Source organism: Cnephaeus nilssonii, assembly GCF_951640355.1.
Source record: "Cnephaeus nilssonii genome assembly, chromosome: 12".
Lineage (NCBI taxonomy): Eukaryota > Metazoa > Chordata > Mammalia > Chiroptera > Vespertilionidae > Cnephaeus > Cnephaeus nilssonii.
Window position 1 is genome coordinate 51,367,732 of NC_137083.1, and position 68,684 is coordinate 51,436,415.

Sequence of the window (68,684 nt, forward strand, 5' to 3'; positions counted from 1 at the left end):
CTCCATCACAAAGATGGCTGCACCCACAGCAGAAGCCAAGTTCTCATAAGGAGCCTTAATGAGCAACAGTAGGGACCTGAGGCTACGCCCTCCCCCGCCCCCATGGGGCTTGACAGGGGACCTCAGGCCAGGCCCCCCACCCAGCAGGGCTTGACAGGGGACCTCAAGGTGTGCTTCCTGTCCTGGTGCTGGGCTAGGGGACCTCAGGCTGCTCCCCCAACCCCAGTGCCAGGCTGGGGACCTCAGGCCTCACCCCCTACCAGGTGGGGCTTGACAGGGGACTTCAGGCCATGACCCACCCCCAGGCGGAGCTTGACGGGGGACCTCAAGGTGCACTACCCAACCTGGTGCTGGGCTAGGGGACCTCAGGCTGCTCCCCCCACCCCAGCACCAGGCTGGGGGACCTCAAGCCACACCCCCACCAGGTGGGGCTTGACAGGGGACTTCAGGCCATGTTCCCCGCCCCAGCACCGGGCCAGGGGACCTGAGGCTGCGCCCCCCTGCCTGACTGGGCTTGACAGGGGACCTCAGGCTGTGCCTCCCACCCAGTGGGGCTTGACTGAGGACCTCAAGGTGTACCCCCAGTGCTGGGTCGGGGGAACTCAGGCCATGCCCCTGCCCAGTGGGGCTTGACGGGGGACCTGAGGCTGTGCCCCCCTGCTGGTGGGGCTTGATGGGAGACCTGAGGCTGCACCCCCCTCCCGGTGCTGGGCCAGGGGACCTGAGGTTGCGCCCCCCCCACCTGGCGGGGCTTGACAGGGGACCTCAGGCCATGTACCCCACCTGGCGGGGCTTGATGGAGGACCTCAAGGCACACCCCCCGCCCTGGTCTGGGCTGGGAGGGATGTCCGACTGCCCGTTTAGGCCCGATCCTGGTGGGATTGGGCTTAAACAGGCAGTCGGACATCCCTCTGGCCAGGGGACCTGAGGCTATGCCCCCTGCCTGCCAGGGCTTGACAAGGGTGGGACTGGCCGGGTCTGGATCTAGCCCAATGGTGGGGGGGGGCAGCCATGTCTGGGTCTCATGTGATTTTGAGGTGCATGTGGGTGGGTGGGGACGTGACTCTGGGTCCCATGGTGAGCCCTAGACTCTGACAGGAGGAAGGTTTTCATATACATTTTACTAATTTTCTTTCATCTCTGACACTTCTATTATAGAGAAAGGGCAAATAGCAATATTAAATTATTTCCTCTAATTAATCCCCTTTTAATATGCATGAATTTCATGCACCGGGTCACTAGTATATATACATATATATTTCAGAGAAGAAGGGAGAGGGAGAGAGAGATAGAAACATCAATGATGAGAGAGAATCATTGATTGGCTGCTTCCTACACACCCCCCACTGGGGATCAAGCCCACAACCCAGGCATGTGCCCTTGACCAGAATCGAACCTGGGACCCTTCAGTCCTCAGGCTGAGGCTCTATCCACTGAGCAAAAACCAGCTAGGGCCTGATGCCCTCATTCTTAATTTAGACCATCTGCTACCAAGAACATTTATTAGTTACTGATTGATTGTGTTGTCACACAACAGGGCAAGCTTACTCTGAATTGAAATAGGGAATCTTAGTCATATCTCCAACCTGGGAAGCTATTCCTTTTACTTCTTCTCTTCTCCCCCACCCCAAATTCAATTCTTTAATTCTCTTATCATTATTTAAGATTTTTAAAAATTGATTTGAGAGGGGGACTGAGAGAGAAACATCAAGGTGAGAGTGAAACATCAACCAACTGCCTCCTGCATGCCCTGTACTGGGAATTGTGCCCCGCTAAGAATTAACCAGAATCCTTTTGGTGCATGGGATGATGCCCACCCAACTGAGCCACACTTTCCAGGACCTCTTACCTATAGTTACACACACACACACACACACACACACACACACACACACAGCGTCTTATCTAGAAAACAATGCATCATTGATTGTAATTTTCTGCCTTCTTTATTTTCAAACTAGAAGCCCGGTGCACGAAATTCGTGCACGGCGGGGGGTTGTCCCTCAGCCCAGCCTGTACCCTCTCCAATCTGGGACTCCTGGAGGGATGTCCGACTGCCCGTTTAGGCCCGATCCTGGTGGGATTGGGCTTAAACAGGCAGTCGGACATCCCTCTCACAATCCAGGACTGCTGGCTCCCAACTGCTTGCCTGCCTGCTTTCCTGATTGCCCCTAACGACTTCTGCCTGCCAGCCTGATCACCCCCTAACCACTCCGCTGCTAGCCTGGTTGATGCTTAACTGCTCCCCTGCCAGCCTGTTTGCCCCCAACTTCCCTCCTCTGCCAGCCTGGTCACCCCTAACTGCCCTCTCCTGCAGGGTTGATCACCTCCAACTGCCCTCCCTTGCAGGCCTGGTCCCTCACAACTGCCCTCCCTTGCAGGCCGGGTGCCTCCCAACTGCCCTCCCCTGCTGGCCATCTTGTAGTGGCCATCTTGTGTCCACATGGAGGCAGAATCTTTGACCACATGGGGGCAGCTATATTGTGTGTTGCAGTGCTGATCAATCCGTATATTACTCTTTTATTAGATAGGATAGAGGCCTGGTACAGGGGTGGGGGCCAGCTGGTTTGCCCTGAAGGGTGTCCCGGATCAGGGTGGGGTTCCCTTGGGGTGTGGGGTGTCCTGAGCGAGGGGCCTGTGGTGGTTTTCAGGCCAGCCACGCCCCCTGGCAACCCAAGCGGAAGCCCTGGTATCTGGAATTTATTTTCCTTCTACAATTGAAACTTTGTAGCCTGGAGCGGAGCCAAGCCTGCTGCTCCCTCCGGGGCGGCAGCCATTTGTGTGGCAGTTAATTCACCTTCTACAATTGAAACTTTGTAGCCTTAAGCGGGTGAGCCCGGCCAGGGTGTGCGGAAAGCTTTGCTTCCCCTGTTGCTGCCGGCAACCCTGGCCTGCTCTCTCAAGCTCCATTCTGCCGCCATTTGTTTGAATTTGTTTACCTTCTATAATTGAAACTTTGTAGCTTGAGTGGAGGCTTAGGCCTGCAACGGCTATGGAAAGCTTGGCTTCCTCTGTTACCTGGGAAACCTTGCTCTCTGTGGCTGTAGCCATCTTGGATGAGGTTAATTTGCATACTAGCCCTGATTGGCTGGTGGGCGTGGCTTACATAGTGGAGTGATGGTTAATTTGCATATTACCATTTTATTAGAGAGGATGTTTGCCTTACCCTGGGACTGTTAAGACAGACTGTTTTGGGCTTTTCTCCCTTTCCTCTTCTAAGCAAAATGGCAGCTAGAGGCATTCACATATCAACAGGCCATATCTTCCCTGTGATCTAACCTTCCCCAGCCCTCTGTATGAGTCTTGGTTCTACCATTCTTCACCTGATAGACTCAGCAAGTATATTCAGTCTATTTCACAGATAGAAATGATGTGTGAAGCAGGAATTCCAGATCTAGACAGCCTGGAGTTGATTTCGATCTGGGTTCTACCAGTTACTAGTCATGTGATCTTGGGAAAATCTCTTAATCAAGCTGTACCTCCAATTTCCTCATCTATAAAACAAAGTAACCATACCTTATTTGACAGATTAGCATAGGACTAAGGAAGTAATGTATGATTAGTATGTTGCCTTACATATTGTAGAACAACAACAAATGATAGCTATCATAATTTGCATGTGTTTATTTATGTTGCTCCAGAGTTTCTAAAAGCAATACAATAGTATCAGACCATCTATGCAATAAAGGATAAGAGATGGTGAACCTGGTTTTTCCACTTTTGGTTTCTCTCACATCTCAATGAAATATAAGAAAAGGCTAAGAATTTGCTAAGATGTTGGAGAATGGGCACTCTTTAAAGAGGGTTTGGGGATACTGGGGTTTTATTTTCCCTTGCTGTGAATCATGTTTACCACTCACTTTGAGGTAAAAGAGGATATGAAAGACTCTAATTTGGAGAACTGACATATCAGGAAGTAGCACATGACAGTTCTGAACATTATAAAGACAAGAGACTCTGGCAAAGGGGCAGAGCAAGGCAAGAGGAGCCTCCCAAGGGTAAGATTGCTTGGGGAGTGAGGACCCCCCCCCCTTTGCCTACCCTGAGAAGCTAAGATAAAGGAGGAGAGGCCAGGGTGTCTCCTGACTGATAACCAGGCTCCACCCAGAGGCCAATGGTGTGTGTATGGGGACAGGGGCATCCAGTGGCAGAAGTGCCCCTTCTCCAGGACCAGAGAACGGATGGGAGAAGGAGGGGGCCATTTCCTGAATCCTACTCCTCAGACTCAACATCCAGATCAGAACCAGGAAGGATTTTGGGAGCCAGAGAGGACAGAGAGAAGGACAAAGAGACGGACAGGCAGCCAGACGGCAAGTCTCCTGAAAAAGAAAAAAAAAAAACCACATTTCATTTTGGAGTCAAAGGCCTCAGCTGGAGAGTGGGGGCAGCTGCTGTGTGAGAATGCCCGGCTTGCCACTGGAGGGGAGGATGTGGGAGGCTTGGAGAGTAGAAAGGAGAACGGACAGGAGACGATGCGGGTAGGGGACTAGTGGTACATCCTTGGGACAGTTTCATTCTGAAGCCCATCTGGGAACACTGCCCTGGGATGAAAATATGCATGGAGGAGGTGTGAAAATGACCTGATATAACTCTCTTTAATGTGCCCCCTTCCTTAATGTACCCAGCTTCTCTCTCCTCCTGCTCACTCAGTTCAGGAGGGTGGGGACAAGTGTGAGGAGACCACGGGGACTGAACCTGTTGAGTGGAATGGGGACTCTCTGGAGCCAGGAGGTAAGTGATGTCCTTGACCTGAACTGGGCAGATTTATGACACCCTTCCAGCTTTAGCATCCCACCCCTCAGGGCCTGCTTTGTCCTTACCTAGGAGAGGCAGCATCTCTTGTCTATGCATCCTCCAGGGGTGCCCATAAGGGCCCAGCTAGGGAGAATGATCTTGAAACAAGGGGGCCCTGGCACTAACTTATTTATTCTCTCCCCTCTCCCTCTACCTTTCCTCCACCCTCCCCTCCCTTTTGTGTTTTTCATCACCTGGTTTCCTGCATGCAGAGACCTCCAGAAGAGGGGCAGCCCACTGAACACAGCAGATGGTGGGCCAGAGCCAGGCGGCTGATAATGGCTGTCCTGCTTTTAGGCCTGCTCCTTGGCTCTTCTGTCCTTTTGTTCTACATCTTCCGGAGCTGTGGACCTCGTAAGCAGGATCCTGGAACCCCTAACCCTTAACCCCATCAGCCCTCACTCGGTCATCTGTCCATCACCCTGAGGCTCCATGCCCACTGACTTAACTCACCACTCATCCTGACCCTTCCATCAACCCCCTTCCAGGTCTCTCCTTGGTCCTCACCAGGTGTTCCTTTGCCCAGGCCCTTGGGGGAGCCCTTATCTCTCTTTTCTCCCAGCTCTGAGCCTTTCCCCCACAGGCTCCTGTGAGATGCCCATGTGTTTGCATCTCCTGGATCATTACCTGGCCTCTGGGAACACCAGGGCGGCACCCTGCACTGACTTCTTCAGCTTTGCCTGTGGAAAGGAAAAGGGAACCAGTAATTCTTTTCAGGCCCTTGCTGAGGAGAACAAGAGCCGACTTCGGAGAATACTGGGTAAGGAATGCAGGGCAAAGATTCTCTGTGAAAATGGGTGACTGAACCTAGAACCATCATGACTCCCAAACCTGTGTGGTTGTGGAACAGCTGGTCTGCACCATCCCTAGTGGGCTTTCAGAACACTACCCAGGTTTGCATCTCTCTCACCGTACCTTTCACCTCGATACCACCTCTGATCCATCTCTTCCAGTCCCTCACTTGGTCTTTATCTAAATCCTATCCTTTTTTTCCTTCCAATTTATCTGTGATTACTCCACTCTCTCCAAGTCCTCCCCTTTACCAAGCTCCATATTCTTTGTTTTCTCCCTTACATTTTCAATTTCTGTCCCATGCTTGGTATCTTTCCCACCAGCACCTCCTCAAGAGCTTTTGCACTTTAATTCTTCTCTCCATCACTCTCAGTCTCTAGCCTTCCAATCCTTGTCTATAATGCTCCCTTATCATGTTATCCTCTCCCTTCCATAAACTCCCCATTCCCTGACAATTATCTGTTCTCCGCTGAAACCTGGGACCATGGAGTGCAAGCTGAACTTGAAGAAGTGGGATAATGGGGATGAATGATGGGAGATGATGGTGAGAAAGAAGTGGCATAGTGGGGTATGAAGTGATAGAGGGGACTTTATTTGGCTGTGTGTAAGGAACGAGTAAAGATAGGCATGAATAACAGAATGAAATTAAAAACCCTGGGGGTACCAATTGGAATTTAGGAGAAATAAATGCATCCCTGTGCTCTCTTTATGATGCAGAGAGTAGAAGTAAGCTAGCCCTTGGTAGGGGGCATGCTTTCATTTAAGGTACAGAGATGAAAAACAACAAAAACAATAAGCTTAGGATAAATTCTTTTTTTAAAAAAAATCTCTTTTTCTTATTTATTTACTAGAGGCCCAGTGCACAAAATTCATGTACTGGGGTGGGGGGAGTGTCCCTCAGGCCAGCCTGCACCCTCTCTAATCTGGGACCCCTCGAGGGATGTCCGACTGCCGGTTTAGGCCTGATGCCTGTGGGATCAGGCCTAAACCGGCAGTCGTACATCCCTCTCACAATCTGGGACTGCTGGCTCCCAACCACTCGCTTGCCTACCTGCCTGGTTGCCCCTAACTGCTTCTGCCTGCCAGCCTGATCACCCCCTAAACACTCCCCTGCCAGCCTGATTGATGCCTAACTGCTCCCCTGCTGGCCTGATTGCCCTCAACTGCCCTCCCTTGTAGGCTTGGTTGCCCCCAACTGCCCTCCCCTGCAGGCCTGGCTGCCCCCAACTGCCCTCCCCTGCTGGGCATCTTGTGGTGGCCATCTTGTGACCACATGGGGGTGGCCATCTTATGCAAGGGTGTGACAGTCAATTTGCATATTACCGCTTTATTATATAGGATTTATTTATTTATGTATTTATATATTTATTTATTTACTTATTTAATTGATTTTAGAGAGAAAGAGAGAAGGATAGAGAGATAGAAACATCAATGATGAGAGAGAACCATTCATCAGCTGCCTCCTGCATGCCCCCCACCAGGAATCAAGCCCATAACCCAGGCATGTGCCCTTGGCCGGAATTGAACCTGGTACCCTTCAGTCCACAGGCTGACTCTCTATCCACTGAGCCATACCAGCTAGAGCAGCTTAGGATAAATTCTGTTGCCTACAATGGAATGAAAAGATATCAGAAGGACTGAGGGAGAGGTGTTAGATATTAGAGGGTGGATGATTCTAATGGATATGTGTTTGGGTTATTGTCATGTGTTTATTTATTTTAGGAAGATCAAAGAGTGAGTAATCTGAACTAGGGGAGCCCACCCTGTTTCTTCTCTTTGCTAAACCTTTCATTATGAGCTTTTCTCTCTTCAATCCCTCAAAGTTCTTTGAAGTCCTAAATTTTTCTAATTTCTTTATTCATCTCCCTCCTGTCTTCAATTTCTACCCTTTCTCCTTTATTCATATCTCACTCATTTCTCTCTCTTCCTTTTGTTCCCTGTATTTTCCTCCTTATTTTCTTTCTCACCTTCCCCTTATTTTCCTCATTGTCGTCTCCACACTTTTTCCCTGCTGTTATTCTTCCATCTAAGTGATCCAGTGCAAATTGGACAGTCTTCCCATATCCCCAAATTTCTTCACCTCTCCTTTCCTCTCTTTCTTTCCCTTTCCCCATGAGCCTTTCCTTTCTTTTCTATAAGCTCCTTGACTCACACCTTCACTGCTTGTCTCTGTACTAGCCCTACTCCTTTAATTCATCCATGCTTCTTTTCCAGAGGCCCCAGGATCCTGGCATCTGGGGTCTGGGGAAGAGAAAGCCTTCCAGTTCTACAACTCCTGCATGGACACAAGTGCCATTGAGACTGCAGGGGCTGGTCCCCTCAGACAAGTGATTGAGGAGGTGAGACATGGGGCATGACTCTTATGGATACATGTTATGTAGGATCAATGTATGCTCAGGGTTGCCATTTTATTTTCTAGAGGGTGGGTCCCCAGGTTCTAGGAGAAAGATGGAAATGGAAATGCCCTGAGGAAGTATTAGGACCTTGGGTGAAGCTGGAGAAAGAAGGATAGAGGTGGAGCCCTAGAGATATGTAAGAGCTCAGAGTAAAAGTCAGGAAGTAGTAGCTATCTGAGGAATGGGATACGGGTGTCAGAGATGAGACCCCTTTGCTGAGCCTTGTCTCTCTTCTTCCCAGCTTGGAGGCTGGCCAATCTCCGGTAATTGGACTTCCTTAGACTTTAACCGAACTCTGAGACTTCTGATGAGTCAGTATGGTCACTTCCCCTTCTTCAGAGCTTATCTGGGACCTCATCCCTCCCCTCCACACACGCCAGTCATCCAGGTGAGAGATGTACTGGCAAAAACACAGTGAGACCTGGGCTTGCCTGGAGTTCTAGCCTCTTGTTTCTTAGAGGAAGATTGCAGGTTTGGGGAGAAAGGATAAATGTGCAATGTAGAGAAAAGACCTATCTTTATGGCAAATTATTCTTTGTGAGAGTTAGGGACTCTAGGCAAGATTAGGGAAAAGGGTAGCAAGGCCAGTCCAAGGAAGACATAAGTAGTTGTGGTCTTCCTTATTGCTTATCTGATTACCCCAGAGCCTCTTACCTAGACCCCTATCTCCATTATCACCCTTTTCTTATTTACATCAAGAGCTAATTATGCTATTATCTCTGCTTAAATGCCTTCCCTGACTCACCAGGTCATCTAGTTCTTAATCTTTAGCAAAACCTTGCAAGCCATTTTAGTCTGATCCCTACAGACTTCTCCAGCTTTATCTCCTGCCACATTCCTTCTGCCCCTTAAATTCCAAGCGATGCTCACTCACTTACTGTTCCTCAGTCCACTGTATATATGACTTCCTTTGCCTATAACACTACTCCCCAATTCCCCATGCTCAGCCTGGAAAATGTACATATTTGTAAAATTTTGGATTACATTATTATCTCTTCACTGACATCCTGACTTGAGATAGAGAACCCATTCCCCCTCCCCTTTTCCATGCCCTCAGCACTTAACACTGTGTTGAAGGGTGTGAGCTTTTTAAAAACAGGGCCACACCTTATTCACCTTTGATTCTCAGGACCTAGCATAAGGCCAGGCCTACACCAGGTGTTTGTTGAGCAATAAATAAATAAAAACACTGGAGGCATAGGTATTGTGGCAGGCAATGTAATGCTATATATTTGACCCCATTCTCGAAAACTTCACAGGTTTATAAAAGATAAATATACAAGAAGAACTGATAATCAGTATATGGTATTCTGACTTCAGTTCCAAAGGGTGTGCTCAGAAGTTTAATGAACTTGGGGGATTAGTTAAAATCTGAAATAGTTAAGGAAAGCTCAGAGAGGGGAGAATATGAGCTGAGCCCTGGAGTGTGGTTGATTCACAAAGGTAAAGGTGAAGCTAAAGAACATGAAGAGTCCTTTAGCTTTTCACCTAAGGGGCTTTTTAAGGGAAGTCCTGAACTAAGAGAAAAGCCTGGGATGGTGTGACTCCTCTGTGGGGTGGGTGAACAGAGGCTATGGGATGGGGTGCCATCAGAGGTAAAAATAAGCCTGAAGACATGAGGTTGAGCTGATTATTCCATACCTAAGAAGCCAGATCGAGGTGATAACTTTTGACAAAATAGAAAAAAATCGCAACTGAAGTCTTTCAAATACAATGGTTGTGCACTGAACTTAAGTAGAGTCAGCAGTTTGTGAGGTCAACCTAGAGGTACTGAGGAATCGAGATGAACAATTTTGAGGTTCCAAGCTAAGATGCTTATGGTAGAAATGGAAAGGAAAGGCCAGATGTGAGGGTTTATGTGACTTTATCCTTGTGATCATGGTCCAGAGGACTTGATGACTGATTGAATGAACATAAAGAAAATGGAGGAGTTGCAAAGTGACCCTCCAAGTTTTGATTTTGTATGAATGGGAAGAGGGTGGTTACTATCAACTTGAGACTGGCTGGACTCTGGGGAGTAGAATGAGTAGAAAGAATAGACTGCAGGGGGAGCACTCCAGTGTGGGGGAGGGGGCCGAGAGGAGCAGAATAGGCAACGAGGAGTCAGACTAGCCACAAAGTGAGCCACACAGGACATGGGAGGAGGCAGTTTTGGGAGAGAGGGGTCATTTCTGATTCTAAGAATTCTGACCTCAGAGAATAAGGAATGAGAAGGCAGCCTTGGAAACCTACTAGAGATAACATCAGAAAGGGTTATGACAATGGCCACAGGTCATACAGAGTTTAGGAGGAAGATAAGGAAGCTGAAGCAGAGATATAGATGACTTAGTTCTTTACTTGGACATAAAATATGACAAGGGAGTCAGGTAAATGTTTTTTTTCAATGTCAGGGAAATGTAGATAGCTCAAGGTGGGAGTGGGATATTGAAGTTGCAAAAAAAAAAAGAAAAAGAAAACAATAACAACAACAACAACAAGGAAAGTGTAGGAGAAACAATCCATAATAGCATCAAGGACATGCCAGTGCCAGAACCAAGATGAGGCAAGGGAGGTGAGCAAGCCACTTGGCTAGTGTGCAAAATTTAAAAGGATCCCTAAAACTCAGTAATCATAATAAATTATAGTTAATGAAATTTTTAAAAAATTAAGATATTAGTTACCTTGATTACTGAGTTTTATTACCTCTTAAAGTTTGCATCTGAGATGGTAACTCACTCCTATACTCTAGGCCTGGCCCTAGCACAGACATGATTTCCTTCAGGACACGATTATCATGCTTCTCTCGCTGAGCACCCCCAAAACTGATTGAAATACCCACCTTCTCTTCACATTTCTCCCATCCCCCTTGCACCCAGTACTTTCCTTTTTTAGTACTCTCACTCCTCTCTATGCCCTCTTCATTCCATCCCCGAGGCTGTCTTTCATGGCACAGTCCCCATCTCCCCACACCTGTCCTCTCCTTCCTCCACACTACCCCTTTCTCTCCAGTCTCTCTTGTGTCCAGATAGACCAGCCAGAGTTTGACATCCCCCTCAAGCAAGAGCAGGAACAGAAGATCTATGCCCAGGTAAGATGGAGTGGTGGACAAAGGTTTTGACCTTTGACTCTAGAAGAAAGACAGGGGCCACTAGTGCCTGTGACTGAGGTTACCTCTCCCCCAGATCGTGCGGGAATACCTGACTTACCTGAATCAGCTGGGAACCTTGCTGGGAGGAGACCCAGGCAAGGTGCAAGAACATGCCTCCTTGTCCATCTCCATTACCTCACAGCTGTTCCAGTTTCTGAGGCCCCTGGGGCAGCAGCAGGCACAGGGAAAGCTCTTCCAGATTGTCACTATAGACAAACTGCAGGTGCCTTGAACCGGGGACTGGAGGAGGATGGGTATAAGGCCCTCTCTTTCAAACTTCCTTGACCTCCTTGTCTTCTTTCTCCTAATTCCCTTAATTCCTTTCCATCCCTAACATTTTTGGCTCCATCCTTTCCCCTAACAATCCCCCTCAAACCCTGAAGGTGGGGAAACCCTTCTTCCCTCTCTCCTCCTTTTCTGTTACCCTCAGCCTTTGTGTCCCTCTTCTAAGGAAATGGCCCCTGCCATCGACTGGTTATCCTGCCTCCAAGCAACATTCACACCGATGTCCCTGAGCCCCTCCCAGACCGTCATAGTACATGACCTGGATTATTTGAAAAACATGTCACAACTGATGGAAAAACAGCTGTTGAGCCACAGGTTTGCTCCAGGTGGGATCAGGGAGGTACAGGGCAGAGGAAAGAGTCTGAAGACCCAGAGGTCTCAGGAACACAGGTGACTTGGAGAATGAAGGCTGGTAAGGGCCTCTCAGGAAGATGGGAGGGATTCACAGACACATGGGACAGAAAAGGGTTGGGGTTGACAACCCAAGAGGGAATGGAGGAAAGATGAGAGGCTTGGGGAAGGGAAACCACACATGAAATGAGGGATACTGGTGTCTGGCAAGACACAGGATTTGCTGGAGTAGAACCAAGCCAGTGAAGTGCTCTGAGTTGTAGGAGATTTTGGAAGGCAAGTCATGGGGCTAGCTTGGCCATGTGTGTCTCGTCAGCTGCTGATGAGTGTGGGTGAGAGGAAGAGGCATATGAGAGGAAGAGATGGAGAAGATAATGGTTGGGGTGCTCTGGGGAAAAAGCTGAGGCAGAGGCCATTTCTCATATGTGGAGGCCTTGTGGGAAAGATCAGGAAGTCAAAGAAGGTGGGGGACATGAGGGTGAGGCTCTGTGGTGGGCCTTCCTCCATCCTTGATACCTGTGTGGCCACCACCTAAAGGGGCTTCTTCCAAGGACTTGGGCCCTTTTTCATAGTAACTCAGTGGCAGCAACATCTAGAGATGCTTTCTGAGGGAAACAGACAAACATGCATGTGCATGAGCAGATTTGTGTAAAGGCACAAGTCAAATGTGTAAGAGAGTTGCCAGCATCGCAGAGAAAGGTCCCTGATCCCAGCTTTGTTGTGCTCAGAAGATACATCTTAAGACGAGAGAGATCTTGGTTATAGAAGTAGATGAATCAGTTTTGTGAAATCTAAGTCCAGTCTTCATCTAGTCCAGATCTTCCTCTCCCTGTGACTTGAGAAATCTGCCTCTTCATCTAGTTCTTTGTTTCATCATTCTTCAACCCCACTCCAACCCAAACCAAGAAAAGCTCTCCTTTACTTTTTCACAAACAGTTCTCTATAAATACAGAGGGAAGGGGCTTCTCCCAGGAATCCAGGTAACTTATGCAAGGGGTGACTTTGCATGAGGGATCACCAGAGCCATGAGGTGTGTGGGTCTCTTTTCTCTCCACAGGGACTTTCTGCAGAGCCACATGATCTTTGGGCTGGTGGGGACCCTTTCTCCAGCCCTGGACAGTAAATTCCAGGAGGCACACAGATCCCTGAACCAGAAACTGCGGGAGCTGACTGAACGGCCACCCGTGGTGAGGACAGGAGGGCATGAATTGTCCCAGATTGGGGGCTAAAGGAGCACCTGTCATTTTGAGGGGTAAATTTTGGCCTATTCCTCTCAGGTAGGGGACACGAGAGTAGATGCCTCTCAATGTCTGGGCTTTCCATGGAAGCAGACAGGTTTGGCATGCAATGCTTACCTTGAGAATTGAGGTACCAAGTACCAGACCTTTTAGGCACACATCTGGCCATGTCTAGCCTATGGCCTTTTTCTGAGTGTTAAAGTTTGAATATAGAGCTCTAAAATGATCAAGAACTGCTTTTCCTTTGTCATGACCCTTAAACTATTTTCCTAGCTATCCTGAACTCTGTGACTTGAGGACTGGATGAGAGACAGATGTAGCTAGCAGTAGCTTTTCCTTTGTCTGGTGATTCCAGTGTTTGTTGCTCATATTCTTCACAAAGAATTCATCTCTGACATCCAGTGGTATCTGTTGAGTCATACTATGGGCTTCGTGGTGCAAATCCTTATGTATCTGAGGAAGGGGCTGCATAGCAAACACACTTCACTATTCGAAGTCTACTGTGTTGGATAAGATGTGGAGACACTTCTTTACTGAGAACTTTGAAATCTGTATTGGACACATCCAAATGCAATTGGAGGTATCTAGTATGTTAGAGATATCCCAAACTCTACAAAGGCCTCAGTTTAGTCTTAAAAATCACTGCATTTTTCTGGGTTTTTTTCTTAGTAATTTATGAACCATTTCTCTGCCTTGAAGAAACTCACTGCTTTGGCAACCTGAAATATCTGTGGAATACAAAGAGGGAAGATGTATGCACAGGGTACTGGAGTATATTTATTACTTATTGAGAATTTATAATGTGCTAGACATTTTTCTAAGTCCTTTAGATAGATGAGCTGGTTTAATCTTCACAAGTTTTCCATGAGTTAGACACACCATTTCGTCCCTGTTTTATAGACAGGGAAATCCAGGCACAAAAGAAACTTGATCAAGGTAGTACACTGAGTAAGTTGATAGAGCTAGGATTTGAACTCTATCAGTCTGACTCTAGAGTTTTTGTGATTAATCATTGTGCTCAAAACAAAACAAAACAAAACACAAACTCTTCTTCTTAGTACTTTCACTTAAGACCCCAAGTAGGTTCCTTCTGCTCAGCCTTCTCTTGACTCAGATGAAGAAGAACAGAGTCCTAACTCCTATTAGTTGGGGTTGCTACAAAATCCCTGGCAACAGCTTCCTGTAAATTCCAGAACGGTGTCCTGATGGCACGTCTTGAATGGGAAAAGAGTGCCAACATTGAAACTCACACTTGAACTCAGAAGGCTTACAAATGGCTAAAATTAGGATATATATATATATATATATATATATATATATATATATATATCCTAAGGAAATACACACACACACACACACACACACACACACACACACACACACACACATATCCTATATGGTGTATAGTTATTTGTGGGCTGAAAAGCTGAATGAAGCTTTACTAACAAATGGTTGTGTGGTTTTGGGGAAGCCATTTCACCTCTTTGAAGCAACAGTACCAAATATGACATAATAACAACTGATACATAGTGTGTACCTACTGTTTTGTACTTTCATTGCATGCAACTTTTAGCATAAATTGTTTTATTTAATCCTCCCAGAAACACTCAGAAAGAACAAATACCTTTTACAAGACCGCACAGCTAATAAAGAAACAGACACCAAAACAATGTGCCTGGCTCACAGGGCCATGTTTTTAACCACATACTGTGCAGAATTGAGAAATAAGTGGGTGGTACAGAAAATGGGTTCTTTCTATAAAGGTCAAGAGAGTAAAATTTTTGGCTTTGTGGTCCATATGGTCTGTGTTCCATTTAACTCTGTTCTTGTACAACAAATAAATGAAAGGGCGTAGTTGCATTCCAAGGAAACTCTGGTTTAGACATCAGATACTCTTGGAGTTCCCAACAGGGAGAGACTTGGGTTGGTTTGACAGAACAGTGGGATCTCCACAAAAGAGGAAGGATAGAAATAGGTTCTAGAGAATTGAAGTTTTCTGGCAAAGAAAGGGCTATTATTTCATTGAGAGAAGGCATGGGATAGGCTGGCTAAAATGTGGTGTAATATGACAGATCCTCCTGGTGGCTCTGGCTGAGAAGAGCAGGCTGGACTATGCCTGCTGCTTGGGGAGCATGCCCAAGAATTTGAGGATCGGCAAGGAGCCAGTGCAACTGGAACAGAGAACAGAAATGAGATAACAATAGGGAGGAGTTCAGAGAGCATAAAGGGCCTGATAGGTCACTGTTGAGACTTCGGCTTTTCTCTACATGAAAAGGGGCCTAAAGGATTTATTTGTTTTATGTTTTAAAACAGGGGTGTTTTTTGTCTGCCAAGGGCCATTTGGATACTTATAACATCATTCATAGGCCATACAAAATTATCAACTTAAAAATTAGCCTTAATTTCTTTTTTAAATTAAAAATGAAGGGGAAAAAAGTAGCCTTCTATATTTGGTCATTTAATTAACTCGCCCCTAATGCCTTGGCAGGTCCAGGCCAAATGATTTTGCTCACCAGATGTTTCTCACCCCTCTTTTAAAAAAAATGTAAGTTGAAAGTAAGCAACAGGGTTTCCTGACAGATGCATGGTATGAGTCAGACACTACCAAGGTTTAAGCCTTAATTTGATCTGATTTGTGATTCTGTTCTATGGTTATTAAGTACAGATTTCTGACTATATTCTTCTGAATGCATTCTATTTTATAGTGTCCTTATTTAGAAAGACTGCTAGGTCTCATTATATAAACATATTTTGTTGATTAACTTTGAATATATAGTCAACAAAATGGCTATTAATCCAGGTTTTATTATAGTCGAGAAGCTGAATTTGAGGAAGTAAAAGTAGGACTTTACATTTGTACCTGTCAAATGTGAACTGTTTATATTCAGCCCAGCTTCCCAATGTATTCAGGTAATTTCATCCTTTTTTTTCCATTCACCCATTATATTGCCTTTTTTCCCCACCTTGGATCATTTGCATTCTATAGTGTATCTTCATCTACACTACTGTTAAGATCTTGAAAAAGGAAGAGCATTGGGTCAGGCTGTTGAAGACCTGGCTCTAGATCCATCCATTCATTTATGCAGCAAATATTTATTGAGCACCTGCTAGATACAAGACTCTTCTCTAGAAACTTTAGACTGCAGTGAACAAAAGAGACAAGAATCTCTGTCCTCAGACACTTATATTCTAATGGCTGAAGAAAGATTTTTCAGTAGTCCTGGTCAGGGAAGCTCATATAAACTTGGAGTCATTAATTTTCAATGTTTTGTTATAGTTCAGCCAGTTGAGAATCTATTCAAATTATACTATCATCCAACATAGATTTCTCCAATCTAATTCTCAAGGATTTAATTTGTGGTTTTACCAAATGCCTCCTTGAAATAAAAATAATGCCAGTGGGGTAACAGCTTAGAATTTACAGAGTGTTTTCAACAGATTCTTTTACTTCATCTTTTAAACAACTCTGTAATGAAGTTGGAACAGATATCCATCTCACTTTTGTAGCTGGTGTATCTGAAGTACCAATGTTTAAGTTAAACATCAACATTTAGTAAATGCTGAATTCTCTGTGTGGAGGAGGTATTGAGGTGGTCCCAGAGGATGCACCTAACCTATCAATGTGTTTTGTTGGTCTTTAAAGCTTTTTATAGACGTTTAATTCATCACCAACATTCAAAAATTAAGAGATGGCATGCCAGTAATTTTTTTTCAGCCCTTTGTTGTAAACATGAAGCTTGTGTATTGCTGGGCTCGCCTTCTCCAGGGCAACGGCTGACTACAGTTCAGCCCAGGCTGGACATGTTCTCTCCCATTTGCCATCGCCCCTGGGATGTTGGATAGCTTCTCTCAGTTATGTCACCTCATGGCCCCTATTTGAATTTGTGACTCCTGGTTTGAAGTATGTCCTCACGTGATGAACCTGTTAACCACAGAAATCCCTATTATTTTGACCTTGTTTGTGCTCAGTGATCCTACGTTAGACCTTAGTCATTGCACATAATTTTCCAAGTGTTAAAAAGTAGTCAGTTTAATGATTCCCAGAGTTGCACAGGGGTGAGCAATGGGTAGTCTGAGGTGGCATCTATACTCTCCAGGAATCAGGTCAAGGCCTGCCGTGGCCCAGGCTATGGAGAGAGGCATGGAGCAGGCAAAGGCTGTTGGAGAAAGGGGCAGGCACCAGAGAAAGGGATCAGGGAACAAGTCAAGAACCAGGAGGTATGAAAAGGGGAGGCACCACCAAGCACAAGGCCAGTGCTATTGGCTGCTGTGCCAGCTGCCACCCCAAGCTTGACATAGGGAGGCCTGTGGGGGATGAACCTTGAAGATGCTCAGAAGAGCCTGCACTTGACCCAGTCATTTCACTATCAGACCCGGGTTTCCTTTCTACTTGTGTTTGCTTTTCAAATTTGTGTTTCAGCGCTCCAACTAATACACTAGAGAAAGTGTCTTAGTGCCTTCTCCTCACAAATTCCTTAGCAGGCCTCATAGTGAGGGGACAAGAACACACAATGTGGGCAACCAGGTCTGGAGCCACCCAAAAAATGTTAAATGTTCTAACAGCCAGGCTCAGGACTTTCTTCTTCACGGAAGACAATTGGCCTTCTCTTTCTGGTCCCTCTTTTGTGGGAGCCTCATAAACTGTCTCTCCAGTCTTAGGACCAGAGAGCTTAGTGGCAGCCTAAGAGGAGATCTAAGGGGAGTACATAAGTTATAGGAATGAAATCTTTTGACTTCACCCCACAATTTATTAGCATATTAGCTGGTTTTTCAAAGTCTCAGCTCAGCTTTCCCATAGGCCAGCTCTCATATTCCTACTGTGGCCCATTGGCCATGTTTCACAGTCTACCGTGTGTCATCTCTGGGCCTTCCTCTTGGTCAACTTTTCAAAACCATCCAAGTCCATCATCAAAACCTCCCCAGCATCCCTCTTTTTCTTATTCTTTCTGTCCTACTGTTAAAAATTACCCCAGCTGCCAAGGGCCTCTTGAGTTTTTGTCTAACCATCTCTCTGCATTTAAGGTTGAAGATGTCTCCCGTCTCATCCTATTTTCTCTTAATTTCGTCTGGCTTTGGCTGCAAGTTTCTTAGCTTTCTGAATTCACATCTTTAGTCTTCTCTTTACTACTGTCCTCTTACCTAGGTTATTCTATCTGAACCTCAATAATTTTACTCTGATAATTTTCTTTTTTATAAGATAAGATCTTGCCATATGATCCATGATAACCATTTGGAAAGTGGGGAGGGTAGTGGAAGGGAGGGAGAAATGACCTTCTCTAATTTGCATTTTAAGCAAAGAAATGTCGAAAGGGGAGTCATTGTTGGGTTCCCAGAGCAGTGCCTGTGGTAGGTGGGGACAGGGTGGCCAAGGGACCTGAGAGGTTTCCAGGAGCCTTTCCATCCTTCATAAGGATACCCCCCAGAAGCCTTGCTTTCAAATTCAGTAGGCAATAAACAAGTATGATTTGCCCAACCTAGGCTTCTGAGATTAATCTTGGGGAACTAAGCCTGGGTTAGCCAAGCAGCAATGAACCCATGTATACCACCAAAAGGGATAACAGAATAAAGTGAGACAAACCCAGGATGTCCAGAAAAGAGTTCAGTCTATGTTGGGAGGAGAACTATATAGGATTGGCCTGGGAAAACAGATGAGGAAGACCCTTGATGGGAACATCTCATTCCAACTTTGTCTCTGTAGCCCGCCCACCCTCGATGGATGAAGTGCGTGGAGGATACTGGAGACTTCTTCGAGCCTACCCTGACAGCCTTGTTTGTTCATGAGGCCTTCAGCCCAAGCACCCAAAGTGCTGTATGTGAGGGCTCTTCCCCAGCCCATGTCCCTCCACCCCTCCCCACCCAACATATCCTCTCCTAATTCTATTGACTGTGTCCTTCTCAATGGTTTGTGTATTTAAGGAGTCAGGCAGTCACAGAGAGAGAACCCAAAGAAGGACATGCTATGTCCCCAGGGTTTACACAGTTTAGCTATGAGACATAAAGGGTACACAACATGCACTAACTTGAACAAGTCACCCAACTTTCCTGCTCTCGTGTTTCCTCAACCAGAAAATGAGAAAACTGAACTCCATGACCTCTAAGGCTATTCCCTGTTTATGATTTTTTAACAACACATGAAACGACATGAGGATGGATTGATATAATCTTAAGAAGTGAAAATAAATAACTACTGAATACTTTTGAGTACCTATCATGTGCCTGGTACTCTTATAAGAACTTCCTTTGAACTACTTTAAGTACAAGCATCATCCTAATACTTTAAGAACTGAAGCACAGAGAGACTTGCCCAAAGCTACCAAATAGCAGTCAGGACTTGAACTCAGGTTCCAATATTGTCATCCATTTTCCTCCTTTAAGAAAAGATATACATGAGATGGTAAATGGCAATAACTCTATAGTCAGGTTGTAAAGCTAGTGAGACTTCAACTTGTTGGGACGCTGAAACCCCTAGGAAGATGGAAAGAGGAAAAGCACGCCTTAAGAAAAAAGGTGTGAGGGAAAAAAAGAGAAAGAAAGGGGGTGTGAGGACAAGAGTTCCTGAGAGCAGAGATAGTCCTCATCCTCCCTCCACTTTCTGCGTGGGTTGCCTAGCCCAGAGTAAGGATGGGGTCTCCCTCCCTTGGCAGGCTGAGATCTTCCCACAAAAAAAACATTGTTTCCCCTGTCGACCCTCAGGAGTGGCCAGCTCCCACTTTTCCTTTCTGTCTCCACAGATCTTTCTGGGTTTTTGGCCACCTAGGGATTACCACTTTCCACTCTCTTCCTGAGCTCTTCCCCCTTCTCTGGCAGATCCTCAGGACCAAGGCCTCTAGAGGCCTGGGGTGGCAGGACCCAAGACCAAGACTGGTCCTCATCCTGTTTCTCTGTCCCTGCCCCCTCACAACCGCAGGCCATGGATTTATTCACTGCCATCAAGGATGCCCTCATCACCCGCCTCAGAAGGATTCCCTGGATGGATGAGGAGACCCGGAAAAAGGCCCAGGACAGGGTGAGGCCGGGGTAAAAGACAGGTTGATTATGTGCGGGGGTGGGTGGGGTTGGGGTGTGGAGAGGGATTGAGTATTGGATCAAGAGATCACAGTGGCTGGAGGAGAGTACCCAAGGCACAAGGGTACCACCACCATGTGGCACACATACCCTAGTGACAATAGGAAAGGTGGGGACAGGGTAGTGAGCAGGAGAACTTCCCTTTGATAGACTCAGGGTAGCTAGATTCCTTCTACCTGTGTCTCTCCCTAGGTCACCCAGCTACAGGTGAAGATGGGGGGCCCAGAATGGGCCATGGATCCAGCGCTGGCCAGACAGGAATACAGTGATGTGGGTCCCTGCCCTTGACAGCTCCACCTTAGTCTTCAACTTCTTCACCCCCTGACCCACCCAAGTGGCAGACAATCTATTTTCCTTTGGTGATCTGAACCAACCCCTTCTTGCCCTCCTGCTGGCTGGACTTTATGGGCAAGATACTGTGGGTCTTGCCAGCAGAGGAATGGAACCTTTTCAGGTCATAATGTGTGTGCGCACACATGCACATGTGCATTCTTGTGACTTGCCTGAGGGTGTTTATCTGTGTGGCGACACATGTGAAGCCTGTCTAGCCCATGTGTGGTGTGGTGGTGGTGTGCTGGATTCCAATGTACTGGGGATGTCTGTGTGTAGGACTAATCTGTCTGGGTTCAAATGTAGCCATCAGGGTTTGTCAGTGTGCATGTACACTAGTCACCTCTTGGCTCCTCCCAGGTACACCTCGGACCCAGTTTCCTGCAGTCCTTCCTGAGTGGTATTCGATCCCGCCAAGCTAGAATTATCCAGAGCTCCTTGCGGCCTTTTCCCCACCAGAGGTATGAGACCAAAGGAGATACAGATACTGCGTTCCAGAGATGTACATCTGTGATTAGCAAGAGAGCAAGCTAGGGGCTCAGGGAAACAGGAACAGTGACAGTAGTTGGGGGCAACTACATATATCTTGGGGGGGGGGCAAATAAATGATGGAGCTGGTGTTCATATGTACTCATCCCACAGGTGGCAGGTGGCCCCCTGGGGGGTCAATGCTTACTATTCAATAACTGACCACATGGTGGTCTTTCCAGCTGGACTCCTCCAACCACCATTCTTCCATCCTGCCTACCCCAGGTATGGGCCATTCCATGAGGGAGGGTAGGATGTTTCCTAAGAGTGATGAGCAGCTGTGGCTGGGGTGGTGGGGGGATGGCAATGGATGGGACTTGTGGTTGGAGGATTAGGGTTAAAAATGTTGAAGGGTTCTGGGAGTAAGATAAGCCCTGTCTCTTCAGGGCCGTGAACTTTGGCGCTGCTGGCAGCATCATGGCCCGGGAGCTGTTGCACATCTTTGACCAGCTCTGTGGGTATCAGTGGGCCATTGGGGGGTGGGGTCATTGAGAACCCAGGTGAAGGCCCCTAAAAGAGGAGAAAGGGAGGGTAATGTGAGGGCTCTGGGTGGGACAATACTAAGCTTTTGCAATGCTCTGGGGAGCCAGCCCAGCCTGTGGTACCCCTATGTCCTCACCCCTGCACCATGACTCAACATTCCATTCCCTTGCCCTTTTTTCAACAGTACTCCCTGGGGGCTGCCCAGCCTGTGATACCCATGCCCTAAAGGAGGCGCTGCTGTGTCTGGAGCACCATTATGCTGCCTTTCCATTATACAGTGTAACTTCCTTCAATAGCTCCCTCACGGTACTGGAGAATGCTGCAGACCTGGGGGGGCTGGCGATAGCCCTGCAGGTAACTCACATCCCAAAGGTCAGAATCTCTTTTCATTAACAAAATTGACACCCTGTCCCTGACTTTTCCTTCTGCCATCTCTCATGCACACATAGTTACAAAACTTTCTGCTCATCACATCTCAACTGAACAATGTCCACTTGAAGATCCCCATCCTACCTAATAGATCCCTCTTTTCTAGGATAACCATAGATTTTCTCACAAGTACATTTCTCCTGGCTCAGACCTGTCTGTCAGTGCAAAACTTGAGAAAGGGGACTATGAACTGGTTTGGGGTTTTGTGTATAGGGCATCAGACCCCCAAATGGCATAGGTTTGGAGCCTAAGGTCTACTCTTCATCCCACCCCCATATCTAGGCATACAACAAGATGCTATTATGGCACCGTGGGGAGACCACCCTGCCCAAACTAGGCCTCACGCCCCAGCAACTCTTCTTCCGAAGCTATGCCCAGGTAGGTGGACGCCATCTCCCACTATGACTTGCTCCATGTCAGATAAATACCCTATTGGTAATGCTTAAAGAATCTCCGCCTCCTGATACACATTTTCCCAAATGCTTCCACCATTGCCACAGATGTCCTTTAACACTTGTCCCCTTGGGCCCATCCTTTCAGGTTATCACAAATATTTTTCTGCCAAATTTAGCATCTCCTTCAAAAAACAATACAAAAGAATCTCTACTTCTAGATCCCTCCCTGGGATGAGCTGAACTTCACCTCCCCCCTTATTTATTCTCCTGAAAATACAAACCCATGAAAAACAATTCTTAACAGATTGTCTATAGGCTACATTTCTCTTCAAAGATGTCACCCCCAAGTGTGAGCCCCTAAGTACCATGTGTTCCCTCAATAGACTCTGTTCTCAATTCCTCAATATACTTAAAAACCTTGTCACAGAGTTCTTCCAATAGACCTCACCTCTCAGTCACTTACAAGTGGTCTGATTCCATACCTGGGGCCCTTCCCTGAATGCCTAGTGCCAGGTTAAATGACCTACAATTGGAAAATGCTCTTCTCCTCTCCTCATGGTCCTTGGTCATTCCCATCCCTGCTTGTCTTTGTCTGCTGTTCCTAGCACCACCTTGTCGCCAGGTCTTGCCCTTATCTATCCTGGTTTTCTCCTTACTCTCTGTGAACCTCTTTCTTCCCAGGTGATGTGTAGAAATCTCAGCACACAGGATTCTCAGGACACTCACAGCCCCCCAACCCTTCGAGTCAATGGGCCCCTCAGCAACATTCCAGCCTTCGCTAGACATTTCTACTGTCCACGTGGTGCCCTCCTGAACCCCTCAAAACGCTGCCAACTCTGGTAACCTGGCTACCAAAGAGACCTCAATACACATATATCAATATCTCCCTGCCCATCCATGGAATCAGGGTGATGTCTCCTCTCCCCTTTTCCAAAAATAAAATCTGGCACTTGGCTTCTGCCTATCTCTTAATGACTCTTTCCTGATTTGCACTACCTAAAAGTCAGAAAAGATAAAGGAGAAACTTCGAAGCAGAGTTCCACAGACATGAGAAAAGGAAAGAACCAATGATTGGTGAACTGGTGGGTCTAAAGGTCAGAGGTTGGGTGATTAAACAGACTAGTTCAAGATAGGAGGGCTTTGGTTAAGTCTCAGGAATATGGCCCCCAATTGTTTCAGGATTTTATTGCTATTACTTTTATTGTAGCTATCTCCTCCCCCTAATCTGCTGTGCTGAACAAAGCCAGGAGGGGCGTGGAAGAGAGAAGAGCATAGGTCTGGTGTATCTGGCCCTGAAGGATGGAGCTCAGAGCAGGGGCAGACAAGGGGCGGGGCACTGTGTGTACGTCTCCTTGGGAGTAGTGACCTGAAGCCCAGGGAAGAGAGGGTCAGTAAGCTATCATGAAACCGAGGTAGATATCCAGGTCCTCATCCAGGAAAAAGGCTGCCACCTCATCTTCAATGTCTCTTATAAAAAAACCAGAACACTGGCCACATTAAAGCATAAGGCTAGGTCGAATAGGTGGTCACGGACAGCTGTGTTCTCCATCTCCGATGTCTTATCATCCTCTTGCTCGACCATGTTCACCTCCTGCCACATCTCACCCACTGAGGAGGCCACAAAGTACTCTTCGAATTGCTCTTGATTTTGGTCTGGAACAGGGGAGAGGGGGAAGGTGCTGAAACACTGATCCTAACCTGCCCCTGTACAGGAAAGGGGAAGAAGTTGGAGAATATGGGGAAAGTTAGGTCCTGCAGCTTTTTACTCAATTATCCATATCCTTGTCCTTGACCAGAGAGGTGATGCTCCATCTGGGGGTCCCTTCTTATCTGTGTGAAACCACAGCTCCAACCAAGGAGCACAAACACCCCATTTCCAACTCAACTGTGTCCTCCAAAGTGTTACATCATTTGGGAGCGAGGGACCACCTTAAAAAAGAGTGAAAATCAAAGATACTCTTCTCAGACAAATGCATGTATGCTCATACTCATGAAAGCTCCATGCAATTTTCACCGGCCTGGAGTATTCCCCTGAAGAGGGCTCTCCCCTGCTTGAGACCCTTTCACATGACACCCTCACACTACAATAGTAGGGGACCTGGGTATTCTCCCACAACCCAAACCTATCTCAGATTTCCCTCTGGCCTGATAAATCATCTGGGAGTGACTGCAAACAGATCTGGTCCCTAGCCTCCTGAGGTTGCCCTCCTTTTCTACTTACCTGTAGAGGGTATTTGTTCTTTCTGACTCCTCTCATTGGGGCCTGGGCTCCATCCCTGAGGCTTTACCCCCTTTACCCACAGCAGCAGTAAGATGGCTGCCAGTAATGCTGCTCTGAGGAGCTGGGAGCCCAGGGAAGTCATGGGTCTGCCCATCCACTGTTGTGGCCTTCCCCACTCCCCAGTGCCCAGCAGGCTCCCTGCCACCTCCCTCCCCTGTCCCTGTCCCACCCCTTGCCCCTTCCCAGCACCGTTTTCTTCCCTTCCCTTCTATAGGACCTCTGACCTCATGAGCTCTGTGATATCACAGCCATGGGCTGACTCATTCCAGCTCACTAGAGAGTTCCATCACTGGGCAAGAGAGTGGAGAGTAGTCAGCAGGGGACAACCAAGCCTTCGGGCATGACTATGGAGATCAACACAGATGACTTAAGAGTTTGCGAACTGCTTTCACATCCATTACATCCTTATAGCAGCCAGGTCTCAAAGGAATAGTGTCATCATCCCATTTTATAGATGAGGCTACTGAAGTTCACAAAAGAAATGACTCACCCACTCATGAGCACAGAGAAAATAAGGGGCAGAGCAGGATTGTTGAAAGTCACAGCTTCCCACTCTTCCATGCAGCCTTTCTCAAAGGAAAGTGGCTTGCATCGGATGGGCTGAGACCAGATGCCTGAAATAAGGATCCTCAAGTTCTGGGCTGTGCTTAAAACTCAGGTCCATTGAAAATGAGGGAGGGGAAGGGGGAGAGGTAGAGGGTAGAAAAAGAGTCCATTTGGGCCGTGTGTGTGTGTGTGTGTGTGTGTGTGTGTGTGTGTGTGTGTGTGTAAGAAAGAGAGATAGGGAGAAGGAGAAAGAGAAAGAAAGACAGACACAAAGGGAAATAGGACTTACAGAATGCAGGGTATCCTGGGCCTAAGTTGAACCTATTCTCTCCTTCCTCCTCCTCCCCTAACTGTCCTCATTCCTAGACTTTGCCCTCTTGTACTGAGAGACTGGAACAGCCTTTTCTCTCATTGTACATCCTCTTGTACTTTTAGTCACAGAGAAAACTTTGTTAGAGGCTCATTCACTGAACTTCTTGTTTGGTAGAAGGAGGTAGAGTCCTCAGAGAAGAAGCAATGTGGCAGAGAGACAAGGAGCCCACCTAACAGATCTCAAGAAACCTGCCTCAGTGGCCCACTGCCCACCCTGCCCATGAACCTGGTGAGCACAGACCTGTTGGCAGTAACTGGCTGTGGCTAATTTCCATCTGCTTCTTGGGACAAAGACGATGGTTCAGGGTGAGTTGGGGTGGGTGGGGCGGGGTGGGATGAGGTTCGGGAGACAGTATGGAGGGCTGTTCTGAAAACCAGAACAGATATATGTCATGAGATACAGGAAAGGTACTCGGGTGGGGATGAGTGGGAGAAGATTCTAGACACATTTGATCTATCCCAATGAGCTCACATCACTCCTGGTGCCCATGTATTCCACACCTGAATGAACCACCAAATGCAGGGGTAAGGATGTGTGCAGAAGCACATATCTTTCTGGGAGAGGGGATTGCGTGTGGAAATTTATTTCCACAGATGTTACCCATGTTGCCTACTTCATATACTTCCTGGTGATCCAAGCCAGGTAACCGGGTGACTGAGGAATGGCACAGGAAGTCTCTTGATGGTGGGGGTGGGAAGATTAAAGTAAGCAGGTGACCCTGCTCATTCCTACTTTGAACTCATTGACCTGCAGGTTCAGGGAACGATGCTTGGGTAGAAAAAAAATCACTAATGTCCTCCTGGCTATTTGGAGGACAGAGCCTCTTGGTTCCTAGCCAAAAAAAAAAAAAAAAAAAAAAAAGAATATATCCTTGGAGGAACCAAGAATCCTTTAAATTTTGTTTTCTTAATAAGAACTATTTAAGAAATATGAAAAACAAAAAGGGCAAATAGTTCCACCCTCCAGTGAGCATCACTGTTAATGTTTTCAAGTACAGTATTCAAATCCTTTCCCTCTGTGGCTGTAGGCATGTGGGTAGAAGTATATTTCCTATCAATTAAAATCCAGGTGTGCATTCCTCCTTATTGCATCAGAATAAAGCTGCTTTGGTACCAACCGGCTCTGGGCCCTGACATTGCTCTGACCTGCTCCTCCTGGGCACCTGGAAGGCATTACAGAGTCACGATGGATGTCGAGGCATCATCATAGGGTTGAAGCTGCTGCCTGAGGGAGAGAGACTGTGGGTGTCTTTGGCCCCAGAAAGCTGAGAAAGCATGCAGAAGAATGAGAGGAGAAAAGGGACAGAAAGTGTAGTGATACGGTAGATGACAGAGGTGAAAGAGTGGTGGGGAAGAAAGCTGGAAAAGAGAAGAGAGCATTTCTTACAGATTAGGAAACAGTTTCCAAATCTCTAGTCTACCCCGGGACAGGTGGGACTGTTACTGGAAAGGGGACCTTGCCTGGAGCAGGTCTGCCTAGGGCCAGCTGGTAGTGTGTGGGCTCTTGACTTGGGCAGGGAAGATTCCATAACACGAGTCCAGGTGATTTTTGAAAGTATGTTGGTAAAGCTCAGGACAGTGAAACACAGGAAGGGCTTAGCGTAGAAGAAGTGACAGGAGAGGGCCTCAGTGGGAAAAATTAGCCTAGGTGGGGCTGCTTTCACTCACTGGGAAGTCAGAGAAAGGGGGCCTTGAGGACAGGGTCAGAGGGTTAACCCAGGAGGAGCTGCTACTGCCCATGGCTCCCCTGGTTGCAAGCCTCATGGGGTCTCGTAGAGTTTAGTCAATGAACACCTGTGGGGAAAGAAGAGGGCGAAGGGAAGGAAAAGGTGTGGGTGTGCTTCTGGGAGGGAGAGCAAGAGCTGGGACCTTCGTTTTGAGGGGTTTTAAAGGCTGGGAGTTTAGGGAAGGTCTTAGCGGAGGATCTCAATAGAATATTCATCAGTTATATGCTGATGTGCCCAAATGAGATTTATTCCCTTAAATTCATCTGTCCTTGGGTGTGGTTGACAAATGGCTCTAATTAGATTTCTGTTATCTGTCTCCCTGAGTAGGGTGATTTAAGCTACTTAATCTCTGGTTGGAGAGAAGTGCAAACCGTTTACTCTTTTTTTAAAGATTTTTTTAAATTGATTTTTAGAGAGAGAGAGGAAGGGATAGGGGAAAGAGAGAGAGAAACATTGATATGAGAGCAAAACATTGATTGGCTACCCTGACCAGAAATTAAACCAGCAACCTTTTGTTGCATGGGATGATGCCCAACCAACTGAGTGAGCCACAGTGGCCAGGACCAAACCATTTACTCTTAAGTATCCTTGGTTTAGGGAAGATAGGATTTACTAGATGGCTGCAAACTGCTGTTTAATTATCTATCTCAGTTTCCCTATTCCACTTGCCAAGGAATTTTCCTAGCTTCTTATCCTGCCGAAAGACAACCTGGTCCCCTCAGGCTGCTGGAGAGCACAGTGCAGGCACAGAAGGGCAAGTGAGAGGGTGAAGAGCCTGCCCCCCCTTTTCTCCTCCCTGACCCAAGGACACTGCCCTTGGTGAGAGACCCTGTGCACCTGCTCTGTGCAGCTCTGACCGGGCCTGCCCTCTCCCACCCACTGCAAGATTAGCTTTATAAGCTGGGTGCTGCTTTCCTGTGCCTGCCCCTGCTTAGCTTATCAGCTCATCTACAACCCCCACCTTAACCTTATCGCTGTCTCCATCTCCTTAGACTAATCCCAAGGCTTCAGAGGCTATTACCACCTCACCCTGCCTAACCCCCAGCACAGCAGAAAAATGTCCCACAAGGTGACTCCCTCCCCTTAGTCAGCCCACACCTCCCCCTCCCTAGGGTGAGAGCATGCTTTCTCCTAGTCTCCAGCTTCTACTATTCCTTGCCTTTTTGATTTTCCTTTCAACTCCTGTCCTTCTCTAAAGGTTGTTTTATCCACCTTGCAACTGCTAGAAAAAACACCTTCATTCTTACAGTAAAAGAAGGAAGCATTCCCCTGCTCCTGGAGACCCCCAAGAAGGAGGGTCCCCTGCCTATCTCCACTCAAATCTCTCACATCTTTATAGGCAGAAGGTTCCCAAGAAGCAACAAGGTCTGGCATGTGATCTGGAGCTAAGGTTTCAACTTTAAAGCCAGTTCCAGTTTTGCTACTTGCTGTGGGTACTCACACTCCCTGTCAGAGCTCCATCTTGGTCTTCTCACTTATGAAATAAAGAGAACCCTCCCTATTCCCGCCTACCTCTTAGGGCTATTGAATGACTACAGTTCAGTTGTAGGTATATACTGCTTTGAAAACAATCAGGAGGAGAAATAGAAACTGTCATATCAGACAGTTTGGCTTACTCTTTCCTCCTGCTCTCTCATTCCTAGAGAGGGACCCAAAGGTGGGTGGGTCTACCTCCTTCACCTGCCCTCGCTTCCTGCTGTGAAAACACAGGGCCCTCTGAAGGTCTCCTCTGATGGGGTCTCCAAGTAGCTGGAAGAGAAGAGGCGTCACCGTGAGTTTCTCACAGAGGAGGAGTGGCCTGAACCCCTTTTGTGAGTCAGGGCTGCAGGGTTGAGGACAGAGATGACCACCACTCAGAGAAACAGCCCCAGGGGCTTCTAAGCTCATCTCTGGAAGGAGAATAAATGTCATTGAATTCTTAGGATCATGCTTTATAGCCACTTCCATGAGAGAGCAGAGGTGCTCCCCCCATTTTACAGATTAGCAGACTGAGGCACAGAAAGCTCACCTAACTGATTTGCAAGGGCTGAGAGAGCCAGGATTCAAACCAGGCTGATGGCCCAGCTGGAGGACATGATTTCCTGATCACCTGCATCCCACTGACTGCTCACCTTGCTTGTAGGAGCCAGCTTCCAGGTCTCTCACCTTACTCCCCATTCAGAGTGCTCTTCCCCGCCCCTCACCTGTCCAGGTCTCAGCCCCAACCCACTGCCAAAGTTCCCTCCCCTCTTCCCTCCTGGCTGTAGGGCAGGCTCTGTGTCCCAGAGGTTCACTCTAGAAACAGCTCCTCCCCTTCCAGGTAAAGCTGCTCTCTCGTGACAGGGCAGCCAGTCACCAGTGCACATGCACACACACACACACCCCACACACACATCCCACAACCACAGGCTGCACACACAAATAGCACGGGAGTTACACTCACTCTCACTCCCAACCCTAAGCAAACCTGGCCACTTCCTCAGTAGCTGCTGAGTCCTGGACCTGCCTCTTCACCACGTCCCATCACCTGGCAGTGCTTGCAAAGAGAAGGCATGGGGACTCCTCCACCCAAGGTGAAAGGGTCCTGGACCCACCTCCAGCAACTTCTGACCTCATGGATGTTCAGAGAGAAAGACTGGGATCAGCGTCTGGATGAGGCCCACATGCTGCAACAGAAGAGGTAAGCTGTCCAGTCACATGGCGTCCCACCTCTCACTGATCCACAGACTTTCCTGCCCACTCCAGTCTATCCCCAGAGTTCAGCGCCAGGCACTTGGATGTGCCCTTTCTCCCAACTTACCGTTATAGTCACAAAACCCAAGTTGCCCCTCTTAGTGGTGAGGGGTGGGGGATGGAGCTGAGCCACACAGGGAGACCTTGATGTGGATTCCATAGATTTAGAGGCAGAGATCTCATCTGCCTACCTGGTCTGAGAAGAAGGTGGGGACAAGAGGGACCAGAGAGAAGAAGCCAGTATGTTAGGGGGGTTGCAGGCAGGTGCAGGTTGGTGGAGAACAGGTTGCTGGGGAAGGAATGAGACCCTGTGGGTTGAAGAAAGAGGGAGGAATCAGCATTAGTAGAAATGGAAATGGATGGGTGGGAAAGAGGAGGAGAGCTTTGTTCACCTGGAGCTGACAGCCAAGGAGGGAAACCCAGGTGACACTGGTGAGTCCTCAGTTCAGTCAGCGGTCGCCAACCTTTGGATCTCACGGATCAACAGTGGTTCTTGGACCACCGGTTGGCGACGAGTTTATCTGCCTTTTATTGAGTGGGGCGTGGGCGGTGGTGTGCTAGGGACTGGAAATACAGCCGTGGATAAAGCCTGTGTCTGCTTCTCGGACACTCAGTGCAGGTGGGGCTGATACACCTGAGGGCAGGTCATTTCGTGGCTAGTTAGCCCCAAGGTCCAGATCCCAGAAGCACAGGCAGGGCAGGGACCCATCTTGCGGGCGGGCCTCTGCCTTGGAGTGTTTGGGGGACTTGTCTCCCATGGGACAGCAGGGGAGCTCAGGCAATGAGCTGAGCACACATTGGCAGATCAGGGGTCCAGCCAGGGCTGGTTTCACAGGCAGGTGACCTCTACAGTTGCACAGGGCTCTGGGTTTCAGAAAAGCCCCACACTCCATTTAATGCATTGCTATCATCTGGAAATTCATAATTATATTTTAAACTAGGGGTCCTGCACTTTCTTTTTGCACCAGGCCTTGCAAATTGTGTAGCAGGGCCTGCGTGCAATCTGAACCCTCATTCCAGGAACGGCTCTCTGCTTGCTCAGCAGCACCCACCCCAGGCCCTGCGATGGAACCTTTGGCCTCCCACCTCTGTCCCTGCTTTAAACTGGGATTAGGGCAGACCTTCCCTCTGCAGGGGGCAGTGGGCTAGAGGCTTGTGGCGACAGGCTGTGTGTAGTGCCCTCAGCACAGAGCTGAACTCTGGAAGCCTAGCCCTGGCCACCCTGAGCTGGGGCTGGGACTGAGGGTCCAGGTGAGATGGGGCAGGGGCTGTCCCTCTCTCTGCTGATCCCTCCTGAAAGTGCTTCCTTAAATTAGGGAAGACAGACCTAAACTCTGCCTTGAGGGGAAAAAAAAAAGCTGCTTCGCTAAGTAAAACACCCTTTCCGATGGCTCATGGGGCCACTGGAAGAGGAATCTGGGGCTGGGGGACATCATGGTCACAAATCAGTTTGTTTGCCTTTTGTCTCTCCCTCATGACCCTCAACCTGCCAGACCCTGTGGTCATCTTCACAGCCAGCTAATACTGACTTGTCCAGCAGGGTGGGCTTCAGCTTTGTCTCTTGTTTGGCTCATCCAGGCAGGGGAAACAAAGGCTGGCTGAGAGAGGTGCCCTGGGATGGGCCTCTCCACAGGGTGCCCCCACTAATCCAAGCTGCTCTGTCTGAGAAGCTCCAGGTTGTGTTCCCCCTTAGTTACAACAGGGGTATTTAGACCCTTCAATTTGAGGGCAACATCCAGAAGGAGTAGATTCTCCATAACCCACCCCAAACACTCCCTGCCTCCCACATGGATGTGAACCTAAACAGTCCAGAGGGGTAATCAGAATGTCAGCAGCTCATAAACACCTGCGGCTCTCACACCTGGCCCGCCTCATCCTCTTGCCCAGTTCTAATCTCGCAAACTCCCCAGGCCAGAGTGTCAACCGGGGACCAAAGTTCCATCTCCCTGACCTGCTCCAGCTCCCCAGGTTCCTGAAACATTTACATAGCTTAGATGAATTCAGCCAGGCTTGATGGCCTCCTTTCCTGGCCACCAGGGCTACCCACTCCGCAGCCCAGGCCCTCTTCCTCTGGTCACTACAAGCCTCTGCTGAGTCTCCCAATCAATGATCCCAGGCCCCCAGTATGGGAAGACCTAGTGTGATATAACAGCTCTGCTCTCAGCTTCACTGCAATTCTGTCTCTGCATCACTCATGTTCATTTTCCCCCAGGATTCAAGAATCTCCACTACTTCAGGCTGCCAAGGCCAATGACCTGTGTGTCTTAAAGAAACTTCTGCTGGACAGAAGCTGCGACTTTCGGCAAAGAGGTAGGCTCAGAGTTTAATGTGATAGAGATGGAGCCCCTCTGGCCCAGAACTCCCACAGTTTCTGCAAAGGGGTCTGTTCCCTGAGGGGAGTGTTGGATGCATCTGTCTTACTGTTCTCCAGGAGCCCTGGGAGAGACAGCACTTCACATAGCGGCCCTTTATGACAACCTGGAGGCTGCCATGGTGCTGATGGAGGCTGCCCCGGAACTGGTCTATGAGCCCACCCTGTGTGAGCCATTTGTAGGTGAGGAGCCTTTAGTTTTTCAAGGTGGAAACATGTAGGGGAGGGTCTGTTCGCATGGGCCTGAGTTGGGAAGAATACACAGGTTCTGGGCTTGGCTTCCATGACTTCCTCAAGCCATTTATTATTTTCCTTCAACTCCTTTCATGTTCCCTGAAGGACAGGACTCTATTTCTTTCACAGCAACACTAGAGTGATTGCAATTATGCCCTGTCCCCAAAAGCCAAGAGGTAGGGACAATGCAGTAAACAGCCTGAGGGACTAATTGCCCTCAGCCACAGCCCAGTTTGCAGAGCTAAGGGCATAAATCTATTCAAGGATTTGGCAGGGATCTCCAGCAAGCCAGGCTGATGGTGCACCTTTGGAAGAAATGGGGACAGACCCCATGACTGAGGGCTCTCTCTGAACCAGGTCAGACTGCACTGCACGTGGCCATCATGAACCAGAATGTGAACTTGGTACGAGCCCTGCTCGCCCACGGTGCCAGCGTCTCTGCCAGAGCTACAGGCACAGCTTTCCACCTCAGCCCCCACAACCATATCTACTTTGGTGAGAACCAGAGCCAGGGCTGGGCAAGAGCCAGGGGAGGATGGGATGAGGAGAGCTCTGTGCCTGAGGGGTGGTGGTGGACTGGGGTTAGCCCTTATAGGGCTTAAGGCCAGAGCCCATTCCCCCTGGGCCTCTGCACCATCCCTGCCTCTGGTTCTGCTGACAAGTGTCCCCAAGTCCAGAGCTGAGCTGCGTGAAGGAACAGGCAGTCACTGGGGAGGTGCCCATCCCAGCCTGCACTCATGCCATGGAGCCCTCTGTCTCCCCAGGGGAGCACCCTTTGTCCTTTGCTGCCTGCGTGGGCAGTGAGGAGATTGTGCGTCTGCTCATTGAACATGGAGCTAACATCCGGGCCCAGGACTCTCTGGGTAAGCACTGGAGTGTGGAAAGGATCTGGGGAACAGGAAGGGGATGGGAGAGTAGGGTCTGGGACAATGGTCAGGCCCACTGTGGGGTGGGCATGGGGACCGTCAGGGACTAGGGTCCAGCAGCCACATGATACTGGTGTCCTCCCCAGGAAACACAGTGTTGCACATCCTCGTCTTCCAGCCCAACAAGACCTTTGCCTGCCAGATGTACAACCTGCTGCTGTCCTATGACGGGCGTGGGGGCCACCTGCAGTCCCTGGACCTTGTGCCCAATCACCAGGGTCTCACCCCCTTCAAGCTGGCTGGAGTGGAGGGCAACACTGTGGTGAGGGACACCCTCCAACCCTACATGTCCTCATGATCCTTCTCCCCAAACTCCCCAAAAGGATGGTAGTCCCTTCCAACTCTGTCACTAAAAGCCTCAGCCTCAGGAATCCCTGAGGCTCATTCTTTAGAATATCTACTGGAAACCCAAAGTTCTGCTCCCTTTGCCTGTTCTCTTCTTTCAGATCTTTGTAAGGTTTGTGGAAAGGAAAGATAACAAAAAAATAAGAAGGTTTATGTAATCAAAGGCTTGCTACCTCCCGACTGCCGGTCAGTCCTGAGGAATGGGTGACAAGCTCTTCAGTGGTGGTATTCTCCTGGACCAGCTTCTCACACACGGACACTCCACTCACTGCTGTGTTCTCACAGATGTTCCAACATCTGATGCAGAAGCGGAAGCACATCCAGTGGACCTACGGCCCACTGACCTCCACTCTCTATGACCTCACGGAGATCGATTCCTGGGGAGAGAAGGTGCCCTTTCTGGAACTCGTGGTCTCCTCTAAGAAGCGGGAGGTATGGATGAGATGGAGGGTCAGGGACTGTCATGTGTTCGTGCACAGTCTATCCATTTGCTAAGATCCTGGGTTCCAGACACTTCCTCACCTGGTAATATATGGAGATAAGACTCCTGGAACCTTTGGGAGAAAAGTCCAATCAACACCCCTTTCCTGACTGCACTTTCCCTCTGCTTAGCTCTAATCCCTTTCCCTAATTTTTTTCATACTGACATTTCAGATAAGGAACTCTCCAAATGGAGGCTGCTTACAACCATTCATTCATTAATTTATTCATTCAGCATATTGAACACCGTCTGTGTCCCAGATGCTGTACAAGGAACTGACAATACAGCAGTACTAAACAAAACACAGTTTCTATCTGTCAACTCCCTCAATTACAGTCTCCTTCCTCAATAATTGCAGTAGAGTACAATGTATACCACTCCAGGAGTTTGTACTGTGCATAATGGCAGCAAAATTGAGGTTGGGTGGACCAGAGACAATGTCCCAGAAGTGCCTGAGGTGGGTCTTTAAGGAGGAGTTAGGAATTTCCAGGAAGATGAGAAAAAAGAGAGCTTTCTAGAGAGGGAAAAACAATGATCAGCCCGAGTTGAGTGATATGAGGGAAAGGCAAATATGTTAAAGACAGGTAAGGAGGAGAAAATACTTAAACTACCGGGAATCTCTAAGATAGTGGCCAGATATAGCTTCTGTTATTTTCCAGTTGTTAATTTCTTAGGAATCTTTCTAGAGCCATAAACTCAGATGACTAAGTGGTAATGAATAGAAGAAAAGGTGAGTGGCTAGTTTGTATGAACTTCCTCAGAGGAGATTACTGGAAACAGGTGTATCTCATCAGAGCCTACTCCCTCTGATAGATTGTGCTACCACAAGTCCTTGGTCTCTGATTTCAGCTGACTCTCAATATTCTCCTATAGGTTTTATTCTTGTCTTTGTCAGCTAGTTTTCTATTCCTTCAAAGTTCTTTTCCAGCTCCTTTTATATCCCTCACTGCCTTCCCCCTTAGTTCCATCAGAAGACCCAGACTCCTACCTTCTTTATCTTCTTGCCCTGTCCTGCCACATATATCTGGAAACTGCACTCTCTCTCTTCTCTAGGTTTAATGGAAAATATATTCTTTCTGTCAATGGTTAATCTCTCCAGCTGTGCTTTGAATTTTCCTTTTTTTAAAAATTTGCATTTTTATACTTTCTCAGATGTCGATTACCCTCTCACATTTGTATCTTTAACCTTTCACTATCTAGTTACATCAGAGGTCATTGCCACATTCTTCTACCTGGGTCCTCTATCGCTTTTCTCCAGACCATAAGACTTCTAGAACAAATCTGACTACTTCCATGCTTGAACTCCCAATTGCTTCCCATTATGTTAAAAAAAAAAAAAAGCTCAAACTCCCCACCTTAAGATTCATGATGTAGGATAATCTGTCCATTATAGAATTCATTCATTTTAACTCCTGCCCATCACTGCCAACAGGTTATCTCTTATCCCCAACCATATCTCATCTGCAAATGCCTTCTCATACCTTCCTGCCTTGGCAATTGCTACTACTTCATGGAATGATCTTATGAACTTTCCCTTCACTCAACTATGTGCTGCTCATTCTTCAATGCCTCAATGATGTTATAGTGTCTTGTGTTCACTTCTATAACACTTTACCCATAGCCCTTGCATATAGAAGAGGTTTACTAGTTGTCTGTAAAAAAAAATGATGATGCCATTGCTGGTGACTGACTTGCCCATCTGGGACCCAGTGGGAAGCCCCACACTGCTCCCTATGTTGGTCACCCCAAACTACATTCTCCTTCCATGGCAGGCTCGCCAGATCCTGGAACAGACCCCAGTGAAGCAGCTGGTGAGCTTCAAGTGGAGGAAATATGGGAGGCCCTACTTCTGCATTCTGGGTGCCCTGTATGTGCTCTACATGAGCTGCTTCACCATGTGCTGTGTCTACCGCCCCCTCAAGTTTCGTAGCGGCAATCACACAGATTCCCGAGATATCACCCTTCTGGAACAGAAGCTGCTACAGGTGACTCTTCGCAGAAGGAGATGAAAGGGAATGTAAACATGGGGCGATGGTGCTGGAGACCAAAGTGATAATACCCAGGGAAGACACCCTTCACTGGGCTCTAACAGCCGCAGGCTCCTAAGCACCCAGACAGAATTTGGACATGAGATAAGGGCACCAGAGAGGAGGCTTACTGAGTAAAAATACACTTGTCCAGGGAGCTGTGGCTTCTCTCATTGGCTTTGAAAGGATGCTTGGTGTTAGGAATACTGTGCATTGGTAAAATTCCTTTCAGTGTAGGGAGAGGACCAGTCTTTTGTAATGTGAACCTGAAGGGAAACCCTGTTGTTCTAACGGGAGGGAAATCATGCTCCATGTCCACATTTGGGCCCGTTTCTGCTCTGTGAGGGCAGCATAGCCCTCTGGCTTCCATTCTCTTCTGTGTTCTGTCAATATGAGCACATTGGCAAAAATGTGTCAGCTGTCTGACCACCTGTCAGATACGCTGCAAGAGGAATACCTGTATGGTGTAGCAGGCCGAAGCAAATAATCTCGGAAGCAAATTTACTCTGGTGGGCTTGCATCCTGTGGTGTCCTTCAGAGACCTGGGTGGTGAGGACACTGAGTAGAAGTGTGGGAGAAATGTAAGAGTCTGCTGTTCGAGGGAGCAAACCCTCCTTTGAGTATAGCAGAGTGAGTAGACTCTAATGAGTATTTCTGAAGATAGGCATTCAACTAGCATCGCTACATTGGGCTGGTTGATTTTTCATAGGACAACTTTTTTGTCCTGGTGATCTGAAAAGAGCTGAAAGGGGCTGCAGGAATGTGGGCAGAAAGTGAGACAGAGGAAGAAGAATTTAGCCATGCAAGTAGGAGGCAGGTGACTGGAGATGAATGCTCTATGCAGGATGGGACCAGCCATGAGTATAACTCAGCCTGGACTAGTGTCAGAATGAGAACATAAACTGCATAGGCCAAGGAGTAAAGTTAGACCAAAGACAGTGGTATGCACAGAGAAGGAACCGGGCCAAACCCTAAACCCGAAAGTAGATCAAGACACTCCATCTCTTCTGCTTCTATAACCAACTCTAAATGCATAGACAGATGCTCATGTATCCAGAGCTCCTGTCTCTCATAAAAAAGGAGGGCATGAGTGCTTAGGGGAGTTTGTGTCCCATGCATCTCAAAATAGGCATGAGGGTGACCCCTAGTATGGAGATCAAACTGGGGAACTAAGAACATTTAGAAGATGGCCAAGTGAATGGGTAAGTGGCTAGAAGTAGAAAACAAATATAAATATGAAGGAATTGGGGGTGGCTGGGCTTTTTCAACATCCCCAGCCCTATTTCTGCAGATGTACTAATTCCCAGCCTTCCTTTGTCTTAAGCTTACTTAGGGGTTTTCTGGATCTGGAATGTAGATAGCTTTCTGGTCCAACAGTTGGGTGATGCCAAGTGATTAATTAGCACTGAGTCTCCTCCCTGTGTGACTCTTTCTCTTTGGGGCAGGACTAATTGTGTACAAACATGTTCCTTTGACCCAGATATTCTAAATTATATTGTAAAACCCCTCCCCTTGCCTCAGGACTAGGTGAAGCATAATTTTAAGCTGACTGTGTCTACTCATCCTTCATTTTTTCTCTCCTATTCTTTTCTTTTCCTATTTTATCCTCTTTTCTCTTTTACTCTTTCCCTGGTAAGATGAGGGACACTGGAGTGCAGGGAGTCACATACAGAAGTGCCTCCCATCCCCTGTTATTTAAGTAATTATTGGCCCAAACAGAAGACTCTTGACTTTCAAATATCTTTACCTTTATGGGGAAGGGGGAGGAAGAGGGTTAAGAATGCTATTGTAAGGTGTTTGGATAGCAAAGTTCACCAATGAAAGGTTCCTATTCTTTGGCATTGTCCCTTGAGACAGGGTCCTGAGTTTATGGACTTTTTGTGTTCCTTGCATTCAATAGTTAAGTCAATTTGGATCAGATCAGGGGCTCCCACACCTATTACCATGATCTGAAAGTTTCTGCTTTCACGATTCATCAGATTAGTTGCTAATAGAAATTTTTCTTTTTTTCCTGCCTTTTTATTACTTGAAAGTCTTGGAAAAATGAAAATGTACCAATACATATGTTGACTTGATTAATGCAATTGTTGACAGATTTGTTAGCCCATGGAGCTTTTTGTTAGATAAATGAATACTTTAACATGCAATTAAATTAATCAATCTGGACACACAAGATTTCAGTCTCAGTCACTGTAGGATTTCTTCGGTGGATCTCATGGGTTCTGGAGCAGTCACTGGGCTCCATGAGAACAGCCTAGAGCACCATCTCAAGACAGTTGAAGTGAAATAAAAAAACTACAAACTACACAAAAGCAGATGTATATGAGGATGGAGTTCATCTCAATCTAGTCTTAAAGGTATCTTAATGGATGTCTTAAGCCTAAAATGCCTCATTGTTCATCCATAAAAGTTGTGCTCTTCCAGAGTTTCCCCAGAACTCTGTTAATTAAGTGGAGTTAATGTCCTGTCTCCATTCAATGTCTATTTGGTTTGGGCAGTACTACATCCACTATAGCACTGATTCTCTTAGGTTTGCAGGTGGGTAGACAGTTCAAAGTCTGGGAGTCAGGCAGCTTGGTTGTTAGTCCTAACAGATCCTACCTCTGTCTAGATCAATGTTTTTTAAACAAGATTGCACATTAGAAGCATGGGAAGCTAGTAAAGATATCAGTTCTGAGCTATGTCACACCTAATAAGTCAGAATGTCTGAGTGAGGCCCTGCATTGGTATTTATAAGAAACTCTTTCAGTGATCCTGATACTTAGCCAAGGCTGAGAACTATCAATTTCCATCTTTGAGATTGATTCAGCTCCAGCTGTCCAGTCTTAAGTCAATCACTCCAATCATTAGATTCCTGATGTGCTGGTCAGCAAGAGGGCATTAGTCACTCACCATCAGATCTCCTCTTTGTCTCTTGAAGAAGATTTTCCATCATCAAATTTCCTTTTTGTCTCTTGAAAATTTTTTCAATCTCTCCTCTGTCCTTTCCCCCACCAAAAAATTTCACTAACTAATTCATTAAACAAATAATCATCAAGAGCTTCATAGAGCCTAAATATTATTCTAGGTATTAGAAATTCAACATGGTCTGAGCAAAACTCTGGCCTTTGAGAGCTTGCAGACTGGTTTACATTAACTAGATGAATGGATGTTTCATTACAATGTGTGATTGTTACAATTTACATTATTTCTTCCTATGATAAGAAAAAGAAGAGGGCACTAAGCTTATAACAGGGACCTGGCATTCTGGGAGGCCAGAGAGGCCTTCCCTGAGGAAGATAACTGAGCTGAGACCTGGGTAAGAGAGAAAGGTTCAAAGTGAGTTTGAAGCAGAAAAGAGGCTTATGCAAAGCCAGAAAAAGCCTTGCCAACATCTAGGCACTGAGAGAAGACTGGGAGCACAGGGAGCTGGGGCAGGAGCCTCCAGATGAGGCTGTCCAGGCAGATCCTTCGCTGATCATCAGGGCCTTGCAGGCCATACTGATAGAGAAGCCACACTCTTTATCCAGAGGTAATGGAGAGCTCTGAAGGATTTTAAAGGGAGGGCCTCGACTAGACTTTATTTTAGAAAAATGTCTCTGTAGGGTAGAGAACTGATTGGAGAAGGCGAGGGATGATGTAGGGAGATCAGTTAGGAGGTAATTATAGGTTAGCAAGCAAAAGACAATGGTTGATTGTCCTTGGGTTATGAGGGGGAAACTGAGAGAAAGGATTGGCATCAGGAGACTTATTAGTAAAACCAGTGCTACTGTGCAAAGGATTGGATACAGAGAGTAAGGGAGAAGACCATGGCAGGAGTGACATAGCAGGCAGGTTTCCATTAATTTTAAATCATCCTCTGCCTGTCATGGTCAGTGGATTGATCTGTCTATACATCATTATTTCTCATAAGCTCTCAATGACCCAGAGCATTCCAGCTATTTGAAAACCCCACTGATCTCCAACTTTACACTGTTTTGCTCAGGGGTCCTAACCACTTCCTGTGGAACAATCACAGCAAATTAAAGACAGGGAAAGAGATGAAGAGAAGTAGGGAACCTGCTAGGTAAAAATAGCATCTACTGAGTGCTTGCTTGGTGCACTTTACATGTGCTCTGGAGATTCTGTGAAATTGCAGATTCTGGAAGCAAGGCTGGGGTGGGACCTGAGATTCTGCATTTCTGACTCACTGCTGGGTGATGCTTTAATTTTGTAGATCCTATTTTGGATGATAAAACACTTTCATATCATTTGATCCTCATACATATCCTAATAAATAAATATTATTATTACTAGGAGCCTGTTGCACGAAGTTTCGTGCAATAGACTTTTCCTTCACCTGGCTGCCGGCACCAGTTTTCTGCCAGCAACAGTTTTCCTCTGGCCATCCGCCAATCAGAGCGCCTCCCGCGAGTACGATCGGCCACCCCGAGAGGAACTCCGATCGGGAGGCGCTCCGATCGGACGGGTGGCCAGAGGAAAACTGCTGCTGGCGGAAAACTGGTGCCAGCAGCCACGCAATCGGCCACCCCGAGTTCCGCCACCAGCGTCTTCCGCAGCGCTGGCCTAAGCAGCTAAGCAAGTCCCCGCCCCCCGCTCCTACTGCCAGCCAATCGGCCACCCTGAGTCCCGCCCCCCGTGCCTCCAGCCGACCCAATCGTGGGCGTAGCGGAGTGATGGTAATTTGCATATTACCATTTTATTAGGTATGATTATTACCATTTTTAAGACAGTGAATCTGAAGTCAATCAAGAAAGGTTAAGTACTTTGGCAAAGACTCATCTAGTGAGGGCAGTGCTGGGTCTGGGGTTCTGGTCTGCTTCACTTTGAACATTCCCCTTTAATATGAAGCCAGGCAATTTCTCCCTCCAGACCAATGTGCTAGATTTCAGTTTTCCTTCTTAGGGAATCCATTGCATGAGAAAAGTATGTCTCTAGGCTTTGCCCTGAGCCTGGGCCTGCACACTCATCTTTATCTGGTCACATCTAATCTTTTCCTGGAAAGATGAGGGACACTGGAGTGCAAGGGCAGGGAGTCACATACAGAAGTGCCTCCCACTCCCAGCTACCAAAGCTACTGTCTATTTTTTAGATTTGATCATAGGAACCATTTTTGATAGGATATAGGGTAGGTCTTACTTCTGTGGTAAGGACTCCTCTGAGAAAATGCAGAAACCAAGACATGAAATAAATCCCTGGAAAGCAGTCTTAGATGGGAACTAAGAGATTTCCTCTTTCTTTGCCTAGTGGTTCTCAACTTGAAATATAGAAGAAACACCTACATTTAAAAAAATGCTAGATCTCTGATCCAAACTAATTGAGTTAGAGTCCCCAGTGTTTGCCTGGCTATGGATGTCATGACAAAAACTTCTCAGTTGTTTCTGATGGGCAGTCTAGTAAGAAACCCCTTTACATTTGAGAGGATCAGAGTAACTCTTCGTTATGAGCCAGTAAGACTCTTTCTTGGAGCTTCATTCCTTTGTAAGACTGGGATCTTGGGAAGGAAAAGTGGGTCTAGGACTGTGGTTTGATAACTTTTTCTTTTCTTTTTTTTTAAAATATATTTTATTGATTTTTTACAGAGAGGAAGAGAGAGGGATAGAAAGTTAGAAACATCAATGAGAGAGAAACATCGATCAGCTGCCTCTTGCACACCCCCTACTGGGGATGTGCCCGCAACCAAGGTACATGCCCTTGCCCGCAATCGAACCTGGGACCCTTGAGTCCACAGGCCGATGCTCTATCCACTGAGCCAAACCGGCTTCGGCTGATAACTTTTTCTGGTGCCCTCCCAATTCCTCCCAGGTCGCTCATGCTTGCTCCCCACCCTTCCCCCTGGTGGTACATGGTTGTGCTATGCACATCCCTTCTGGGCATTTCCTTCAAGGCAATGAGCTCAGCCAGCTGGCAAGTGAGAGCAATCTCACTGGGCCAATTTCTCACTGAAGTCAGCCTCTGCAGGGGAGTGAGCTGCTGACAACACCTGAAATTTCAAGCCATGTGATGATGTAAAGACTTCTGGTCATTTCTGGAAGGCACTTGTTTTTAAAGAGGTGGGGTGGAATATTTTCTGTGTAATATTAGTCATGCCTACTTAAGTGACCTTGAGCTAGGAATCTGAAAATCCAAGAAAAGCCCAATTAGTTATCACCCTTTCCTCCATTCCCACATCCTCAGTCCCCCTTGACCATTCTCCTGCAACTCTTAGATCATACTCGGCTGCTATCTACCTGCTCACCCTCTCCTTTCCCTCCTTCCTTCTTTCTTTCTTATTATGGGAACACCTATATGCTGTGTGTTGTGAATGAAAAGTCAGAGTTAGATGTCCCTGCTCTCGGGGAACTCTAAGATTACTGGTGAGACCTAGAGTGCTCCGATGATTTCAGTGTGAGGGCTATGAACAGAGTGGCACCATGGACCTATAGAAGAGTCACCTACCCCAGGAGGAGAGCTGTGACTTAAATCTTGAGTATTAAGTAAGGGTGAGCCAGGGAAACATGATGGAGGAAGGAGACCGTGGCACCCTACTGCCTGGTTTAAGGGAAAGGACCTTTGGCAACAAAGTGGTGAAGGAAACTACTTTTAGGGTCATCAGATCCCAGGTGGAGCAGACACAAACACTTGGGGTCTCTGTACACTTCTGTTACTCACCAGTGAACTTGTGCAGGGATTACATACCTATAATGGAATCTGCCGAACAAGCTAATGGTACTGGTGAGGGGAAATCCCAGAAGGAGGTGGTGGTGATAGAAATTGTCCCCAACATTTCCCATTAGTTGGGGTTTCACCTTTTCATCTCTGGGGAAGAGCTGGTGCCACTCTCCCACTGTCCCCTAGGGGCGCACTCATCCCCACAACTCACCTGACCAATTTGTGCACAGTTACTTCCTTTTCTTCTTAATTGAGCCAAGGGAATGTTGGTGGCAGTTTTGTAGACATACTCAACCAAGATACAAAGTTGTAAAAAGAATTTTTAAAAATATGAATTTTTAATTGATTTTTAGAGAAAGAGAGAAAGGGAAAGGGAGAGAGAGAGAGAGAAACATCAACTGGCTGCTTCCTGCACAGTTCCCACTGGGGATTGAGCATGCAACCCTGGTATGTGCCCTGACTGGGAATTGAATGGTGACCTTTTGAGTGCATGAGACGACACTCAACCAACTCAGCCATACCAGCAAGAGTCAAGATACAAAGTTTTTTTTTTTTTTTAAATATATTTTATTGATTTTTTACAGAGAGGAAGAGAGAGGGATAGAGAGTTAGAAACATCGATCAGCTGCCTCTTGCACACCCCCTACTGGGGATGTGCCCGCAACCAAGGTACATGCCCTTGACCGGAATCGAACCTGGGACCCTTGAGTCTGCAGGCCGACGCTCTATCCACTGAGCCAAACCGGTTTCGGCAAGATACAAAGTTTTAAAACGAATTCAAAAATTTTCTATGGACATATATATGACATTGATGCAGTTATTTTTATATTTAGTGCTATTTTGTTTCTATAGTTAATGTACTTATTTATCCTACTACTTACTGTGATCTCAAAAGGAGTTGGCATGTTTTACAATTGGAGACAGATATCATGGGAACATTAAGATAAAGAACAAGGCCCATTAATTGAATTTCAGGACAGAGGAGAGGGTATTCAATGTAGCATCTAGGGATGAGGATGAAAAGAGAACTCTGAGCTTCCTTGAAAACAAAGGAAAAGGAAATTTCCCATTATATGATAAAATAAAATTAACTAGTTTCTCAAGACAGATAAATGTCAGAGAAGTTTATAGAACACCAGTTCTTTAAACAACAAAAATGTAACTAAAGTCTAGTCACGGGTTGTTAGATCACACTGTTCATCAGGCACAGATACCAACTCTTTTCCAGTCTTTCTTAGCCCCACATGATGTAGTTGAAACATTTCTACCATCTGCTGGTCAGTCTGGCCCTACTCTTAAAGGCTAGCTCCTTGGCTTCTTCTGAGCTGATCTATACATTCTGAGCCATGGGGCACTTGGTGGGTACTTTTTTTATACCATAGATCACCTCCTTCCATATGACATCTCTTCCTGTTTCAAAAGCTATGCCTCTCACTGGACCAGTCAGTGCACCACCGAAGTAGCCTGCAGAGGGATGCTAAGAGGTTCCAGTTTATTAGCAGAGTAAAGTTACTTAGCTTTCCTTATGTCTCATGAGCAATCATATCCTCCCCAGTTGAAATCATCAACTTTCACACTGACTCCAGGGTCCCTCATTAAGATATATTTCACTATATTATAGTGAAATATATCTTTATGGTTTATGAAGTACAACCAAATACACCATCTAATTCCAACTTCACAGTAACCCTGGGGAGGGAAGCATCAGAGTTTCCATTTTTCAGATGAGAAACCTCAAGCTCAGGAAGGTCTAGTGACTGATTTGAGGTTGTGCCAGAGTTAGTGGGTTCTGGCTCCACATGGGAAACTGAATTCTGTGATATGGTTATAGTCTCTTCTACCTGCCAGGAACCACAATGGGATTGGAAAAGCTGGAATTTCTGCATACCTGAAACCATTCCAAGCCACTAATACCTCTTCCTGTTACAATAACTTTATAAACCTGATGTTCTGAAATGTGATCGCAGCCTCTCGGTACATATATCATAAATTACCGCTCATAACATATGTATAAAAGATGACTTGCAAGGGTATTACTCAATTTATCAGCATAAGCAACATATGGATACACAGACTAATGTCCTGGTCACAGTGTTAGCCACAATGACAAGACCATCCAGGGTGTGGTGGTGTGGAAAGGTGATCTTTTCTTCATTTTGGATAGACTTTATTTAGTTACTTTAGACCAGGGGTGTGGAACCTTTTTTCTGCCAAGGACCATTTGAATATTTATAACATCAATTGTGGGCCATACAAAATTATCAACTTAAAAAATAGCCTGATATAAAAAAATTAGTCTGATATATTTGGTCAAACATTTAATTAACTCACCCATAATGCTTTGGCAGGGCCAGACCAAATGATTTTGTGGGCCTTATACAACCTGTGGGCCTGATGTTCCCCACCCTTGCTTTAGACCACTTTCCCAAAAGGATTTGAGTCTCCATCCATCAGAAAGCATTTCTCATCCTGAATTTCCCCTCATAGGAGGCCTATGTAACTGAACAGGATAAAATTCGGCTGGTGGGGGAGCTGGTGACCGTCGTCGGGGCTCTGATCATGCTGATCCTAGAGGTGAGGTACACATGGGGTCCAGGCCAAGGCCATCTACCTGAGGCTCCAGACTGAACTGCAGACTCCATGGTCTTTTTGTCTTACTGGCCTCTTCCCAGATCCCAGACATCTTCAGGGTTGGTGCTTCTCACTATTTTGGACAGACTGTCCTTGGTGGGCCATTCCATGTCATCATGTGAGTGTCCCTTCCTTCCAGCCCCATGCCTTCCCTCACCAGAATTGCTCTAGGTCTCTCTGGGACCTAGACCTCAGCTGACTTTTCCCATATGTGTGTTTCAGATATAAAGACTAAGTCTAAGTGTGTAGGTACCACCCAAGTTATGACTGTGTTGGAGAGGACCTAGAATATCCAGCCTTCCCCTTACTTCCTGTTCTCTGCTCTCCCCCCAGCATCACCTCTGCCTCCCTAGTGCTGGTGGCCATGGTGATGAGGCTCTCCAACACCAGAGGGGAGGTGGTGCCCATGTCCCTTGGTCTCGTACTGGGCTGGTGCAGCGTTATATACTTTGCCCGAGGATTCCAGATGCTGGGTCCCTTCAGCATCATGATTCAGAAGGTCAGTGCTTTCCCCTAAGTTTCCTCTGGCTTCATCCATGGGACCTTCCCAGACAGAGGGAGAGGGTGGGAGCCAAAAGAAAAATGCTGCTCAGAGTGGATCTGGTGGAACTCCAGGGACCTCCTGATCAATTAGCGATAACTGCTGAGAGGCAAATGGGAAAAGGATCACTCTACCCTCTCTCCCCTTCTCTGTTTCCTGTAGATGATTTTTGGAGACTTACTGCGTTTCTGCTGGCTTATGGCTGTGGTTATTCTGGGATTTGCCTCAGGTAAGAGTACTACTCCCACCCCCACGAGATCCTTGGATCCAATTCTTCAGAATATTCTCTCTCACTCTTGCTCTCAGTTCTTGTTTGCACCCCCATCCCATTTACTCCCCCATCCCAGTGGAAAGTGAGTCAAAACACACACTGACACCCATAGAACCAGGTTCATTCAGGTTGTACTAGAAGGTAAACCCATGTGCTCTGAGTTTCTGAGCCAATAACATTCATGTTGACTCCCCACCCTGCAAGATCCTTAAAGGACATGTAGAAAAAGGGCTTTGTATGAGAGGGACGTTAAACACGAAAGACTGGCCACATGTGGATTTCAGAAAATGATGTAGGCAGACACAGTGCAGTCTGTAAGCTTTCTATATGTATACTATAGAAGAAGAAACATAAAGCATTCAATAACACATAATGTGCTTTTAAAAAATTTTTTATTGCGTTTTTTACAGAGTGGAAGAGAGAGGGATAGAGAGTTAGAAACATCAATGAGAGAGAAACATTGAGCAGCTGCCTCTTGCCCACTCCCTACTGGGGATGTGCCTGCAACCAAGGTACAGGCTCTTGACGGGAATCGAACCTGGGACCCTTCAGTTCGCAGGCCGATGCTCTATCCACTGAGCCAAACCGGTTAGGGCCATAATATGCTTTTTTTAAAAAATGTGTGATCAAAGTTGAAAAAAAGAGAAAGAATTCTCAAAAGGAGGTACAAAAAAATGTTTGGAGAGTTCGAAGAATGAGAGAGGAAAACAGAGAGTTGTGAAGAAAGATTGTGCAGAGAGAGGCAAGCAGGGGCTCACTGAAGGCCCTAGGTGCAATGGGAGAATGCCAGGGAGGAGAGAAAGGGTCACAGCATGAAACTGGCAGACAGGGGGAGGGACAGGGAAAGCAAATGAGTAGAAGAAAGTTTTTAGGCAGAAAGATGAAGGAAGAGCCAAAGGCAGCAACTCTAATCCAGTCTTCAATGTCCTCAACTGAACATCCATAAGACAATGGGATGTACTAGATGATATTTGAGGAACCCCTCAACTCCCAAAGACCAGGGCTCAGTACAAAGGGCACTATTCCTGTCTTAGGAATTCCCTATTGAATAAGGATCCCATAAAACAGTAGACCAAAAAACTGCACCAGCAGCTGAACTATAAAAGGGTAAAACTAAAATATGTGTATATATATATATATATATATATATATATATATATATATATAGCCTGGTGCATGAAATTTATGCATGGGGGGGGCGTCCCCTCAGCCCAGCCTGCACCCTCTCCAATCCGGGACCCCTCGGGGGATGTCCAACTGCCAGTTTAGATCCAATCCCAGGGATCGGGCCCAAACCGGCAGTTGGACATCCCTCTCACAATCCAGGACCACTGGCTTCTAACTGCTCACCTGCCTGCCTGTCTGATCATCCCTAAATGCCCCCCCTGCCAGCCTGATCACCCCTAACCACCTCTGCCTGCCAGCCTGGTCGCCCCTAATTCCCCCCCTCACCATCCTGGTTGCCCCTAACTGCCCCCTTGTGCCAGTCTGGTCACCCCTAACTGATCCCCCTGCCAGCCTGGTCGCCCCCAACTGCTCCCCCCAAGGTGGCCTGGTTGGCCCTCACTGACCCCCCTGCCGGCCTGGTTACCCCACACAGCCTGCTGTTCAGTCATTTGGTCGTCCCTCACCAACCCCCCTGCTGACCTGGTCACCCCATGCAGCCTGCTGTTCAGTCATTTGGTCATTCCTCACTAAACCCCCTGCTGGCCTGGTCGCCCCACACAGCCTTCTGTTCGGTCATTACTGTGAGGGCATCCTGACCAATTTGCATACTACTCTTTTATTAGTATAGATATGCTAAATATTAACATTATCCAGAGTGATGAACTTGGCATAGGATGTCTCAGGATTAGCCAGGTCCACAGGTAAAATGTAACTTACATGTATACATTCACACATCTATATTTATGGGTGTGTAAGTTGGTATACGTGCATGTAAGTGTATGGAGATATATGTTGGAAGTCGAATGAATGCTTATTGAGATCATTCTCTTTTCTTCCATCTCCATGCCTTTTTCTTGGGCGGAGCAGCGTTCTTTATCATTTTCCAGACAGAGGACCCAAGCAAGCTAGGGGAATTCTATAACTTCCCCACATCACTGTTCACGACCTTTGAGCTTTTCCTCACCCTCATTGATGGCCCTGCCAACTATGACGTGGACTTGCCTTTCATGTACAACATCACCTATGCGGCCTTTGCCATTATCGCCACACTGCTTATGCTCAACCTGTTCATAGCCATGATGGGTGACACTCACTGGCGAGTGGCTCAAGAACGGGATGAGCTCTGGAGGGCTCAGGTAAGTTTTTCTAGTATTAGTCTTACTAAGGAGCAGGGGATAGAGGGAAAAATCAGAGTGTTATATTATGGTGGATGACTCTTAGGAGAGTCACAGAAAACCCAGAGTTACATTTGGATAGATCGAGGGGACAAAGGAGGGTAAAATGGTAGCAATGGGTAGGATCAACACCCAAGATCTGAGGATATTGATCACAAGGGAAAAGTAGATCCAGCCATCATCTTTGAGTTCAGGGAGAACTAGAAAGAGTCTTGTTCTTATATATCCTAGTTTTTAATTTGGACCTTATCTTCTATAACTCCCTGCTTCTCTATTATCTGTTTTTAAAATATATTTTTATTGATTTCAGAGAGGAAGGGAGAAGGGAGAGAGAAATAGAAACATTGATGACAGAGAGACATGATCAGCTGCCTTAGCAAGTCTTCACTGGGGATTGTGCCCAGACTGGGAATCAAACCGTGAACTCGTGGTTCATAGGTCAATGTTTAACCACTGAGCCACACTGGCAGGGCTGTTCTGTTTTTTATATCATGATAGGCTAATAAAATTTTAGAGTTGGAAATGCCTTTAGTGGTTCTCTAGTTGAGTTTCTATCCATTGTATAATCATTTATTGGTCAGAGAGTCATTCAATATCTTTTTAAATGCTGATTGGGATCTTATTATCATGTGGATTTGGGCAGTGATTGGGAAGAGGCAAGCTTATTTCACATTTTAAGTGTTTTTTTGTTATTAGAAAAGCCCATGTTACATTGAGCTGAAACATATTTTTCTATAATTCCATTCTTTGGCCCAAGTCTTCTTGTATAATGCAGAACACACCCTTCCCTATTAGGACTATTCAAATATTTGAATACAGCTATTAGTTAATCCCTCATACTTTTCATTCATTTCACAATAATTATTTAGATAATAACTATGAGTTGGGAAGTGTCCAGGAGCTGGGGGATACAAGCACGAACACACCAATGCAAGTTGTATCCTCATGGACCTTACATGAGGTTGGGAAGACAGACATCAAACAAATGACTTCGCAGGAAGCTGTTCAATTGTAGTAAAAGTGTTACAGAGAAGTAGAAGATGCTACGAGCAGGTTGCAACAGGGGAGTCTGACAGGAAAGTTAGGAAAGGCTTCTGATGGAGTGACATTCAAGAGGAGCCCTAAACATGGGTAAGAATTAGCCAGTTAAGAAGAACAAGGAAAAAGGATGGAGATTAGGATTTGTATCTATCAGGACTCTTGGCTACAGGACAGAAAATCAAACTTAAATAGACTTAAGAAAAGCAGTGGGAGGAGTTTGTGTTGGTCTTCATAAATGGAAAGTTTAAAGAATTAAACTAACTTTAGGCATGTCTGAGTAGCGTCCAGATCATTTCAGGCACTATACCAGCTTTTCTGTTCTGTTCATTTTTGTCCAGCTTTTCTAAGGGAAGCTCTAAACTCCCAAAGGAATGAGAAGGTGTACTTCATAGCACAACGCCAAGGGACCCATTCATGTTGTATCCTGATGCTGTGAAATGTGCCTTTAAAAGAGCATCTTCCCTCCAGCAATCCCAGTCTCAGTTCTATCTCATTGCATCAAGTCTGAGTTATAGGACTGGATAGTGGCAGTGGTGGTAGTGGAAGAGGAGTCTGGGGAGAATAGACTAATTAACCAGAACTGTGTGCAGACAAGTCTACTCCAATTGATGGAGTGGGGGTAGAGAAGGAGAGATTATCAAAATGAAAGATGAGTTCTGTTACCAGAGAAGGTGTGTGTGTGTGTGGGGGGGGGGGCAGTTAAAAGATAGCACAAGGAAAACAAAAGTGTCCTTTTCAAGATAAAGAGGAAGAAAAACTATCCATGGAAAGGGAATGGAATGATTGAAAGTCCTGAGGTTGAAAGGAACTTGGTACAACTAGGAAACTGAGAGAAGGTCAAGAGAAGTGTAGAGTACTAGAAAGACACAGTGCAAGAATGGAAAGTGGAGAACTGGGCTTTTTAAAGGATTGGCAGTCATTTCAATTAATGAAGTTTCCTGGACCCAACCCATCCTAACTGCATGCTCCTATTCATGCCCCAATAGATCATGGACCTTTCAAAACTGGGATGGTCCTGATATGATCAGAGGAATGCAGTATGAAGAGTGGGCATGCCCTTCCTTGCTTTGAACACTATACCATGAATAGCATCTAAAATTGAGCTTATGATCAACTAGAACCCCACATCTCTGTTACCCAACTTACTCAGCTAAGCTCCTTCACTGTTTTCCTGTACTTACACAGACACTTGAATCTTAAATATACTAGTAAATGGAGAACCTTATATTTGGTTTCCTTAAATTTTATGTTATTTGTTCCTGCCCAGCATTCCTGTCTGGTGAAATCATTTTTTATATAGCTTCTGTCACCTTGCAAATTACATATCCCTCCCTATTTTGTGTCATGGGCATATTTGATAAGTTTTTCTTCTGTTTCATTTAAGTAATTAATGAGGGCGGGGCAAAATACAGAACATGTGACATGCCACTAGAATTTTCCCTGCCAAGTGTGCCGTCATTAACCTATTCTTTTCCTTGTTAGGATATTTAATTTGCTACAAGTTCCCTGAGCACTAGCAGCCTTACTTCATCCTCAAGATCATAGAGATTCTATTTAATAATTTTATTTAAATCAAGATCATTGGTCTATGGCTTTCCTATGAAAGAACAAATGAGATTGCTTTGGAGTGACTCACTTTTCATGAATCTAAATAGTAATGTAGGGGTCACTGTTTTATTCAAAACACTCATAAAATATTCTCTATCCTTTTCTGATGAATTAAGAGTAAAGCAGATAGCATGGTGCCTGGCACAGGTGAGAGAATGGATCAATGACTGTCATCTCCACTGATATCTACTGTCTCTATTCCACAGTTGCCCTTGGCTTCTCTGTCTGTGTTCTCTGAACCACACGGCTCCTTCTGAGTTCTTCCTCTACCTCTCTCCCCTGTCCAGATTGTGGCCACCACCGTGATGCTGGAGAGAAAAATGCCTCGCTTTCTGTGGCCTCGCTCTGGGATCTGTGGGCACAAGTACGGGCTGGGGGACCGCTGGTTCCTGCGGTGAGTGACAATGTACATGCGTGAACTGAAAATGTGTGTGATGCCATGGGAATAAGGGTGACCAGTTCCACATTTATCACCCTCTTCTCCATTCTTGAGATCCCCAATTGGACCTTAGGGAGAAGTCATCACTCTATATAGTGACCCTGCATTAGTCAGTTTGAGGGAGGAGGCTGGAGCCCAGGAGGGTAGAAGGAATGATGATAGCTGATGCCAGGCTATATGTCCATCAGGGCAGTAACATGTGAAAAACTACATATATGTATCTATGCTTGGATGTGGACATGGGCTACTCAACTTGTTATAATCTTATTCCCAGATGACCCCCATTCTATTCTTACCTTGAAGCTAACCTCCTTCATACTCTATTCTTAGCTCCTAACCTGGCTCTTCTCTCCTCTTATTTGTGTCCTGAATTTCACCTCATTTTTATGATATAATTATTTATTAATTGGCCTTTTTTTCTCTTTCATATTCACCCATATTCCCCCACCATCATACCCACACTCAAATCCTGAGTTCAAGACCTCCTTGGTCTCTATCCCAGTTAGTCCTTCATTCTATTGTACTTTCCTTCACTTGACCCTGGGTGCTCTTCTTATGTCACCTCTGCTCCTTACCTTCCCCTTTCCTCTTGGTCCACTTTCCGACATGTGCCCCATTCACCTCTGTTCCTCCCCACAGCCCATCTCTCCCCACCTCAACTGAGTGCTTTTCCTTTTCCCCTCCTCAGAATCGAGAGCCTCCATGATCAAAATCCTTTGCGAGTGCTTCGCTATGTGGAAGCTTTCAAGTCTTCAGACAGGGAGGATGAACATCTTTCTGAAAAACAACCCTCTATGGTTGAAAATGGGACTCGAGCCAGAGGCTCTCTGACCCTCCCAACACCCTCCCTATCCAGGACCACATCCCGCAGCAGCAGTCACCGGGGTTGGGAGATCCTTCGTCGCAACACTCTGGGACATTTGAATCTTGGACTGGAGCTTGGTGAGGGGGATGGAGAGGAAAATATTTACCTATGATTAGAACTCCTGTTGCTCTGGACATAACTCCAGGTGGCCTGGGGTGGGAAGCAGGGAGAGAGGCACTTTCCTATACAAGTATCTAACTTCCATGTTGTTAATAATGGGAGGGGATGGACAGAATAATATTTGAAGGTCGTGTCTCAAACTTCATCTAAGCATTTCTGGAGATGGGCAATAGGCATGTGTTGTCTGATACATCTGCTGAAAGCTCTACATCTTGGGAAAAGAAGGTATCTTTTTTTTTTTTTTTTAGCAAAGTTGGGCTTGGCCATCGAAGACATGAGATAGGGATGCTAGACTAATAATATCTGGATCATCCCTCTGCTTCTTGAAGGTACTGGAAAGTAGTAAGGTGTGTAGCCTGCCTGGATTCACATGGCCCTGAGGTTGTGGCACTTCCCTTTTTCTTATAGCCCTGAAGGGCTCTCTCCCCACTTAGCAACCAACCCCCAACTAGAAGACTGCAAGAAAAGAGGTTTTTTATCCTTGCTTTATTTTTTTTAATTTATTGTGGTAATATACATATAAAATGATCACTTTAATCATTTTTAGGTATACAATTGCATGGCATTAATTATATTCACATTGTTGTGCAACTATCACCAGTATTTATCTACAGAACTTTTTCATCATCTCAAGGTGAAACTCTGATACCCATTAAACATTAACTCCCCACTATCTTCTCTCTAGAGCCCCTGATAATCAATGCTCTACTTTCTTTTATAAATTTGATTACTCTAAGCACCTCATAAAAGTGAAATCATACAATATTAGTTCTATTGTATCTGGTGTATTTCACTTAACATAATGCTTTCAAGGTTCATCCATGTTGTATCATGTATGAGAATTTCATTCTTTTTAAAGACTAAATAATTTAATTGTATGCATATACTAATTATGTTTTTCCATTCATCCATGGTTGGACATTTAGGTTGTTTCCACCTTTTGGCTATTATGAGTGATACTGTTACAAATATTAGTGTACAATTATCTAAGTCCCTGGTTTCAATTCCTTTGGGTACATACCTAATCGCTGGAATTGCTGGATCTTACTGTTATCTTTCATAATGTTTTGAGAAACTGCCATATTCTTTTCCTCAGTGGCTATGCAATTTTACATTTCCTCAAGCAATATACAGTGTTCTAATTTCTCCACATCCTCATCAATACTTGTTACTTTCTGTGTTGTTGTTGTTGTTGTTGTTATTGCTGTTGAGAGTAGGCATCCTAATAGATGTGAAGTGGTAGCTTATTGTAATTTTGGTTTGCATTTCCTTAATGCCTAATGACATTGAACACCTTTTTGTGTGCTTAATGACTATTTGTAAATCTTTTTTTTTTTTTTTTAGAAATGTGTATTGAAGTCCTTTGCCCATGTTTGAATTGTGTTTTGTTTTTGTTTTTTTGTCTTTGTTTCTGAGTTCCTTGATTTTTGAGGCTCAGTGTAAAGTGTTTGAATCTTGTTTGCATAATGGTGTGTTTTTAAGTATGTGTGGCAAATGATGCCTTTCAATGCTTGAATGGCTCAAACATTTCTTTTATGGGACTGTCCCTAGTCTGTCCCTCTGGTGGCTCATTAGCAGTTGACCATCCTTGTGACTAGAGGTAGCTACCAGCTATGTCTCCTGCCACCCCCAACTCCCTTTGCCCCTTTGCTGAGTTGTTGGGTGTATAACAATAATAGAAGAGGGACCATCCCTCTTCAGGAAGGACATTGGTAACTGGGTGTCCAGGGTGCTCATTATGAGAACTCAGGTACAGCCTCCTTCTTGTGTCCAGCCTTTTACTTCTCACCCTAGCCCTATCATCTCCCTCACCAAAAAACCATAATAACTTTTAAGAGGACTATAGTCTATAACAGAAAAGAGATATGTGGGATTTGTAAAACCATAGACAGGTTCACCCAGATACTCATGCAAAGCACAGAAGAATACGGGACAGTGAGGGGTCACATGAGCATGCATGCACACACTCACACACATGGAGGGTACATAGGTGGCATGGGTTCTTAAAGTGTTCAGTCAGTCACCATGATCCCTTGTATTTTCTTTTACCTTGGAAGTATGTCCTCTCCTATTGACAGCTATATTCCCACCTGTGTTCCAGATCCAGTTTTCTTTCTGTCTCTTCTGTCATCCCTGCCTATCACTTTCTTCTCTAATGTTCTCACATGTATATCTTCAACCTCTTCCTCTCCACTAGTTCTAGTCAGCAAATAACCATGCTCTATTCTTTTCCATCTTCAAACAAGTTGCAAACACCCTCCACCTCACCACCACCTTTTAGCTATTACTGCCCCATCTTTTTTTTCTCTTTCTCTTCAGGGCCAACTTTCTTAAGAGAAGACTTCATTTTCCACTGACCTTACACAGATTTCTCAGTCCATTGTGATGTGACCTTACCTCTCCATGCTATTGATATCACTCTCATCAAGGTTATCTATCTACCTATAGTTAAGTCCACTGAAATATTGCTTGAACTTTCTCTAGCATCTGTCAGATTATAGTCAACCTCTCAGCATATCCACAGCCACATACTATACCAATCTGTCTGCATCTCTTCACCAATCCCTTCAATATTTTTGGTCCATAAGCTCTGTTTTTCCCACCACCTGGGCAGTCCCATCTACTTCATAGATTGCATTAACATGCACACATTTGTGATTCCCAACCCCTTATCTTCAATTTAGATATGTCTCCCAAGCTCCAGGCATGAACAGCTTGGATTCCTATCTATTGCACATCTGTACCTAGATATTTTACAGACACCTCAAATTCAACATGTCCCAAACTGAACAACTTTTCTTCCTCACCAAACCTGCTCCTCCACCAATGTTTCCAACCAAATCAAAGTTGCCCAAGTCAGAATCCTTGGCACCATCTACATCTGTCTCAACTCTCATCTCCAGTACTTCTCAAGTCTTATGGATTCTTTGCTTAAAACATCTCCTTTGAAAAGTAACTAGTAGTGATTAATAATACATCACATGGTACAAAATTGAAAGAGCACACAAGATATACAGGGGTGGGGAAAAGCTTTTCTACCTTTGTCCCAGCTCTTCTGGTGTTCTTTCCAGGGGCATTCACTTATAAAAGTTTGTTATTTATCCTTCCAAAATTACTCTCTGCATATCCGAGCATATGTATGTATATTTCTCTTAAAAATACATATAATAGCCCAGCCAGTGTAGCTCAGTGGTTGAGCATCAACCTATAAACCAAGAGTCACAGTTCGGTTCCCAGTCAGGGCACATGCCCAGGATTTTGGGTCTGATCCCTAGTAGGGGGTGTGCAGGAGACAGCCGATATTATCCTATCTAATAAAGAGGGAATATGCTAATTGACCCTCATGCTGTTGCAAAGATGGTGCCTCCCACAGCCAATAAGGAGGGAATATGCTAATTGACTGCCCCACCCTCAAAGGTGGCGACACCCACAGCCAATAAGGAGGGAATATGCTAATTGACTGCCATGCCCTCAAAAATGGCAGTGCCCACAGCCACAAGATGGCGGTGCCCAGTCCCCTCAGCCCTGCCAGGGTGGCAGACAGTGAATTTTCATGCACTGGGCCTCTAGTATGTACATAAATACATATAATAGTACAGTATATTAGGAAAACAGTTCTTGCTTTTCTCATTTAATATATTTTGAAGATTGTTCCATGACACGATGACTTAAAATCAACCCCTTTCATTTGTCTCTGCCTCTCTGAATCCCACTGGCATTCTAAAATGGGCCACTGTTATCTTTTGGCTGCATCACAGGATTAGGTTCCTAACTGCTTTCTCTGCTTATAGTTTCAGTCTTCTCTGATCCATAGTGCACAGGATCCACTACAGCCAAAATGACCTTCATAAAATGCAACTTCTGCCTCAAAAGCCCTTCCATGAGAATCTCTTCAGCCTCCTCACATATCTCTCCTCTTGCACTCTGTCACCAAGCTAAATTATTATATTATTATTAGTTACTCGATGGTACTATATTCTCCTTCTCCTTGACCTTCACAATTTGTGGACCTTTCTACCTTTCTGCACCTATTCCCCCTTTTGTCTTTGTAACTCGTGTTCATCCTACTGGTCTCAATGATCATACATTGATTGTGTGTTTGTGTGTGGGGGTGGTGTTCCTAACCCATAGGCTGGGCTAGAGTCCACCTGCTCTATGTTCTCAGGCCATCTATTTTTTCATTTTATTACACATCCTGAACTTTATTGTACTTACTTGTTTAAATGTCCATCTTCTTTAGTGGATTCTAAGGCAAAGATGACGTCCATCTCATTCATCATTGTGTTGTCAGTGTGTGGCATAATTCCTGGTACAACGAAGTGGAAAATAAATATCTATTAACTGAATCTATGAATGATTGACCTATTTTTATTCTAAGTTTTCCCAGTGAGGTAACAAATGCCTGCCTTTGAGTGGGGTTGCAATCATTAAAAATGAGCAGATGATATGGGTAGAAACACTTTGGAAAGGCAAAGCACCATCACAAATGTGATTATTGAGAAATATTCCATATATACGTGTGTGTGTGTGTGTGTGTGTGTGTGAGAGAGAGAGAGAGAGAGAGAGAGAGAGAGAGAGAGAGAGAAAGACACACAGAGAGAGAGACAGAGAGAGAGAAAAGGAGAAGGAGGAGAAAGAAGTGGATATTATGAGGAAGAAGAAAAGAAGGGAAGAACAACCACAGCCCCAGAGCTCTGAGACTGGATCTTACTGAACCATCTGGTGTGTGGTACCTTCTGAAAGCAGCAGTCAAGGCCTCAAGAGCCTGATAAGAAAGGCAAAGATGCAGGCACAGCCACTGCTGCACAACAGACAGACAAGGTGAGTGAACCAGGAGCTGAAGGGTTCAAGTGGCCGGCAGATGCTCTTGCCCCAGTGGGCAACCATTTGGGGCTCCAGAGAGAGGGGCAGGGGACAGAGAAAAACTGCTGTTTCTGCCTCAGGAATTCTTCGGGTATCCCCAAACGGTTACCATTCTCCCCTTCCATCTCCCACCTCCCTGGTGACATCGGAATACAGAAGGCAGAAAATTCTCGTTTCTGAGCACCTCACATGCCAGAGGAGGGACGTTTTATTCTCCCAGGAGGCCCTGGATTTTATAAATATGTCCCCTTCCAGCTGTTTGCAGAGTATTTTATTGACAAGGTTCTGGTCAGGAGGGTTGTGGAGCCCCAGGAACGGCTCTGCCAGTGGCCTTGTGGAGGAGGGGCAGAGGTCACGGTCCTTCCCTTGTGCCATACTGAAGGAATGCTGGATAAGGTCTGGGTCCTGCAGGCAAGGGAGGCAGAAGCCAGAGAGGCTGGCGAAGAAGGGCAGGCTTTGTGGGTCCCTGGGGCATGGTGCACATGGAAAAACTGGGTGGGAAAATGGAGGTGGAGTGAGGGCCAACTGTGGCCTCCACAAAGCGCTTTGCACACCTGAGTTCACACGATGATAGCTATGAAAATACCTTGACGCAGGGTCAAGGATCATTTACTTCTCCAGGTCAGGCCTACCTGGTTCTTCAAAGCCAATGGGGGGAAATGAGAAATGTGCAAGGAAAGAAATGCTTTGATGGTAACACGGAATGGGTTGGGTAATGTGGCCCCTGTCTCTGTGCTGGGACGGCAGCCAGGCAGGAGCCACCTGGGGTGGACTGGACACACCTACTTCCTTTGCTTGTACCACTTCTTTGTTATCCTGGCTCAGAGGAGGAGGTGATTATAGCCCTGGGGCCCCAGGCAGTGGTGGCTTATGCAAGGCCAGGCTGCAGCTGGAGGGACTGGGTGTGCCTGACCCCACTGGCCTGTGCATGACGGGCATCTGTGACAGGGGTCTGCTCGTGTGTGTGCACGCATGCAAGTAGTCTTTAAAGGGCCGCTCTCTTTTTAACATGCTTTCACTCCTCTCCTTTCTTCTGCTGAGGTTTGTCTTCTGCTGGGGTTTGTTGCTTGCCTAACTCCTTCCTGATGGAGCTGTGAAGTCAACTGTGGGGGACTGTCATGAAGTTCCTCCCAGAGATGCCAGCCCTGCCACCCCTCTACCCCCACTGACTACATTGGCCAGTGGCTAGCTTGGGTTCTGGCTCAATTGAGGGCCACTCTGTTCACCTCCATCAGCTTTCTCATTGCCGTGAGTGTCCCCACTAGGCAGCTGGGCCCTTTAGGGATAAGGAGTACAGGTAAAACGTCCAGTTTCGCTTCACTGCTCTGCCATGGGATTAGCTGATGGTTTCTGACGTGTTTCCCTGACATGATTGTGAAAAGATAGTAGCAGCATCCTCATGAAAGTACATGGGCCACTAACATTTTACTCATGGAGGGAGCTGTTATGGGGATATACTTGCCGTCCCCTGGTTCATCTCTCTATGCTCGTGCTCTCTCTACTTCATGAGTGGGGGGGGGGGGATGGGGGGTAATGGGGGAATAAGGACACATATGTAACACCTTAATCAATACAGATATAAAAAAAAAAAAGAGGTAAGGGAGGGAGACAGATAGATCAAAGCCTGTGGCTACATGGAGGTGACCTTTGGCCCAGTCCTTTGAGATGCTCTCCTGTCCCGGGTCAGAGAGCATGACCCCTAAATGGATGACTAGTATCTATTTCCAAGACTCAGACCTGGCCCCTCCTCTCCCTAGGTCTGGAGAGGACACCTTCCAATTGTTCTTTCTTATCCTCGGCAGAAGTCTCTGCCTCTTCATCTTTTCTCTTCATCACCTCCATGGGTGAACTTGGTGGGCAAGGCGGAGAGAGCTGCAAGGCCCCCCACAGCCTCTGTCCCAGACCCTCTGGGCCTTAGGTCAGTGATCACTCCCTGTCCCTGGGTCCCAGGCCAGGGAGGAGAGGGACTCGGGACAGGAGGGTGGTAGGGTGGAGTGGCTGCAACCAGCCACAGGTGCCTTTCTGAAGACCAATTAATCTTTTAAAGGCAGAAGTCATTGTCTCTGTGTGGGCTGGGGATTGACAAACACCTTCCCCCCTCCCAGGATACACACACACTTCCCTGCTACCTTTCCTGGTTCCCTTGTCGCCCTCTGGGCCTCTCTCTTGTACACTGACCCTCCTTTGCCTTTGGGGCCTAGGCAAGGAAATCCATCCACTAAATAGCTTGCAATTTCCTTGGCACAGATCATTCTCCATAAACACAATTCAACATATACTGCATGCTAGGTACTCTGATAGGGAACAAGGATACAATGTGGTTTCCACTCTGCCTCTGAGGATCTGCCAGTGGGGGAGATGGGCAGGTAAAGTGGCGATGCTAAGGCAGGGCTATTCTGTACACAGAGCAGGGAGCACAGAGGAGGCTGGCACTAGCCCTGGTTGGGTGAGGATGGTTGGGTGCAGAAGAAAGAAAAGGGAGAACATGACATTTGAGCTGTGCTTCAAGGGATGAGCTGGAGTTTATACATCAGATACCTCCTGGGAGGTATCTTTCTAAACCAGGCCGGGACGGTGTGGTTACAGAACGCTGTGCGGGGAAACACCATAGGCCCTATTTCCCTCTACTCACTCCAACAGTAAACCAGGAGCTAGAGTTCAACAGTTTCTTTGGGAGCCAGTGGAGGGTGCGGGCTGTGAGATGATTGATACAGAAACCCACCGTATGTAGGTGGTAACAGTCTGAGGTGGGATCTGCTCTGGTCCTCAGGGGAGATTTGCCCATGGGAGGGGAAGCTGGGCATTGAAAGGGCTCCAAGACCCCAAAACAGTAGCAGAAGAGAGGACTGAGGGAGCAAGAACAGAGGCTATTACTGTGCACCTGCCATGGGGCCAGGTGCCTCCCACACCTGTCTCATCTAATTCTCACCACCAGCTGTTGCTATTCTACTTTTCCAGACAGGCACCTGGGGCCAAGAGCAGGTGAGGGCCCAGCATAAGGTCAAGTGACCATGACTGTGCTCATTTTGTAGACAGAAAACTGAGGCTCAGACAAGTAGCTAATTTACCCCAGACCTCTCAACTAGCAATTAATAGTTTGACTTTGAACCCAAATAGATATGTCCTCCAGGCCTTGGCTCCTTCCATGATAAGATTCTGAGACCCTGAGACAAGACAGCTCTAAAGTCTTGACCAGAAAGTTATTTCAAATACTCCCTCCCAAGCCAAGTTAAAAAGGCAAATGACTTACATTCATATGACACTCTGCGGCATATAAAGTCTTCTCGCATCCCTTATCTTTTTTGTTGCTGTTAATTCTCCCCTGAAGATATTTTTCCATTGATTTTTAGAGAGAGAGTGGAAGGGAGGGAGGAGAGAGAGAGAGGGCCATCAGTTGGTTGCCTCCCACACAGGCCCCAACTGAGGATCAAACCTGCAACCCAGGGACTTGCCCTTGACTGGGAATCGAATGCGCTACCCGTATGGGCCAAATGCTCTAACCACTGAACAACAGTGGCCAGGGCTCATGTCCCTCATCTTTAATGCTAACAACAACCCTGTGGAGTCAATAGTGCAGAGTGACTGTCCTCAGTTCACGAATGAGGAAGCTGATTCTCAGACTGTGTGATTGAAATAGAGGATCTCATCAGTGCAGGGCAGGATAACAACCCCTGCTTCTGGGCTCCTGGAGAGACCTGTCCCACACAATCACTCTCTTCCCCTGCCTGTATGGACAGATAGGCAAAACCAGACCTCCAGACCCGGAAAGTGGGGGACTACCTTCTACACCATGTCTTTAGCAAAAGACAACACAGAGGGTGGCTCTCAGAGACACCTCAGTGCCATGCTGGCTCACGGGCACTTGCATACCTCTAACAGTTTTAATACATGTCTGTCACCCTTGACGATGGCACACAGAACCCACACTGGCACCTTCCATGTGGATGGCAGTGGGCAGCCCTGTGCTCTGGAGCCTCTCAGCACTGATCTGCTCCTGAGGGTATTAGGCTGAGCCCTGATGCTGCCTGATGCTGGACTTCCCTGTAGCTTGGGGACACATCTCGGTCAGCTGTTGTTGTTGGGAACTTTAGGCAGGCTGGGAGAAGGGGAAGGAGTTCAGGAGGGGGCCGGGCCTGAGAACTGGCCCCAGGACCAGGCATGGCATGCGCTAAGGTGCTGATTCCTCGGGGCCAGTAAGCAGATCCCTATCAGGAGATCACAGGGTGCGCTATCGAATGCCTGACATTTACACTCCCACCTACCTGCACAGGGCTCCACACACCCAGGGCACCCGTGTCTGGAAAGCCTATGCCATAGGGCCTGGGCAGAATAGTACCTAGTACTTTCTATCTCTCCTAGTACTGGTTCCTGGTAGTGGCTGACCAGGGACCTGCAGCTCCTGTTGCCTAGGGAAATTCCGAACTGCCCATAGCTATCTGGAGAAAGTCCTGCTTGGCTTCAGTCCCTGCCTTGTACCCAGCTGGGACACCGCCTCCTGGTCCCCTGGCTCCTGGCCTCTCCACCCTCCTCAGCTCCTACCACGCCCTGCTTAGGTATCTGCCACAGAATCTGCCCAGCCCCTTGTACCCCAGCCTTGTGTTGCCTCGCAGTCCTGGGGGGTGGGGGTGGGATGGGGGGGGGTGCTCCCTCCCTGAGGCTGCTCTGTCCAGGTGCAAAGCCACAAGCCTGGCTGTGGGGAAAGAAGGCCCAGAACTGCTTCCCAGGTCTGCCTCTCAGGTGTCAGCCTCCTTCTCTGTCCTGCTCCTGCATGCCTTCCCCTGCCTCGCAGACCCTGATGGCTCCCCTGCAGTGTGCCCTGCCTGCAATTGGCAATTGCCCTGTTTTTAGACTGCTTGTGTTAAATAAATAGAATTTGAAAGGGTTTTTATCACCATTCTGTTGCACTTTCCCCGACTTTGGTGTGGGGAGAGGAAAAGACTAGATGGGGGAAGACTGCTGATAAAATGCTGCCTCGCAGGGCTGCTGGCATAGCTGTGGTGTCCAGTGGGAACACATGCTTTTGGAACAGGGTCTTGCTTTCGTCTTGGGGAGGCCTCCAGGCTGAATCCAATCATCCCTGCAAGGGTGGGGGGGGGAGGGGAGGGGTGAACCTGGCTAATGGGTAGGGTGCTCCTTTCCATGCTGCACCCCCCACACCCAACACTTACATGCCCATCTGTGCCCTTGGGCACATTCTGCAAGAGCTAAGGGCCCAGAAGGATCTATGCCTGTGAATTAAAAAGTCTAGGGACTCTTAGACAATGCCAGAACACAGACATATATGCACACACATCTCCCTGTTCTAAAACATTGCTATGACCCACTGATTCATTTCACATAAAATATACCGTGCAGTAACATATGTTAAAAATGCACACATGCATACCTGGGAAGGTGGGAACTGGCTGCAGGGTGCCCTTGGTCATGGCCTCTGCTCTGTCCTGTGCCCTGTTTCTAGCTCAGCTCCTCAGCTATCTTTCTCTCCACTGTCCCCAGATCTTATCAAAAAGCATGGAGGAGAACCTGAAAAGCCTCCAGCTCCTCAGTCAGTGGGCACCGAGGAGTTGCCTGAGGATGGGGAGCCTGATGCAGCAGAGTTCCGCCGCTGCTGCCTGTAGAACTTGGAGTGCCCTGTTGCCCATTGACACTGCTCCAGTCCTGGCCCCTGCTCCTATTCTCTTGAGCAGCCCCTTGCTGGAACATGTCCTGCCACCAAGTGCCAGCTCCCTCTCTATCTGTACCAGGGAATAGTAACCCCCACATCTGAGACAAAGGAGGTGGCATCCCCTAGGCCAACTGGAAAGAGGCCTAAGGTCCCAGTTGACTCCAGCCCTTAAAGTCCTGGGCAGCCAAGGGGATCTTGAGTCAGTTCTCCAACCCTTCAGCCCTGTGTTCTGCTGGGGCCATGAAGGCAGATCAGCACAGCCTCTGAGAAGCCCTCTGACCCCCTACCCCTTTCTAGGAGAAAGGACAGTCCTCTGAGCCCCACTTGCATGTGTGGAGTCATACTGCAGTACCGAACAGTAATAGCACCCATTCCTAAGTGTGGACTCAAGGATCTAGGGGCAGGCCAGGAACTTGCTCCTTGGCCCACCAACCAAGACTGGTACCGGTGTCCATTTTTAACTCTAAACTCCCTGGAAGCCCTTTGTGGTGGTGGCTGTGTCCCTTATGCCCTGTGACATTTCCATGTCTTACTGGCAACCACACAACTCAGGGAAAGGAGTGCCTGGGGGCAGAGAAGCAGGAGGGCAGCGCGGAGGGACACTGCCCGCAAGGCCCCTCTCCCTGTAGCTTGTGTTCTGCTGGGGCCATGAAGGCAGATCAGCACAGCCTCTGAGAAGCTCTCACCCAGCAGCCACTGCCCAGCCTCACTCCAGGCCGAGGGCTTGTGTGTCTGCTCCGGAACCACTGCAAGCCCCAGAATCGGTGGAAGACCACTTCTCAGTTTACAAAACTTTTCTTAAATTTAGAAGAATTGGAGTAACTTCCTTGCTATCCTCTTTGGCTTAAATCTGTCTTTGGATTTGAATGCTTGACCCCAGGAAAGAGGAGCAGGAGTGCCAGATTCCTGGTCTTTCCAGTTTAGAAAAGGCTCTGGGCAGGTAGGCATACCGGAGCCAAGGCCTGCCTGTCCCTATTTTCCCCCTTGGTTTTGTGTCACATGAGTTGCTGGAGAGTTTCAGATGATTATCTAATTTTTAAATATTGTATACATTTTAAGAAAATTGTATATACAGCCAAATAAAAACCTGCATTAACAATTGGAAAAACAAAACAAAAAAAAAGCATGGCGGGCCTGAAGCTGCTAGGCAGTGCAGGGGACAACCATGGAGAGGCTGTAGGAAATGAGGATGAGGGCAAAGGGCGGGAGTATAGTTCCCACCCGGGATGAGGAAAGGGGGCCAGGGACTAAGGTCACATTTGGGGGAAAAGGGCATGAGAGTTTTGCAACAGTTTAGACCTCCTGGCCTGTGGCAGCTTAAGTGCCTGTGTGTACACAGGGGTCACTGTGACTTGCAGTCCTCAGCATCACAAGGTGTTTGAGCTGAAAAGGAGTGTGGAGACTTTCTCTCACCAGCTGCCATCCAGGTGGCCACAGGCCCAGGAGCTCCGGTCACCATCCCCCCGAGGCCCTGGGCAGTACAGTGACCCATGTGTTTGTGCATATGTGCCTGCAGGTGTGTGTGCACATGTGTCACACTCTCTGCTGATCTGACATTGCTCCTGTGCAGGCTTTATGAGCTGGCACACAGGCTTGTGAACCCCGTGACTAGAACAAACTCCAGCCCTAGCCAGTTTGGCTCAGTGTATAGAGCTTCGGTCTGCGGACTTAAGGGTCCTGGGTTCGATTCCGGTCAAGGGCACATGCCTGGGTTGCAGGCTTGATCCCCAGGAGGCAGCCAATCAATGATTCCCTCTCATCATTGATGTTTCTATCTCTCTCTTCCTCTCCCTTCCTCTCTGAAATCAATAAAAAAAAAAATCATTAGAACAAATTCCAGGTTGAGTGAGCAGTGGCTGTGACCTCACTGTCCCGAGCGGCTCTGTCATCACAGCCCCTTGGCCTGCCCGGCCTGCCCTCTCTTGACAGCAGAGCTAAAGGACACCCTCAAAGAGGGTGTGGGGAGCAGGAATGGGGTGACGCAGTAAGCTGCACAAGGAAACAAAGAGGCAGAGAGGAGAGAAAAGACAAAGAAACCAGGGTTCCACAGAGAGACCACTCAGAGCCCTGGACACAGACACACACACCCACTATATCACACACACACACACACACACACACACACACCCCAAATCACACACCACAACCACACACACAGCATCCATCACACCACACACACACACACACACACACACACATACACACACACACCATATCACACATCATAACCACACACCCCATATCACACATCATAACCATCACACATCACACGCCCCATGAACACACACACCATAGCACACACCACAATCACACACACAGCATCCATCACACACCACACACCCCATTTATACACACACACTTCACACGCACACACACCCCACATCATACACCGCAACCACACCTGCATGCACAGAAATCCCACATGTGCCAGCTCAGAGACTAAGACCAGGGGAGCAGATACAATTACAGAGACAGAGGCCTGGGCAAGAAAGAAACAGAGAAACAGAAAGACTTAGAACAAATGAAAAGAGGGATAAAACCAGAACAAAATATATGAATACACTTTTTTGCCCTGAATCAGTGTTTCTCAATGGAGAGTGATTTTTCCCTCCAGGGGACAACAGTCAATGTCTAAAGACATTCTTGATTGTCACCCCTGAGCCAAGGGAATGCTCCTGTCACCCAGTGAATGGCAGCTAAACATCCTACAATGTTGGCAGCCCCCACACTACAGAGCCTTCTGTTCCAAGGTATCAATAGTGTCCAGGTTGAGAAACGGTGCCCCAAATGCAGGACTCAGTAGGCAACTTCTCAGCCCCAATCCGGCTGTGCCCCAGCCCTGTTTGTACCAACACACGCACATACATGTCATCTCTCTGACCCCCTTCAGCCCCTGCGGGTGTGGCCCTCAGAGGAGGCCGGTCAGACTCTGGTTGACCCTTCCCCCAGGCTCCTTCATTGAATCCTGAGGACCTAACTTTTGCTTAGAGTTCAAGCTCAGCCTGAGGCAGGAAGAACCTGTTTCAGACCCAGTCAACATTGACCCTGCAGTCCTCCCTCCCCCATGGGCCCTGACCTCTTCATTCCTCTAAACCTAGGTCGGAGATTGACTGCCATGAGGTCAGGGCAGACTGGATGACAGCCACCACAAGTCGTATGCTCATCTCTATAGGTGGGACCATCAAGAGGGACAGTGACTTGCCCGGAGTCATAAAGGTTTTCTTAAATTTTGAGTCTGGGCAAGGGGACTTGGAGAGGGGGTGATGGCAAGTCTCACCAGATGAGGCTAGCAACTGTGACCATCCCATCCTCCCCCTCAGTCCCTGCACCTACAGCCTCCTGTGTTTGGACACTCGAGTCTGGGACTCTGGGTTGCAGAACCAACTGAGTTTTCCCTTTTGGGAGGTGCTGCCCAGCATGGCCTTGGCGAGGGCCAGGTTAGCCTACCATACTCCTCAGAGTGGGCCACACTCCAGTACAGCTCCCTGTCCCCTCGGAGTCCATAATCCCGGGAGGGTACAGGGAATGTGGCTTTAAGATGTGAGAGGACCCATGTAGGTAATGTCACCCACCCGGTGGCCCACCTTTGCCCACCGTCCAAACATATAATGTTGGGTCCAAGAGGTGAGAGGACACTGTTGGTAGAAGCCAGTATCTTGTAAACTGCCCCCTCCCCTCCAGCCCTCCACACCAGTTTTCAGTCTGTTTGCAATTCCCCATTTGTCCTGGTGACCCATACATGGCAGCACCAGGTGGCGGAGGAAAAGGAAGTCTGGGATGACTGATTCCTCCTGTAGCCTTCCTCCCCCGTATGCAAACACGGCATTGCCTTGCCCTCTCCCCCGACAGGGACTGCACTGGGGGCTTTGGCTGGAGCCCAGCAGGACAGAGAAGGGGGGTGGGTCACCAGGCAGACAAACACAGGCTTAATGGGCACAAAGGTCCTGGGTTCAAGGTTTGGGTTCTAGCACCTTCCCCCCGCCCAGCCCGAACCCACTGACCCTGGATGGGTGGGGAAGGCAGCTAATTGAACGGCACTGTTTGCTCAGGGCGCTCTGGCCTGGCCCTGGGCCAACGGCAGGAGCCTTGCTTCCCTTTCATTTTGAGAGTGACCTTCCTCTACCCGCCCACAGAGATACCCCGCCCTGCACCTAAGCTGTGCTTCTCCCCATACATCCCCTTTCTCTCTGCCTCTCTCTCTCTCTCTCTCTCTCTCTCTCTCTCTCTCTCTCTCTCTCTGAATCAGGCATACGTAGAAAAAAAAATTTAAGCTGGTGGGTGGCCCCCACACACCTGGGACTCTGAGTACCCAGGTGCCAGGCCAGTGGGTCTCTGGCTCGCTGTGGGACTTTGCATACGCCACGGCCTCTGTTTATTCCCACCATAAAAAATGAAGTAACCGATCTTTACAATGGCTCCCGGCTCGCACATGACAGAGTTCTGTGTGTGGGACCAGGATGGGCTGTGCTCTCTGCAATCCTCCATCACTGTGTCTGCAGCTCCCTTTCCCTCCTGGAACTCAGTAGGAGTGAGGGTGTGTGGTAGGGTAGAGAGATTTGTCCTTTGTATCAAGCCAGTGGGTCTGAATCTGGCCTCGGTCACTGAATGGCCGTGTGGCCCTGGGTGATCTACTTTGCCACTTTGAGCTTTGCTTTCCCCCCATTGGTATAATGCAGGTAATAAACATCCCTCATAGGTATGACAAAAGCCTACCTGGGACCACTTAGCTAGGGGCTTAGCAGGCAATAGCGAGCAGGTGAATAAACACTGTGTCCGCTGGAGGTTGGCAGAGAAAGAATTTGCAATACTTGGGCACACTTACACTAAAAAACGTTCTTTGTTGTTTATCTGAAATTCAACTTGAACTGGCATCCTGTATTTTATTTGGCACCCATTACATATATGTCATGTTGGGGAGGGTCTTGAGGTCCAGAGTGGGGGCTGCAAACTCTGTGCAGGGGCCAGGTCCAGCCACAACTCCATGTTGTGTCTGAGCTCATGAACTCAGAATGGATTTTATATCTTAAAGGGGCTGGAAAAAAAAAGAAGAAGAAAAAGAATGTGCATCAGAGACTGTATGCTGGGGCTTGGAAGTCTAAAATATTTGCCTTTACTCTCTTGGCCCCTTACAGGAGTAGTTTGCTGACCCCCAGTAGGCGAGGAGACTAAGAGTTCAAACCACTGTATACCTATTCTAGGCTGGTGGGAGATTAAATTGGAAGAGTCAAGAAAAGCTAAGTCCCCAGCATGGACGCACAGGAAAGGGTGGGGGGAAGCTGAAGGACAGGGCCTGTGAGAAAGGTGGGCTCACTCCCTCGCTCACTTAAGGGGCCCTCAACCCCCAAAGGCCTGCCTGACCCCTCCCTCCTCCCTCACTGCCTGAGTCTCTCAGCCTAGTTTGACCCTCCCAAACCTTTCTATAAAAGGTGAGCA

General features: G+C 47.2%; 3 protein-coding genes across 9 annotated transcripts; 2 read left to right on the top strand and 1 right to left on the bottom strand.

Moving 5' to 3' along the window:
* Positions 1-3,978: 3,978 nt before the first annotated feature.
* Positions 3,979-23,095, top strand: KEL (Kell metallo-endopeptidase (Kell blood group)). Of its 4 annotated transcripts, XM_079785499.1 has the most exons (20): positions 3,988-3,998; positions 4,224-4,395; positions 4,626-4,731; positions 5,007-5,148; positions 5,378-5,554; positions 7,801-7,925; positions 8,224-8,370; positions 10,987-11,049; positions 11,144-11,332; positions 11,561-11,709; positions 12,803-12,932; positions 18,682-18,792; positions 19,891-19,989; positions 20,241-20,318; positions 20,739-20,839; positions 21,021-21,131; positions 21,293-21,360; positions 21,574-21,743; positions 22,101-22,196; positions 22,895-23,095. In XM_079785499.1, exons 3-20 carry the CDS (start codon positions 4,708-4,710, stop codon positions 23,054-23,056), a joined length of 2,142 nt encoding a protein of 713 aa, XP_079641625.1. In that variant the 5' UTR covers positions 3,988-3,998; positions 4,224-4,395; positions 4,626-4,707; the 3' UTR covers positions 23,057-23,095. The 4 variants fall into 4 exon arrangements, with proteins under 4 accessions (XP_079641624.1, XP_079641626.1, XP_079641627.1 ...); XM_079785498.1 differs by lacking the exon at positions 4,224-4,395 and having other exon boundaries at positions 3,979-3,998; XM_079785500.1 differs by lacking the exons at positions 4,224-4,395; positions 10,987-11,049 and having other exon boundaries at positions 3,979-3,998; positions 11,252-11,332.
* Positions 23,096-23,681: 586 nt separating this feature from the next.
* LLCFC1 (LLLL and CFNLAS motif containing 1) lies at positions 23,682-24,576 on the bottom strand (the record flags this gene model as incomplete). Its single annotated transcript, XM_079785469.1, has 2 exons — positions 23,682-23,866; positions 24,435-24,576. 2 exons carry the CDS (start codon positions 24,574-24,576, stop codon positions 23,682-23,684), a joined length of 327 nt encoding a protein of 108 aa, XP_079641595.1.
* Positions 24,577-29,423: 4,847 nt separating this feature from the next.
* On the top strand, positions 29,424-57,040 carry TRPV5 (transient receptor potential cation channel subfamily V member 5). Of its 4 annotated transcripts, none has more exons than XM_079785862.1 (15): positions 29,424-29,798; positions 32,064-32,161; positions 32,283-32,405; positions 32,814-32,951; positions 33,221-33,319; positions 33,469-33,644; positions 34,013-34,159; positions 35,981-36,193; positions 45,353-45,439; positions 45,538-45,614; positions 45,830-45,995; positions 46,200-46,266; positions 48,343-48,611; positions 51,587-51,693; positions 52,427-57,040. In XM_079785862.1, exons 1-15 carry the CDS (start codon positions 29,671-29,673, stop codon positions 52,713-52,715), a joined length of 2,184 nt encoding a protein of 727 aa, XP_079641988.1. In that variant the 5' UTR covers positions 29,424-29,670; the 3' UTR covers positions 52,716-57,040. The 4 variants fall into 4 exon arrangements, with proteins under 4 accessions (XP_079641988.1, XP_079641990.1, XP_079641991.1 ...); XM_079785864.1 differs by having other exon boundaries at positions 35,981-36,019; XM_079785865.1 differs by lacking the exon at positions 35,981-36,193.
* Positions 57,041-68,684: the final 11,644 nt, after the last annotated feature.

Coding starts and splice junctions, on each gene's coding strand:
- TRPV5 (XM_079785862.1), top strand. CDS start 29,671: ATGGGGACTCCTCCACCCAAGGTGAAAGGGTCCTGGACCCACCTCCAG. Junction 32,162..32,282: donor CTGCGACTTTCGGCAAAGAG/GTAGGCTCAGAG, acceptor ACTGTTCTCCAG/GAGCCCTGGGAGAGACAGCA. Junction 33,320..33,468: donor CCGGGCCCAGGACTCTCTGG/GTAAGCACTGGA, acceptor TGTCCTCCCCAG/GAAACACAGTGTTGCACATC.
- KEL (XM_079785498.1), top strand. CDS start 4,708: ATGGGGACTCTCTGGAGCCAGGAG. Junction 11,333..11,560: donor TCACTATAGACAAACTGCAG/GTGCCTTGAACC, acceptor CCCTCTTCTAAG/GAAATGGCCCCTGCCATCGA. Junction 21,361..21,573: donor GCACATCTTTGACCAGCTCT/GTGGGTATCAGT, acceptor TTTTTTCAACAG/TACTCCCTGGGGGCTGCCCA.